Here is a 62,453-nt window from a genome sequence, read left to right as displayed (position 1 = left end):
AAAATGGACAGAAAATAAAAACTATTCTCAAAACTCAATTTGTGAAGGAAACTAAAAACATGCAAAAGTCTGTTTTCAGTTTCTAATTTTTAAAAGTTAATAAAAAATGCATTTAATTTAATGAATCTGTCTCATTTAATAAGTTAGCATTAGAGTTCAATCCTAGTAACAATATATTTTAGTATTTTCTATTTTTTTATTCAAAAAAACTATCTTTTTAATTTCAACTAACCAAACATGTTTTTTATTTCAAAAATATAAGAAAATTATTTTTTCTTTATATTCCCAAAAACAAGTTTTTGAAAATAGAAAATAAAAATTGTTACCAAACATAACTTTGATTTAGTTCTTTTTCATCTTCAACTGATTGCTTAAACCTCCCATTGTGGATTTTTTTTCCATCTTTTAGGAATTAATTGTGTAGATCAATTATCATCATCGTTGTTCCTGTGTTAGTTTTTTTTTTACCCCCGCACTATCATTTTAGTATCATATTTTACAATAAATTATAGAGCATTGGGAAAGTTATGATAAAGATCAAAGACGAAAATAATTTGATGTAAAATAAATAGAGAGAGGAGGAGAAACAGTTTCTCTGACCTAGGGCAAGGCCTGCCAAACCCTAGCAGTTAGGAGAATGGCTTAGTGCCTACTTCTGAGTGAGGCTTTCATAGTCCTCTTTCTTGCATTATTTGCTAAACCGAGGAAGAAAGCTGCTCTGGTTTTTAGTAATGGAGAAGATGATGGGATCATGGAAGAAGTTTTCTCTTTCAGAATTAGAAGGCAACAAGTTTATAGTCTAGAATGAGGTCGTGGTGGAGGAGCATTTGCTAGCAGCCAAGTTCCTCACTAGAAGGGCTTTAAACATGGAGGCTATAGCTAGGACCTTCAAGCTCTTGTGGAAGACTAGAAAAGGCTTTGAGATAAGGGATATGGGTGATCATAAAGTTCTTTTTGCGTTCCCTGAGGAATCCGATATTGATAAGGTTTTGCAGGGTAAACCTTGGACTTTTGATAGGCATCTTGTGGCATTACAAAGAATGGAAAGAAGTGATGCAATCAGATCCTTGGGTTTTAATTCAACTAGTTTCTGGGTTCAAGTCCATAACCTACCAGTTGGGAGTTTTTCTTTAGAGGTGGCAAAGGGTATTGGATCGATAGTGGGTAGTGTGGATATGAAAGAGTCAGAAGAGGGAGATCAGTATGGGGCCAACTTCATAAGAATTAGGGTTGCAATGGATATCTTAAAACCCTTATGTTGAGGACGTACGATTACTATAGCGAGGGGAAAGGAGGGATGGGTGAGTTTCAAGTATGAACGACTACCCAACATCTGTTACTAGTGTGGTAGACTTACACATAGCGATAGAGAATGTCCACTATGGGTAAAAAGTAAAGGCACCTTAAAGGTAGGGGATCAGTAGTTTGGTGTTTGGTTACGTGCAGCCACACCAAATCTATCTCGAAAAACAGTGATCCATGTGTAGGGTTTAGATGATGAAGAAGGTTAGGAAGAATTCGGAATGCATGAGAATAGGGTCAGGGAGAAGTACGAATCGGGATTAGGTGGAGAAAATGATCCAATGGATAGATAGGAGGCTAATCAGTACCGTGAGGTCACCGGAGATCAATCAAACCCGGTGGTTGACCTTGATACAAGATTGGAAAGTCCACATAATCAGGGTACCAATATGGAAAGTCCTAATAACATGGAAGTTATCCCATCTAGCTTGGGCATTTTGAATTTGGCCAAAGATGCTCAAACTGGGTTATTTCAGGAGTTAGAGGAGATTGATAATGAGCTTACCAAATTTGATAACGTGGGAGTAAAAGGGGGCAAATATGGTGCTGGTGAGTTCAAAATCCATCTGAGGCCGTTAGCGGAGCAGGGTTTAATGGGCCTGGTACTTTGGGCTTAATCTCTAATTGGGTTGCAGTAAAAGAAAAGGGAAAAAAGCTGAGTACGTAGAGAACAAAACAGAGGTGAGCCCACTAGACAACACTTATCAATATTATCAAAAAAGGCTTCTAGGGATGAAGACATAGAAGATGGGGAGACAGAGGGGTTAAGAAGAAAGTGGCTAAGTCTGGCTTAATGTCATTGGTGGAGGTTGGTCCCAGCTCCACCAAAACCAATGAATCTTTTAGCATGGAACTGCCGACGGCTTAAGAACCGTCATGAAATTCAGGAGCTTGTAGACATCGTACAAGCACAAAGTCCCTGTGATCGTGTTTTTGTCGGAAACATGGTTAGATATAGAGAGGATGGAATGGGTTCGTTGTCGGTTAAGGTTTGATGGTTGTTTCACTGTCCCTAGCAATGGTTGGGGTGGTGGATTGGCCCTCTTATGGAAAGATGAAGACGTTGTTTAGGTGGATAGCTTCTCGAACTACCACATTGATGCTATTATGCAAGGAGGAACAGAGAATGCGTGGCGTTTAACCAGGTTCTACGGTGAACCTAAGACAAGTAGAAGAACTGACAAGTGGAATATGTTACAAATGTTGAATTCAAAGCCGAAGCTTCCATGTTGCTGCTTTGGAGATTTCAACGAGTTATTAGAGGTGGTGGATAAAAGTGGAGGAGTACCACATTCTCACAATCTCATGTAGTCTTTCCTAAATGTTCTTGATAAGTGGGGCTTTGTTGATATGGGGTATTCGGGACCAGAGTTTACTTGGCATGGACGTCGGAGAGGAGAATGGATTTTGGAGTGACTAGATAGAGGTGTTGCTAATTATGAATGACTAGCAAGATATCCCACAAGAAGAGTAAAACACCTGAATTGTTTTACTTCGGACCATAGGCCCTTCCTACTAGCTCTTGATCCGAACGGGGAAAGCCAAGGATGGAAGTGAAAACTGTTTCGGTTTGAAGCGATGTGGGTGATGAACCCGACTTGTGGCAACACGATCTCCAGAGCTTAGGCACATCAAGAAGAAGACGGCACCCCTATGTTCACCATAGCAAAGAAGTTGAAAAGATGCAAGAAACAATTGAAGAAGTAGAGTCGAGATCTTTTTGGTAATGTCAAAAAGCAGATTCAGCAGACCAAGGAGTTGTTATGAAAGGCAAAGGAGATATCGGTCAAACAGGATAATTATCAAGAAGTGTCAAGATTGAAGTCAGAGTTGAATAAACTATATGACAAAGAAGAGCAAATGTGGCACCAAAGATCTCAGGTTTAATGGATTAAGAGTGGGGATAAGAATACAAAGTTCTTTCATAGGACAGCTACTCAGAGGAAGCATAGGAATTTTATTAAGGGGCTTAGGGATGCTAATGGAGTTTGGCAATCAGAGGAAGCTATTTTTTAGAAAATGCTTGTTGATTTTTATGCAGGAATCTTTACAACATCCAACCCACATAATCTTGTTAGTGTTTTGGATGGGGTGCAGGAAGTAGTTACTAGTGAGATGAACACAACTCTCACAGCACCTTATAAGGCAGAGGAGGTAAAGATAGCAATAAAAGATATGGCTCCTTTAAAAGCTCCTGGACCGAATGGTATGCCTCCCTTCTTTTATCAGACATATTGGTCTGAAGTTGGTATGGATATTACTCAAGCTGTTCTCTCTTGTCTTAACTCTAGCTTTATTCTAAAATCCATAAACCATACTTTTATTAATTTAATTCCAAAAGTAAAAAACCCAGAAAGAGTCTCTAAGTTTAGACCAATAAGTTTATGTAATGTGATTTATAAAATTGTCAGTAAAGTCATTGCTAATAGGCTTAAACCTTATCTAAATAGTATCATCTTAGAAAAATAAAGTGCCTTTATTGCTGACAGGTTGATTACTGACAATGTTTTGATTGCTTTTGAATCTTTGCATCTTATAAAAATTGGTTGCTCGGGGAAGACAGGTTTCATGGCTTTAAAGCTAGATATGAGCAAAGCTTATGACCGAGTAGAGTGGGCTTTTTTGGAGAAAATTCTTTTGAAGATGAGTTTTCAGAACTCATGGGTAGCCTTGATTATGGAATGTATTTCCACTATATCCTACTGTATCCTAGTGAATGGTGAGCCACAGGGAATGATTGTTCCAACTAAAGGTTTAAGACAGGGGAACTCACTATCTCCTTATCTTTTTCTCTTTTGTGCGGAAGGCCTAAATGAAATTTTTAGAAAGGCTGCTAATGATGGTCATATTCATGGTTTCTCTATCTATAGACGAGGCCCGAAGCTTACTCACCTCTTTTTTGCGGATGACAGCTTATTATTTTGTAGGTCTACTTTGGCCAAGTGTGACAAAAATAAAAGAATTATTGGCTGCCTATGAAGTTACTTCAGGCCAAATGGTGAACAAGGATAAGACTACCCTTTTCTTTAGCAGGAACACGGATGATGCCGCTCAAGAAGCAATCAAAGTGTCTCTTGGTCTTCTGGCAATCCAACATTATGAGAAGTACCTAGGTTTACCCTCCTTTATAGGTAGGGAGAAGAAAGCCTGCTTTACTCAGATCAAAGAAAGAATATGGTAAAAAATGTAAAGGTGGAAAGAAAAGCTACTCTCTCAAGCGAGAAAGGAGGTCATGATAAAGGCGGTGCTCCAATCAATTCTGGCATATTCTATGAGTGTTTTTAAGTTACCGGTTAGCCTATGCAAAGATACTGAGATGATGATCTGAAAGTTTTGGTGGGGGCAGGGTGAGGTAAAGAAGATCCATTAGGTGAAGTGGAGTACCTTATGTTCATCAAAATCTGTCAGGGGTATGGGTTTTCGTGATATCCAAAATTTTAACATGACGATGCTTGTAAAGCAAGTCTAGAGGTTATTTCATTAGAATGAAACACTTCTATACAAAGTGTTTGGTGCTAAATATTTCCCAATGGGAAGTATCTTGGATGCCTTGGTGCCTTTGAAATGCTCCTATGCATGGAGGAGTATTCTACAATCCAGAGGTGTGATTCAAAAGGGAGCAATTTGGAGAGTGGGGGATGGTCGGATGGTGGATATTTGGAACCATAGATGGTTGCCGGATCCTGGACAGAGAAGAGTGGTCTCGCCTAGGAATGGTGCATCGGTAGAAAAGGTGTGTGATCGCTTTTATCCCAATACCAAACTCTGGGATATTGAGCTATTACAGGATCTTTTCTACCCCTGGGAAGTTGATTTGATCAAGAAGATATATGTGAGTGCCGTGAGCAATAAGGATGTCCTGGTGTGGCCCTTGTCTCTGAATGGAAATTACTTGGTTAAGTTTGCTTATCGGTTGCTTGATACAGAGGTCGTAAATAGCTTTCCTTTCTCATCTGGTGGTGAGTGTTCAATGGTTTGGAAGCATATTTGGAAGATTAGAGCTCCCCAATAAATCAAACATTTCATTTGGCAAACAGCAAAGGACTTACTCCCCTCGAGACAAAATCTGGCGCGTTGGAAAATCCTAGTGGATGAGACATGCTCCCTCTGTGATGATCATCAGGAAACGATTATGCATACTCTATGGCTTTGTGACCAATCCAAATCGGTCTGGGAATCGGAACCTTGCTTTTCTCGATTGTATCAGACCACGTATAGAACTTTCATGGATTTACTTGAAACCATATTCGAGCAAGGATCATGCTTCTCAGTTGCTTTCTTCTCGACAATTGCTTGGACAACGAAGGAGCAGAATTAGGGAGCTCCAACCCCATGAGATCGGTCGCAGAGCCAAAGAATTGGTGGTGGAGTTCTTAGATATTCACAAATAGCCTCCCAGCCAACAATACGTGCTCCTCATGTCAAATGGTCGCCGCCACTAGTGGGTATGTACAAAGGAAATTTTGATGCGGCTCTGTTTGATAACAGTGATATGGCTGGACTTGGAGTGGTAGTTAGGGATTGCTCAGGAAATATAATGGGAGCTTCGAGTCAAAAGATAGCTTTGCCTCAATCTGTGGAGCATGCATAAGCTCTTACTGCTAGTCGGGCTGTGACTTTGGTAAATGAGCTATTTTTATTCCAAGCTTGTTTTGAAGGGGATTGCCTATAGGTTATTCAAGCTATTAATACAAACCCTACAGAATATGGAAACCTCTTGCTCTCTCATGCTCTCAACTGAAGAGCAAGAGGAACTCACATGTAGTAACAAAAAAGTGAAGAATGTTGGCCATGCAGGTTTCCAAGAAGGCTTGGATATGCCCTTATCGTCACGTAGCAATGGCTCTTGGAATCAGACATGAACTTTTAAGGACAAATTGGTGGGTAAGGTTCCGGGTGCCTACACCCAGGCCTTTAGCTTCGAAGACTCTATGGAGGATGATATAGATTCGGAAGACGAGGTGGAAAATCTCTGAGAAGGACTGGTAGCAGTGAAATTTTCTAAGGATCTCAAGAATGAGATTTGTTGTCCTTGGACACGAGCTCTCATTGTGAAGGTTTACGGCAGGTTTGTGGGCTTTAACTTCATCCAAAATAAGCTCCTAACAATGTGGAAGCCGGCGGGGAGGCTGGACTGCGTAGGCCTAGGACAGGGATACTTCCTTACTCGGCTATCGCTCAAGGAAGACTACGAAAATATCCTTAGGAAGGGACCATGGTTTATTGGAGAGCATTTTCTTTCCATTAGACTGTGGGAACCAAATTTTCGTCCGACGACGGCTAATGTCTTTTTGGTGGCAGTTTGGATTAGACTTAATGAGTTGCCCATTGAGTATTACAATGCGAAAGCCTTGCATCAAATTGGCAAGTCTATTGGCAATGTACTTAGAATTGATACGCATACAGCCACTGAAACCAAAGGAAAATTCGCTAGAATTTGTTTGCAGATAGATATAAACAAACCTTTGGTTACGGTAATCCTGATAGGGAAGTTTGAACAATCTAATTGCTATGAGGGTATTCAAAAACTCTGCTTTGGGTGTGGAAGAGTGGGTCACCTGAAAGAGTCCTGCCCGTACATTATCCGGCAAAAGTCATCATCTGAAAGAACAGAGGCAAAGGCTGAAGGGAGCGTGCCTTCCTCTCCATGCAAGACGCATGTTCCTGACAAGGTACAGAAAGGACAAGCCAGCAACGAGAGTGTGAGTGGGAGTGCGAAAGAGGAGGCAACAGATGGTACGTACGGGCCATAGGTAGTGGTGATGCGTATGCGCAATGGGACAAAAAAATTTGATGAATGGTAGGACATCCATGGATCAGGTTCAGGAACAACCAAGACGTGGTCATGAGAGGAATAGAAGTTAGGTAATGAGTAACATGGGCAATGCACATCCCAGCCACAACAATGGGCCAGAGAAGGATGTGAAGCAGAAGCTATCGCCCAATAGGGAGCTAAATGGGCCTCTCTTGGCTAGCTCTTTGTAGCGGATAGTGTAGGTGCCCAACGCTTGGGTTCATAAGGAAAAATGAGAGAAGCCTAGGAAGCCTGGGTGTGGAGAAAGGCACAGGTCGGATTGGGCTTGGAAAAGAGAAATATGTTCTCAAGCCCAACTTAAGTGGTTCGGTCAAGGGAAAGAAAGCACTGGCACGTGCTAAGGCTCTCCAAGATAATTCCTCTGGCACAACCAGATTAGCAAAAGGGAAAGTTCTTTCCCTGACTCACCATGCCCAAGACCAAACTGCTCTAAATTGCAATGGCAACCAACAACCATAGGGCTCATCGGGGTTTAAGTTCACTGCTGCACCTTACCCAAATTTGGGTTGTCAATTTAAAGGGCGAGATCACCGAGAGTCTCGAAGTGTCTCTTGCCATAGCTTGTGCGAACCCGATTCGAACCATGGGTTGGTTCAGGGTACTTTGCCGACGAACATGGAAGAGCAACCACTTGCTGATGGAGATGAGCACAAAGAGAGTGAACCTAGTGGCCCCAGCGAAGTGTTGATTCGAGCAGAGGATGGTGACAATACAACTATATTACCCGAGCCTCTTGAGTGTCAGACTGTTCAGTCTTCATGTGGCTTCGCAAGAGAAGGTAATGGGTGTGCTGCGGACCGGATGGATCTCGAGGGAAGCGGTAATGATGGTGCCGGCCTTCAATGAGTGCCCCATCCCAATCTCTTCTTTCCCCATGAATATTATAGTTTGGAATTATAGAGGGGTGTCAAAGCCCTGTTTTCAAAAATATATTGACGAGCTGGTTCGGACTCATAACCCAGCGATCTTGGTAATAATGGAAACCCGTGTTGGGGGTGGCAGGGCAAAGGCAATCATTGACAGACTGCCTTTTGATGGCTCAGTGCATACAGACACTATTGGGTTTACGGGTGGTCTCTGGATGCTGTGGGATTCAGATAGAGTGGATGTCACTCCGCTGGCTGATACTGAGCAGGAAATTCATGCAACAGTTAAGGTACGAAATTCTAATTCTAGCTGGCTTTTTACTGCTATGTATGCTAGTCCTAGAACTGCAGAAAGACATATTTTATGGAATAACCTTATTAATATTGGTGAGTTGCATAATTTGCCTTGGGTGTTGGCGGGTGATTTCAATGAACCTCTGTCGGAGGATGATGAATTTGGGGGAAGGGCAGTGAGTGTTAGTAGGTCGCTGCTTTTTAAGGAGTGTTTGGATAAATGTAACATGATTGACATTGGTTTTTTGGGTCCCCGATTCACTTGGACTAACAAAAGAGAAGTCCAAGCTCTAATCCAAGAAAGAATAGATAGTGTTTTTGTTAACCCCAACTGGTGTTTACTGTATCCGGAAGCTCGGGTTGTCCATCTTACCAGATGCCATTCTGATCACTGCCCTATTCTGTTAGAGTTGCAATCGAGAATTAATAGGGGTAGAAAGAGTCCTTTTAGATTCCAAACTTGCTGGTTATTCGAGCCATCTTTCCCTTCTATTGTTTCTCAAGCGAGGAGAGATTCTCCCGCATTAGGAGATGTAGTTAACAGATTTACCCAGGCAGCAATAAGGTGGAATGGCTCTCATTTTGGTAATATCTTCACTAGGAAGAAGAACATCATGGCTAGGATTAATGGGATTCAACGGGCCTTATCTGTGAGGCCCTTTACTTTCCTTGTAAATTTGGAAGATGAGCTTCTCAAGGAGTTAGATTGTGTGCTGAACCAAGAAGAAGAGCTTTAGGCTTTAAAGTCCCATGTCAACTGGATGAATCAAGGTGACCGTAACACTAATTTTTATCATGTGTCCACCCTTGTTAGAAGAAAAAGGAACCAGATCTTAGCCATCAAGGATGCTATGGGGGAGTGGGTGCATGAAGAGAGTGCTGTAAAGGAGATTGTTAGAAGCGAATTCAATAGTATTTATACTTCTTCTTTTGTCTCGAGCTCTTGGGTTGTTCTAGATATTTCCCAATGGCAGGCTAGCTTAACAAATGAGGAGAGGGAGAGTATTGGTGGGATTGCTTTGGAAGAAGAGATAAAATCTGCCCTTTGGTCTTTAAAAGCTTTCAAAGCTCCGAGACCGGATGGTTTGCATGCTGGTTTCTTTCATAGATTTTGGTTGATTGTGGGCAACTCAGTGGTTGATGTAGTAAAGAAGGTTTTTACGAAAAGGGTTGTTCCGGAATACTTGAATAGAAGTCTTATTACATTAATTCCAAAGATTCAAAGCCCTGAGACGTTGAATAACTATAGGCCCATTAGTTTGTGCAATACCGTGTACAAGATTATCACAAAGATCATTGTTGCTAGACTTAGACCTTACTTGGACAAGCTTGTCTCTCCCCTTCAAACAGCCTTTGTCCCGGGAAGGAAGGGCATTGATAATGCGATCATAGTGCAAGAAATCATTCATACTCTTAGTAGGAAGAAAGGGAAGGTGGGGTACATGGCTATCAAGATTGATCTTGAAAAGACATATGATAAATTGGAGTGGAACTTCATAAGAGACATGCTCATTAGGGCAAATTTGCCAGCTTGTTTGATTGACATTATTATGAGTTGCATTTCCACGGTATCGACCTCTGTTTTATTTAACGAAGAAGCTCTTGATCCGATCCACCCTTCGAGAGGCATAAGGCAGGGAGACCTACTATCTCCATACTTATTCATTCTTTGTATGGAGTTTTTTGGTCAACTTATTGAAGAAAAGTGTAACGCTAAGCTTTGGCAGTTCGTGAAGGCATCGTGTGGTGGACCGGCTTTCTCACATTTATTTTTTGCAGACGGCTTGGTCTTATTTGCCAAAGCTGATCACACCAATTGCTTAGCTGTGAGGGATGTTATTGATGTGTTCTGCAGTGTCTCGGGTCAATCTGTAAGTGATGCTAAGTCTAAAGTTTACTTCTCGCCAAATGTGGATAAGGACTCTAGTGAGTCTTTTTGTGATATCCTTGGTTTTGCCTCAACCCCCTCTCTTGGCAAGTACCTTGGAATTCCCATTAAGCACCCCGAATCTACCTCTCAAGATTTTAACTTCATTCTTGATAGGGTGAAAAATAAGTTAGCAGGTTGGAAAGCAAACTTGCTCTCTTTAGCTGGCCGGGCAGTTTTTATCCAAGCTTCCTCAGCGGCTTTTCCTGCATATGTCATGTAATGCACTCACATTCCTAATAAAATCCTTGAGGGAGTTGATCGGGTGAATATGAATTTTCTTTGGGGTTCATCGGAGTCAGCCAAGAAGATTCATTGGGTGGGTTGGCAAAAGGTAATGAAACCAAAGAAGGAGGGGGGTCTTGGTTTGCAATCTGCTAAGGGCAAAAACACCGCATTGCTGGCCAAACTTAATTGGAGGTTGCATGTTGAAAAGGAAGACTTGTGGGCCCAAGTCTTAAGGCAAAAGTACTATAGTCAAAGGAGGATCAGCTCTATCAATGTGGACAGGCTACCTTGTTTGCAGACTTGGAAAGTCGTTAAAAAAGGGAGGGGTACTTTTAATGAGGGCAGCATGTAGACGATTGGAAGGGATAGTAATCTCAGTTTTTGGTGGGATAATTAGATAGGTAAAGGGCCTCTTCGCTGTATGCTACAAGGTCCACTAACTCGAGGAGCGGATCAAGGGAAGGTATGGGATATCATTTCAGACTTGAGTTGGGATTGGGGGTGGATTCCTTTTGACCTCCCTCCTTAGGTCAAGTCCATCATCCAAGCCACCCCCATTCCTATTGCGAGTAGAGGGCAGGATACTCTAGCTTGGTCAAGCAGCCCGAGGGAAACTTTTGACCTTAAGAGTGCCTATTCCTTTGTAACGGCTGATGAGATTGTTCCCCCCTTCAGTTCTGGTTGGATTTGGAAGCTCGAAACGTTGCCCAAAATCCGAACATTCCTCTGGATGTGCCAACATAACAACATAGGAGTTAAAAGTTGCCTTACTAGGAGAGGGGTGGTAGTTGATGAGTTATGTCCCATTTGCCATAGGGAACCCGAATAAATCATTCATGCCTTGAGGGATTGTTCTTGGGTTAAAAGAGTTTGGATGCAGCTAGGTGTGAGCACTTCTAATCAAGATTTTTGGAGTAGTAATATTCAAGATTGGATAAACCTTAATGGGAAAACCAGCCTCAACAGTGCCCAAGGAAAACCCCCTGGAAAATCACCTTTTCCTTTGCTATGTGGTATATATGGAAAAGCCGAAACATGGTTGTTTTTAATGGGAAAATACTGAACCAGAATCTGCCTAAGGAGATTTTGAACCAAGTTTTAGAATTTGTCTACTGTGTGCATTCTCCTAGGAGCCCGATTCAAAAAATCAGTAGGAGACTTCGCTGGGAAAGGCCTCCAACAGGCTGGAAAAAATTAAACATTGATGGATCTTGTTTGGGAGGTTCGAATAGAGCTGGTTGTGGTGGCTTAGTAAGGGATGAGCAAGGGGAGTGGGTTGCAGGCTTTACTAGACACATTGGCTCAACAAATAGCTTCATAGCAGAGTTATGGGGGCTGCGAGAGGGTCTCCTTTTGTGCTGCAATTTAAATATTCATTCCCTTATTGTTGAAATGGATGCTCAAGCAGTGGTGGCTGTTTTGAGGGACAATGATTTTGTGAATAATGTTATTTCTCCCATATTGGATGATTGCAAGTAGTTGGCAGCACACTTCCAGCAGATTCAGTTCAACCATTGTTATCGCCAAGCCAACCGTTGTGCGGATTTGCTTGCTAGGATGGGTGCTTTTCAGGACTTTGAGTTTATTTCTTTTGCTAATCCACCTGTGGACATTAGCAATGCACTTGAGGATGATTTGAATGGTGTGTACTTTAACAGGATGTGTACTGATCCTGCTGTATTTGGTTAGTTTTTGTTTTCATCGTCTGTTTACCCAAAAAAAAAAAAAAAGTTATTAATACGAAGGGGGCATTCCAGCTATTAATACAAAGGGGGCATACCACACACTATTTGGTCACATTATAGAGGAGATCCGATGCAACAACTCTACTTTAGTAAGTTGTAATTTTCAACATGTCCGCAGGGAGGGTAATAACTTGGCCCAGGCCCTAGCTAGGAAAGCAGTTCTATCTACAGACACGGATGTATGGGTAGAAGAGCTACCCAATGATTTGGAAGATGTATTCCAACTTGATTTAGTTCAATAAAATTCACTTACCTTTCTCTAAAAAAAAAAAAAAAAAAAAAAAAGAAGAAGAAGAAGAAGAGAGGGAGAGAGAAGAAAATAAAATAGTAATAATATTTTAGCAAAAAAATAAAATTAATGTACAAAATTTAATTGACAAATGAAGTGTTAATATTTCAATGCGGCCAAGGCTAACATCATCAAACCAAATTAAATCCATGGTTGTGGTGTGAAAATAAAACCGTTATAAAAGAGTTATAATCCTAATAGAACTCTTTTTTTCTTTTTTCTTTTTGGTGGAGAATTTGGAGGGGAGGAGAGGATTTCTACTTGTATTAATAATAATAAATTGTCAAATTTGTCCTTAATTCATTTATTTCTTAAATTTTTTTTTAAAAAAAGTTTATAATTGTAATTGCATTGAAATCATTAGCTTGTGTGGGTGTAATATCACACTCCTAACAATATAAGTGATTGGAAAATGCAAAAATATTGTTGGACAAACACATAAACCTCAAATTGGGATGAAGGGAAAGTTTTGACATTAGAGTATTAAACCAAAAAAAAAAAAAAAAAAAACCCTCTTAGAACACACTATGAGGCATGAGACTAGTTATTATCATAGTTTTAAAAACCAAATTGGATAAAAAATCGAAAAAATTAGTGATTTTTGCCCCTTTGGTCCAATCGGGGTTTAGCCAATAGTAAATATTATAATAATTTATAACATTTATTAAAAATTTTAAAAATAAATTTTCATATCTTAATTAAAAATAAATAAAAAAAATAAATAACCAAATCATTATAAAAGTAAATATATTTTAAATAAATATATATTTTTTAAATGATAAAAAAAAATCCTCAACTCCTCAAAGACGCAATTATGATCTCAATCTCCACCTTCCATTTCCACTTCATTGCCATCAACGGCTAAAGCCCACCCACAAACAATAAGCCCACTCTCATCCAACAGCAAACTCAAAACTCTCACATAGATTGCTCGCTGCTCTCACATTCTCTCTCCGTCTCCGCGGCCTCAATCTTTGCCGCTTATCAACGCCACCACCAAGGTTTGCTACTTTCCTATGCTTTTTATTTTTTAGGCTAATCTCTTCACCGGGGTTTTTGTACTGCTGTTTATCTCTGAGTTATGGACATCTTTCATTGTAATTTTGAATGATTTCGTGCTTGATATTGATCTTAATTTCTTGAATTTGCTGCAAACCGTGATGGGTATAGCTTAATGAAAGCTATCTGTCCTCATATATTTGGTCCAGTTGTAGTTAGTCCTTGATACCTCGGGTTGTATAAATTGGAGTATTATGGTGATTTGGTGGCTGGGTCTTATGATTACACTGTTGTTGGTTGCTGTCTAGATAGTGATAACTTGAAACGGTACACCATTATTTACCGGCACTGATATATTTTGTTTCATTCACCAATTAGAGTGTGCCCATTTGGTACAACTTATTTTTTCAGTTTTTGGAAAATAGAATGCTTAAAAAAAATCTGAACTTTGAAAAAAATGCAGATTCAAAACAGGATGCCAAACGAGCACAAGTGAGATGAAAAAGAAGGGGAATAGGTGGTGGTGAGATTATTGAGAGAGGTAGACCAGTTTTTTCATTTTTGGATAGTAATAAGATATGTGTAAAAATATTAGATTATATACATAAATAATTTGAATTTATATTATAATATAAATAAGTATATATCTACACACACTCAGGGTGGGGTAGGGAAATCCCTCCCATCCCCTCATGGTGGTGGGGAAAACTCATACAGGACAGGATGAGAGTATGAGACGGATTGAATCGAGACAGATTTGTGCAGAGGCAACGATATTGCATAACTAGATGGTTCATTTTGTTATGTTAGATGATGAATAATTTAACAAAGGACCAGATTGGTGAGGTGATCAGAAAGCAAGTCAAAGCTTGAATTGAGGGCAACAAGCAGTATCCCAACTCTAGGCTTAACTGAGACATTTGTCATAACAGGGTAATTGCAGATTCTATTCTCAAGTCACGTAACTGAAGTTGTATTATGCTTTACCAGTCTGTATAGTTAGTTTTTTTTGTCTTGTCTCTTGATTGATTGGTGTGTTTTTGTTCTCTTCTTGTATTAAGTGTGGTTAGGTGCTGTGCAGGCTGTGCTTTGCTTTTGGTTTTGGTTGTTTTTGTAAGTTGGTTTCCTCTCGGATGTTGTTGCTGGCTATCCAGGTTGTCCTGCTTGTTTTGAATGAAACCTAACTTGATTATCAAAAAATAAAAGGAAAAAAAGATGAAGAATAAGTTTTAAATGCAAAATTTGGAACTCTAGGTTTGATATGAAATAACATAAGGTTTGAAATGTAATTTATCCTAATTCTTTTACGCATGGAATTCCAAATAAACTGAACATGATAGTCCACAACTTTTTAGCAATAGGACAGTGTAGGAGTAAATGGTCCACAGACTCCTCACTACATTTGCACATATAATACCAATCTAGCACAAACAGGTGTCTTTGCTGCGGATTATATCCATGATCTAAAATTTCCCCCAATGCTGCAGTTTACAAAAAGAAAGCAACTCTAGGTGGCACCTTCGTCCTCCAGATGTTTTTCCAATGAAAAGACATGTCACTAGTAAAAATAAAAGAACGATAGGACCCTTTGGTGGTCACATATAATGTAATAAAAATCATACATTTCTGTATTTGTATTTGTTTGATTTGTGTGTGTCATGGTGTCATAACATGACTTTATATATTTATTTTAATTAAAGGGTAATTCTGTAATTATCATAGTTTAATTATGTATGAGTTGGCCATTTCCACATGTCAAACTGGTTTATAATTTGCTGTTTTGGGTGTGGCTGTGGCTGTGTTATTCGTGGACTGCCATTGCACATACAATGAGACTTTTGTTATTGATTTGGATGAATCTCTTATGTAGTTTGTGCAACATATTAAAATGAAAGTCCTTGTTTTGTATGTGCTATTGTGATTGTAACATGGTGATCTTGTCTGTTGGTATCTGTTCATTTTGCAGTTAAAAGGTCTGAGGTTGCTGATATACAATGGTTAACGCCACTAAAGGACTGTTCATTTCCTGGTATGATACCTTTTCTATACTGAAGCATTGCCAATTATGTCAAGGACTGACTGCTCACTCTGTGCATGGGTGTGTGCGTTTTTAGTTAATTGAGTATTCTTCTCTTGGCGAACTAGGTTCTCTTTTTCGCTGGAGACACCACTTCGTTGCATCTTACATCCATTTAAAGCTCAAAAACGGTTAACTGAAACATCAAACATCAGATTTTTGACTGTTCATATTGCTTGGAATATGTTTACAGCATGATTTTTTGCATTTGGAATGTTTTTTAGTTGATTATCATTGAGCAATCCAAAAATGTTAATCTATTAGTTGGATTCTGATTAGTATCATTATGTGATCATTTGAAGGCATCAATTGCCTCTCAATCCAATAATTGAACTAATGAATGGTGAGGAAGGCGTTTTCACGCCCACAGAATTTTTGTTTCATGTTATTGTCCTCTTATAAAATGTGTCATTGATGCTGAAAGATCCTGGTCATGGTTCTCTCTTGCAGTGACATACCAATGGCACAATTCATCATAAATTACAATGCCTCATTGCCTGCATCACAGAAGTTCATAATACAAGTTCTGGATAGCACTCACCTTTTTGTGCAACCCCACGTGGCTGAAATGATACGAAGTGCCATTGCGGAGTTTAGAGACCAGAATTCATATGAGAAGCCAAATTGATTCTTTCTTTTTTCTTTTTCTTATTTTCTTATTTTATTATTTTCTATTGTCCATCAATGAAGATCTTTCGTAAATGATGATGGGCATGTATCATAAAAACCTGTGCAACTTATATGTCAAGTCATTTTATATTGCTTCTCTTATCTGTTGCATATGAATTGCACATGAGTTGCTCCCTTTGTTTATGTGTTAACTTTTGGTAAGACGCTAATGGATTTAAACGTACTTTCTGCTGAATAATGCTTGCCCCTTCCTTTTTATTGGAGTTCATTTGCGATTGAACCAAGTTTTTGCAGTGTTCTTGAACTGGCAGTGAAGTTTGTGAAAACAAAACTGATGGTCTGGTTATAGTGCCATAACTATTTCACCGGATGAGTAACATCTCTTGGTGAGTTTGACCAGATGTAGCAGGTACAATGTACAAGCTCTTGAAATAGTTGAAAAGCATGGGGAAGAAAACACTGATGAGTTTTGAATTCATGACCTCACAGAGGAGGTGGTATCAGTTGAGCTGGAGCTCATTGGCAAAAGCCTGGATGGTTGGTGGCTTGGGGAAGAAAGTATTTAATTGTTAAGATGTAGGCTTGTAGGGAGGAGTGCAATGTTTTAAAGTGTGATTTTTTTTTTTTTTTTTTGGTTATTTTAAATGCGTCAGTGGTGCTGAAAGAACCTGGTCATGTTTATGTCTTGTAGTGACATAACTATTGTCATAATTGTCTATAAAGTTTCTTATCGTAAAATCATATTGTAAGTGCTTATGAATTATTCGATACATAAGTACATATATATCATATGAATTGTATCATACTAGCTTTAATGCCATAACTAGCACTAACAGAGCAATATCTCTTGGTGGGTTTGGCCGGATGTGGCAGTCATGATGTGCAAGCTCTTGAAATGTTACGGGAAGAAGCACTTAAATTTCAAAGTTATAGACTGGGGAGGTAGAAAGGGTAGCAGACTCTCATTTTGTTAGCTTTGTTGTCTAGGCCTTCAGTGTCAATGAGAAATGAGAAGTTACTTTCTTGGTGGTCTGGCAATTCTCACTGATCGAACCTTTTGCCAATATGTGATCGAAGTCTATTCGAAAAACTTGACTATGTCACCTGCGATTGGTATATTGGGTAGCAAGCATCTGGAGCTATCATCCTTATCTTGCCATCAGTTTTTAGGCTAATGCATTTATGTCTCTTAAATCTCACAAAATGATCAACTTAGGATTGTAAATGAGCTGAGCATGGGCTTGTTCATTTAATTTAATTTCAAACACAATCAAGGTAGAGCTCATTACCAAATAAGATTATATGTTCATGTTTGGTTCATTTTCTTATTAAACAAGCTCAAGTTTATTCCCAAACTACTTGATTTACCCCTTCACAAATTTATGAATTTCCACTACGAATGGACTCTTTATATTTTATTAATAAACAATAATAGTAATTTGATATCATATGAACTTATTTACAAATTTACACTATCTAGTCTCAAGTCTATATAAGTATGGTTTTAGACAAAGTATTTTTATAAAAATATAATATTATATATAATTAAATCGAGTATCATGTTCATGAGCTTGTTCATGAACACATTATAATATTTGATCTTGACTCGTTTAATAGTCAAGCTTAAACTTGAGCTTGACTTGTTTGCTAAATAAATGACCATAAATAAGCTTTTTTTCAAGTTGTTCATAAACGGTTTGATTAATTTACAACCCTAAATAGAGTTCATGTTAGATGAAATTGCACTAGGGGTACATACATATGTGATTCTCATGCTTCCTTTTTTGTTTCTAAGTATGACTATTAACTTGGCTAGCTGTTGGTGTACGAAGACCTCCTGCTCGAAGCATTGCGGGTGTTGTTAAATGGAAACCTCTGTGTGTGCCTGCTGTGAAGGTTAACTTTGATGGTGCTCTGTTTGGGGAGTCAGACTGTGCGGGGCTCGGTGTGGTGGTCCGTAATTCAGAGGGTGCGGTGTTGGCTGCCCTTTCTGAAAAAATTATGAAGCCTCAGTCTGCGGAGCTGGTGGAGATTCTGGCTGCGCGGCGTGCGGTGCTGTTTTCCTCTGAGTTGGGCTTCCATAACTTGCTCATTGAAGGTGATTCTTCTTCGGTCATCAAGCTTCTTCAGGATAGGAGTTCATCTCATTTCCAGGGTGGTCATATTTTAAAAGACATTATGTCTCTTCTAGACTCTTTTGTGAGTTGTTCTTTCTCTCATGTTGGCAGGCAAGGTAATGCGGTGGCGCATGCCTTAGCCCAGAGAGCTAGATTATATTATCCATCTGTGGCTTGGACGGAGTATGTTCCTCCAGCCATTTCTTCTTTTGTTCTTTTTGACCTTAGGGTCTAATTTATTGATGTCTTACTCTTCTTTCTCAAAAAAAAAAAAAAAAAAAAAAAAAAAAAAAAAAAAAAAAAAAACTTGGCTAGCTGTTGTTTTCACTCAAAGAGACTAATTTAACTTGGCCAAATCATCTAAGGCTGAATTTGAAATTTCAAGTGGACAATTAGTTGCAGATGTTTCCATTCTCAAATCAAAGAGTGCAAAGGAATGGATTGACTTTTTTTTTTGGCTTACAAGAAGTTGAGGAAGGAGATTCAAACCCAAGTTTTTCTTATTAAAATAATTGAGTAATGCTGTTGAATACAAGTTAACGGGGGCTTAATTAGTATAAAACAAAATTTAAATTTGCTAACAATTCGAGTTCTTACCAAATATGGTTGGATAACCATTTGATCCCTTCATATTCAACCTTATCTCAGGTCTAAAGATGGTACAATTTGGGTATAGTTCTCTAGGTGCAATGGGTTAGGTTTTTCAATTAAAATCAAAGACATAACTGCAATAAAATTAATTTCTTTTTAAAAAAAAATGATACTTTTTTGTGTTTTATTAATCTCTACAAACATGTATCTAAATTTAGTTAAAAAGCTTAACTAAATTTGTCGAAATTCTACATTAAGACCGTAAGACCTAAACTTTTATTTATTATTTATTGATACAAAATAAAGATACCAATCTAGTCTAATTTAATGTGTGAGAAACTCCCTCTTAGAGACTTCCCCCCTCCTCATTCCATAAGAATTTTGTACTTGTGGAGTGATTTAAATTAATTTTGAAATCCTCAGAAATTAATTGCCAAATAGTCAATGCCTTTGAAGGGAAATATTAGACGGCAAATAAATACATAAGTGATGCAATTTTTTTTCTAACACATCTCATGGTTATTGCAGTAGTTGATTTTGAGTGGTGAACACAAAGGAAAGACTCATAGGCCCACTACTAACCGTACACTATTTTAGTAATTGTGAAATTTGTTGGAAAAAATAAAGTTGTTTTCAAAGCATTATTGATAGATATATGACCACCCAGCAAATAAAAATAAAATAAAAGCTTTGAAAGAGAAATAGGATTGCCTAAACTAATGTTATTACCGTGATAAAAATCACAACTTGGACACGTAAAAAGTTATAAAAGGTAAGTAGTGGTTCTATCATTTTTACCCGACCACTCACGAGTCACAATTTACCATGGGTTAAGTCGCGATAGCATTATTAGGCCTACTCGGGTCCATGAGTAAAGAGAGACTCATCCATCAAAAAGCTTAACCATCAACAGCTGATATCAGTCTTAAAACAGAAGTTATAAATACTACCGGCACTATCTAATCCGCCCTCTTCTCTTTTCTAACCCACTCTCTACGATCTTCTTCCTTCTGAACCCAACCATTAATCTTCACTCTCTCTGAGAAAATGTCAGTCTCTCTTCATACAACCGCTTCTACTCCGAGTTTTCAACCCCAAGTCAGAGCCTCTCACCCTCACCTCAGGTTTTCTCTCTCTCTCTCTCTCTCTAGTAGTAGAAATTTGTATCAATGAGAATTATTGTAATTAATGATTTATGAATTCTTCTTTATGTTTCACAGTTGCACTACAAAGCTTTATTCTGGACTAAAGCTTCAATCTTCAAGTTTGCTCACTTTGCCTTTTCTTTTTCTCTCTCTTCCTTAGTTTTGTGATTTATCTACTTTTATTTATTTATTTTTTCTTTCTTAATTGTTCAGGTCCGTTTGGTATTAAAATACCCAACTTGACGGCTGATTTCTATGGCAAAGTTAATAAGAGCTTGCAACCCAGGTAACTCAATTGCATATAATATAGTCTAATTTTTGTGTTACCTTCAATCTTTTGCAATTTAATTGGTGGGTCTCAAACATTATTCTATATTCTAGAACTGTTTCTGGGATTGCGCATTAGTAAATTTTTGGAGCAATGAGAAGCACGTGAATTTTTCACTTCAAAAATATATGTATCCAATTACAAAATGATATGGGTATTTCTTGTTCTTTGATGGGATTTATTTGAATTGTACTATTTTGAGCTTCACTGAGCAAATTAACATACAAAGAAATGTGTTTTTATATCCTTGATTTATTTTCCCTTTCAAATATATTAATGGAAAGGAAATTCTGTTGCTTATGTCATTGCTTTTCGATGTCATCTTTGTTAAGTTTCCTTCTGAATGTTTGGTTAAATGGAGAAAGGGAAATTTTGATTTTCAATATTGCTCTAGGTAAAACCCATTATAAAGTGCCTGTATTTTTTTTGCATCTTAAACTTGCTTTCATAGTCTTAGTTGATTACTTTGTGAGTGATAATGAGTGCCCAGGTTCAAGTGTTGCTGGGTTCCTAGACATAGCGCCATTTCATAAAAGAAAAAATAATTGACTTTGGAATGTACTTTGAACGAGACATCTCTAGATCGATGTTATGTTCATGTATCTTTTCAAAACAATAATTGACTGCTTATGTTGTATAAGCCTTTGTTATTTAGTCCTGGATATCCCCAACACATTGATTTAGAGTGCAATTATTTCTACTTGTAGAGTACAACTCACCCTTTAGCTGGAAGTTTTAAACATCCTTTCAGAAGTCGTTCTTTTGTATCCCACTCTTACGGGATAATTGTTTCTAATCATTCTCTTATTTAGTTCTTCCATGATGGCTTTTGTACCCTTAAAAAAATCTGAGCTATTCTACACTATTTTTTGGTTTAGCCCTCTTGAATAAAGAGATGTCTTTTGAATTTGCATGATTTTTTTTTTCAAGAACTGACCTAATTGCTAAAGTAATATGTTACTGCATGTATGATGTACTTCTGTGTTTGCAGGACTCATAATCATATAGCAGCACGAGGACGAGTTAGAATGATGCCTATAGGGACACCAAGAGTGCCATATAGAACTCCTGGTGAGGGAACTTGGCAATGGGTTGACCTATGGAATGCCCTTGTAAGTCACTGCCAATAACTCCATGTTAAACAAATAGTCAATTGAATTCACCAAAGTTCATTTTTATGGTTAATAACATAGAAATGATGCAAATATGGGGTTTGCTGTCGCTTTTTTGTAGAAGAGAGAGAACATGATTCTCCTAGGCCAAGGACTCTGTCCAATGATCTTACCATCTGCGAGTTTTAAATTTTTGACTTTTTTTCTTTTGCTTAAACATTTAAGAACAGTGCTTTTTGTTTATTGTTTGTGGTTTGGTGTTTTTTTCCAAAATCTGGCCTTGAAATTCAATATGTAAGCCAGGAAATGGATTGAATACTGGATGGCTCATCTATTAAAAAAAAAAAGGTCGTACCCAGTGCACAAAGCTCCCACTTTTCCGGGGTCTAGGAGGCTCATCTATTCAAGATTAATATTTATATGCATTTCAAGTTTCCTTGTGATTTCTACCTGATTTACATTTAATTATATTTCTCTAAGAATTTCACATACTTGGGATGCAGTATCGAGAACGTGTTATCTTTATTGGACAAAATATAGATGAAGAGTTCAGCAACCAAATACTGGCAACAATGTTGTACCTCGACAGTGTTGATAATTCCAAACAGCTCTATATGTACATCAATGGTCCTGGTGGAGATGTGAGTTCGTTATAAACCAGCCATCTACAATCATATCCTTATTCTTTTTGAATATTTTTGACATTTGTGAGATCTTTTCTCCTGATAAAAACTTGCTCTGTTTGCAGCTTACTCCAAGCATGGCTATTTATGACACCATGCAGAGCTTGAACAGTCCTGTCACCACCCATTGTGTGGGCTATGCTTATAATCTAGCAGCCTTTCTTCTGGCAGCTGGAGAAAAGGTAACAATTTTGTTTATTAGAATCTGGAGTGATAACATTGTTATACAACCCTATCATGGAGGCAATGAGGATATACAAAGTTATAATGCTATATATGCCACAGTGCAGGGGAGCTGGACCTAAAATAAGGCATTTTGACCTACTCAATCAGTGATGAATGATGGTGGACAGTTCTTTTCCTCTCTTTTTGATCTATAATATCACGGTTTTCCCTTATTTTAAGTTAGTATCTGACGCAGTAGAAACTGGAACTTTACAACACAAAAATTAAAAGACAGGAAAATAAAGGATAAGACCTAAGAGCCAGCACTTAGGCTTGCTTGGAGTCAGCACCAAGCAAAGGAAATCCACTAGAAGTCAGCACCTAGGGTTGGCTGGAGTTGGCACCAGAGCAAAAAAACCAAAAGCAACTTTCATTCATCAAAATAATCTCCATGATAGGAGTACAATGCTTTGTTTATATAGGAATACTAAACCCTAATTCTAATTAGTGTAGGACACCCTAATTGCCTTATTACAAATATAACATTTCTTATAGAAATTAAGAAACTAATAACCTAATAAACTAATAGGACCTAAAATAAAAAAAATACAATTGATTTACAAAAAGAAATAAAACTAAATAAAAATAAATTGTTGCTTGTGCTTCCCGCATCAGCATCTTAATGAACTTCTTTGATAGAAATGTGTCATTGTGAAATTAGGATACTCATCAAGAGTTTGAAGTCTTTTTCTTCAACATGGGTGGAATTAATGAGGAAGGCTATGTTAAACATGGAGGCAACAATGACTATAAAAGAATACATGTAACTTGATTAGTTGATGATGATTTATAGAGCTGTCTTCAATTTAATTGTGACTAATACTACTTGGGTTGAGTATAACATGCTGTTTGTATAGGTTGCATTCACCTTTTCTAACATGCCTAAACTCTAAAGATCTAATTCTATATTTCTTTTTCATAATTTTTGCTTAAAAGGGTAACCGCTTTACAATGCCTCTTTCAAGAATTGCACTACAATCTCCTGCTGGAGCTGCTCGTGGTCAGGTGAGACTGCATACCCTCTTGTCATGTAAACCTATTGTAGATACTTTCTGTTAATATGGCTTTTCATTCCTTGCAATATTCATACATATATGAAATTTTCTGTCAGGCTGATGACATTCATAATGAAGCAACTGAACTTCTCAGAATCAGAGATTACCTTTTTAATGAATTGTCTAAGAAAACTGGCCAGCCTGTTGAAAAGGTTAGCTTGCTCAAGACTAAATCCTATGATGTCTTCTTGGCTGTTCTATTTGACTCTTATATAAGATAGACTCTACTCTTGTAAATAATGGCTGCTAAGAAGCTGAAGTTCATATCTTGCCAATTTTATTTGTATCGTGTAGAGTTTGTTTCTCTTCATTCCTTGAGTTGATTCCTTTTTATTTCTTAAAATATAGGGTATGATCAGTTTGAAAAACCAAGTTAATGTATTTCTGCAGATTAACAAAGACTTAAGCAGGATGAAACGCTTTAATGCTCAGGAGGCTCTTGAATATGGGCTAATTGATCGTATTGTTAGGCCACCCCGTATTAAGGCTGACGCGCCTCCCAGGGATGCTGGAACAGGGCTTGGTTAGTATACTTGTTTGAGCACTGAATTTGCTGATTGCAGTTAGGCAGATCAGAATTTTTCCATAGTTTTTATTTATTGACATGTATAATTGGCTATCTAGTTAGAAATGGTTTGATAGGAATTTTTATCCTTGCACTGATTTTGTGATAAATGGTGCCCCACGAGGGCCTTTAGAAAGCAATATTTTGTCTGAATCTTCCCTGTCCACTGCCTTTCTTGTCAGTGGCATACTCATCTATATATATAAAACCGAAGCCTCTGAAACTCGTATAATTTTCCATGTCATCACTATTTTATTTTTCTTTTTATTTTAGATTTTATATGTTATATATTTACTATTTCTCTTCAACGTGTAATTATCTTATCAAATGTTACAATAGTTTAGTTTAAGTAAAACTCTATTAGATATATGTTTTAAGAGCTTGAAAATTCTATTTCAATTAAAATTTTATAACAAAAATTTCAACAAATATAAACCCCTTCATACTCACTCAAATTTTCACAAAGAAAGATTTTAATCATTAATATTTTGTTAACAATACTGCAAATCACTTATATTGTAGATTCATTAGATATAAAATTCATATGTGAATAGTTTGATACATGTAACTACAAATGATATTATAGCACGATTGGTATATTAAAAGATAATTTTGTATTAAGGTGCTATCATTTTATATTTCATGGTTGTTATACTAATGCAATTTATTCCTTTCGTTATAATAATTACTTATTTGGTTATAATAATTATATATATTTTACAAGTTTTAACATAAAACCGTACAATGCACGGGCCTTCAACTAATATATATATAATCGAATCCTTTGACTTTTTATTGACCTCTCTAGTGCTTACCACATCATTATCATTTTTTTAAAACAAAACTATTGAACTCTTTTTTAATTAACAATATCAACTTCAACCCAAAGATAGCTAATCTTTGATATCAACAGCCAAAATCCAAACTTAACAAGAAATGGAACTTTATCTTTCTAACAAGTTCAACTTAAACTCAAATGGTGATAATTTATCTTCAAATTTGCGAGGTTAATCATGAACATTATAAAAGCAATGCAAACTCCAATATGTATTTATTTTAAAGTCAAGTAGAGGTATGAGCTCTTCTTTTATTATTTTTTTCTCCTCTACTTTGTTAATATATATATATATATATATATTATGGTTTTTCATGTGTATATGATTTTTTTATCGTTTAAAGTTTAGACCCATTAAAATTTAAAACTTATTACTTTATGAGTTCATGTATTTTTTTTCTTTTTCTTAGATTTCTCTTTTGAATAGTCATATTTTTTTGAATTGTTTCAACTTATTCTTTAATTATATATCTTTTTTGGCATTTTGGAAGTTCTAACATCTGAATTTATGCTAGTTTTTGCAATATTTGAACATGTTTAACAGACTTCAATGACTATATCATGTACTCCATCCGTCTCAATTTGTTTGTCTTGTTTGAAAAGTCAAATTTTTTAAGGAAACATTATTTATTGTCTTGTCTGCTTTATAAAAATGTATAAGTTTACAAAACTACCCTTAAATAAATTTATCCTTTTTTTTAAAGAGTTATTCTTAATGAGGCAACTAAAAAGGTTCTCCAATTAGATTGATTTTTTAAATATTTGTTAGTTTTCATTTCAAATAGTTTTGAAAATAAAGTAGGGGTATAATAGGAACATTAGTAAATTAATAAATTTTACTTTTAGAAACATGACAATATTTTTGGACATCCCACAATAGAATAGATGACAAACAAATTAAGATGGAGGGAGTATTATTCTTTTGAAGGTAATCAATTTTTCTTTTATACTTCTCTATTGTGTAATCGTATACATTTTGTTTTTTTTCAAAAATTTATAGGAAGTAAATCTTATGATTCTTTAATATTTTTTGGTCTTTCAAAAGTTTTGACATCTGAATTATTTTTTTGATGGTAACACTTTTATTTTTCTCTGTTGTGTAGTCATATATATAATTATATATATAGATTATCTATAATTTGTAGGCTCTGAATTTTTTTATTCCTTTTAATAGTTATAGCCATGGATTATTCTTTTGAATGTAACACATCTTTTTCTTATATTTCTCTATTGTTCAGGCATATATATTTTGTTTTGTTTCAATAATTTCTAAGCCGTGAATCATCTGTTTTTTTAATATTTTTTTATTTTTCAGAGTTTTAATATCTGAATTTTTGAGTTTTTTTTCTTTTTTTTTTTTGCAATATCTGAAACTGTTTGACAATTTTTTTGTAAGCTAATGTATGTTCAAGCAATGGCTTCTTCATCAAATTGTAACACAAATTAAAGTCATACAAAAGCAAATCATATAATGGTGTAGTTTCTTAATCAATTTAAGATTTTATAAAATTATTTTAGTCTACCTCACAAATAGGTGAATTCCCGTGTATAGTAGGGGTTAGCGACTAGTTATTATTTATTTTCATTATCATCAAGACATGACTCACTCAAGTTGCTAGATAATAATACAAATATAAACAAAACAATGTATTGCTAATTAAGAACTAGAATTACATGATTTCTATTATTAGGTCCTAGCAATGCACATTTGTTGTCCCGGCAAGGTGGATGCATCTGACAATAAGAGAAAAAATATGAGTCATATCCCCGGATCAAAAGGGAGGATTTTAGAGGGAAAAAGAGACGGGGATTGGTTTGCTCTACATTATGCTAGGCTGAATCTATTTACATACAATACAAGACTAGATATGGATTAATCTGCTTTGTACCAGTTTAGCCAAATCACGGCTGTTTGTAACTTATCTCCCTTAATCTTTCTTTCCTCCATTCTTCATTGACCTTAGCAATAAAACTTTCGATTCTTCTCTCCAAATTATTGTCATATTCTTCATCATCTTGCCAACAAGTTTCATCATCACTACTATTATCATCATCATCTTCGTCATAACCATCAGAACCATGATATTCCTCATCCTCATCCTCGTCCTCGTCCTCGTTCTCATCCTGCTTACCATTAATGTAATCCCCTGTGTCGTCTTGTGCATCTTTATCTTCTTCATTCTGAGGGAGGAAGGGAGGCATTACCCCTTCAACTTCTTCTGTAGATGGTCTATAATTCCCAATAAGGATGGCAATGATTATTGTGTTAAAAAATGAAAACACAAGAAGAGGACTAGATGAGAATCCAAGAGGCTTTTGTTGTTGACGGTTTGATGACCACAAGTTCAGGACCAAAATGGCAACCCAACACAGAAAGAGGGGTATCAATATGTTAACAAAACTCATGCCCCTGATATGGAAAATGGCCTAGTGTTGTATCAAACTATCAATATCTTGATAAATCTTATATTCTTATGACTAATTTGGAAAATGGGCGCCGCACGTTGTTTGTTTTGTCATGTCCTCGGTGTAGAAGAACTATAATTTATAGAGTTTGAGTAAATAGAGTGGCTTTCTTAGAAAGTTAAATTGAGTGTGGTGGTAGTATACCAATCATTTTCGTAGAAACTCAGTAAGCACACCTCGTGAAGTATTAAAAAGCCGTGGCTAAGCCAATTTAGTTAGTTTCTTCATTCTTGAATGCCAAGCAAGTAATTTTCGCAACCTTCCAGAATGAACAACTAGAATGGCCTTTTGGCAAGACTAGCGGTTTGGTCTGTCTTCTACAAGTGGATACAAGCAAGCCCAACCCAAAATCTGGTGATGTTAGTTTTGGGAACTTATGAAGGGGTCAATGGCCAAGGTGGTATCCAAGCAGTGCATAGACAATTGAGATGGACAAAGTTTTCCGTCAAAGCCCAACCAGATTGAAGGAATATTCTTCAATATTAAGAGCATTCACATTAGTTTGTGCAAAAATTCTAGTCTATTTTAGATAAGAACCTACTTTTTTTTTTCCTATTTTACACAACCATTTTTCAAAAACACCCATATCAAATTATCCATTCTAAATTCTATTTTATTTAAATAATCATTTTTCATTTTTTTCATTCTATTTTTATTTTATATATATATATATATATAGAGAGAGAGAGAGAGAGAGAGAGAGAATCTGGCAAGAGCAAGAGGTAAAAGAAAAAAATAAATAAATAAAACACAGCTACAGTAACTATATATATTTACACTGTTACGGTAATAACTTTGCAAATTTATACATCTTTAACTTGATTGATATGAATGATTCTGGGATTCGAATGTGTAAATTGAGCTATTTTTCTAATTTGCATTATTGATGCAAATGCTCTACGTTGTTATTTTACGTGATCCTCTATTAATTTGTGTTTGAATTTGATTAGAATGTTTTGTTTATATATATATATATGGTAAATACTCAAATAAATTGTAACAAATATGTTAAAATAAATAAAGAAATTCTTTCAACCAAAAAAAAAAAAAAAAGGAAAAAAAAAATCTAAACACAATAGTTGATAATAGAAATGACATTAGATCTGCTAACAAAAATTGAGAAAAGCAATTGTAAGCTTAGCTATGGAGAACATTAATTGACAATAATAGAACTCAATCCGCATTAAGATAAATGATGTGGGAAGTTTTGTATCTTTCATTTTATCGCTAATTAAAAAGGAAGTTTCGAAATAGAATTGCATCAACACCAAGAGAAGAGGAACTCACGAATTCCGCATGTTTCTCTCTCTCTTAGCTTCAAAAATTTGTTGAATTTCTTGGTAATTTTCTATCTATGAAAAATATCAACAACAACATTAAAACAAACTATTTTCTATCTATTTTTTTATCAAATAAAAATGAAAATAACTTCAAAAAGGGAAAGAAATTTGATAGAATGTTGAAAATGAAAAGATAAAATAACTTGAAAAAGAATGAGAAGTTAACAAAGCCATACATTTGTCATGATTTTTTTGTTGCAATTAGAATTCATAGTGTTATATGTTAATATATATATATATATATATATATATATATATATATAGTGCAACTATAGTGTATTAATAAAATTTAAGGTTTTCATTTTTTGGTTTTTGGAGGAGATGAGTAGGCATGAGTTACAATACTAAAGAAAATGAGGAGTTGTGAGTACAAAGGATGATATAAAAACTCATTGATATATATATATATATAGAAAAGACAACCCATTAAATTACATTTTTTTTTTAATAACTATTCTATTTTATAATTACATTGTTCATTATCAAATGGTCAAATGTGAATAATAAATTGCAACATATATATATATATATATATATATTATAGTAAGTAATATATACATGCATTATCACCTTTAAGAGACATACCATTAATTTAGGATTATATTTGGTAGACTATAATAGACACTGTAATGTAATAATTATTCCTATGGTTTAGCTATTCAGTAGTTTGATTATATTTTTATTATAAGAAGTAGTCATTCCTTATAAATAGCTATTTTTTAAAATAAGGAATAATTATTCATCTCTAAAAGGGATGCAATAAATATTTCTTAGTAGGTGTATTAATTTTTACAATTAATATATTTTTAATACACCTACTTTCTATATGCACATAACAATTATGAAAATAAAAAATCATAAAAAATAACTAATCTCTCTTTCAAACTTAAAAAATATTATTTTTTTAGGAAATATAATTATATAAGTAAGATATTTCCTAAAGTATATCTTAAATTTGATTTAAAATGATTTCATTCTATTGTCTTCATAGTTTTATTATTATGTTGTCATCAAACATGTAATTACTAAACATGTCCTAAGTGTATTATCACATGTCAGATGTGATGTGTTATGGACAAATTTCTATTTGTCATGTGACACTATTTGTCCAAATATATAGTTTTTATTTTTTATTTTTTTTATAGGATTCGTTTTATCAAACATTAGCTTCCGTAATAATTCATCAATTAGCATCAAGCCAACACTCTGGTTGGGTCTTGAAGGAAATAACACCGACTCTAATTGTGCAATTTTGTTTGGGATTTAAGTAATTTTTGGGAAATTTCCTTACGCCGTATCCGCATCCGTATGGTTCATGAACTCTTGCTGAAGTTTTGAAAATGGGAATAGTCTGAATTTGATAGCTCAGTTATGACACTTAACATGTTCATAACGTGATAGTTACCAAATACCAATGAATGAAAACCATAAAATTGTGTCTTAAAAAGTCGAAGCTTTATTTATGTTGCTACCACTGTGGCGCTCGGGTGGTTCCACGTTTTTTATCACCGGATACTACTCATTTTGTTTTGAAGTAAATATAAAATATTTTTTTTGGTGAAAAATTTATATGTAAAATATTTTTAGTAAAACATTTTAGTAGAATATTTTTAGGGTTTAGTATGATAAGTAAAATTTTTCAAGTAAATCAACAAAATCAGTAGTTCAACCACTGGAGCCATTGACTAGACCATTGGAATGGTGACACTGTGATGACTAAACCGCTAACATAGGTAGTTAGAATAGTGGCTTCAGTTATCGAACATTTGGCATCGATTGCGAAAACAATGTCTTTGGTGACAAGACAGCCAGCATTGGTCGTTAGAGTAGCAACTTCGGTCACTAAAATGAACAAAATTGGTTTTTAGAGCAACAGCTCTAGCCACTGGCCCACGAACACCGGTCATTGAAATGACAGTTTTGGTAACGAAATTGCTTGCACTGACTACCCAGACCACAAGACCGATGACCTAACCACCTAAAATAGGGTGATAGAGAGGTCACTATGTCTTTTCAAAATATTTTACTAAAATTTTAAAGGTAAAATGTTTTACATATTTTTATAAAGGAATTTAGAGTCAATGAAAAATATTTTACTCGTTTAACCACATTTTTCCGGTAAACAAATATCTAAAAATAGGAAAACAATTTCCATAAAATATTTTACTTCAAAACAAATGAAACGTTAAGTGAATTGAGAACAATGAACACATGTGCGAGTCCTTTATCTTAGTTTTTTTTTTTTTTAATTTATAAAAAATAAAATAAAAGTCAAGCTTTGTCTTTTTTACAATACTATTCAACAACACCAGCTTTTTGTATGAAAAATTATTACTCTTAATGATAGAATACCAGATTTGAGGATATGATTAAATCCTAATTGGATTATAAGTTTGACCACATTTTACTCATAAACAAATATCTGAAAATAGGAAAATAATTTTCATAAAATATTTTACTTCAAAACAAACAAAACGTTAAGTGAATTGAGAACAATGAACACATGTGTGAGTCCTTTATTTTATTTTATTTTAAATTTATATAAAATAAAATAAAAGTCAAGCTTTGTCTTTTTTAACAATACTACTCAACAGCATCAGCTTTTGGTATGAAAAATTATTACCCTTAATGACAGAATATCAGATTTGAGGATATGATTAAATCCTAATTGGATTTATTTATTTATTTTTTATTGGGTGAAGTTGATAGAATGGCAATTAACTTAACTTGAGCTAACTAAATTAGATCAGATGCATATAAATTGTTGACTTGGTTATAGGCCTCAATGTGCTTAGAAACATGAAATGGACTCTTTACTTACCCAAAATAAAATAAAGAGTCATGCAAACCTTTGTTTGTTTGTTTATGTGTGTGTGGTCAATCTAAACCCTTAGAGAAAATCACACTTTTTTTTTAACCGCAAGAGCCTGAAGGCCCATAATCTTGCTAGTGTAGGTTTCATCTATCTGAGTTATTTAATTACAAAATCAAGCTCTGATTATTCCAATGAAAAAAAAATTCTAGATACCGACGGAATTTTATTAAAAAAATGAAAGATACCATGGGAGCTTGTGGAACATGGTATTGCCAGAAAATCTCCACACACCGGCTTAACAGCCAACATAAAATAAATGGAAAAATCGCTTTCATGCAGTAGTGTAGCTAACTTTCCAGATTTTTTTTTTTTTTTCAGTGCTAAATCCACGTATGCAAATAGTTTTATTGACGATACTTGGATGGTAAGCTCAATAGGCTTGAAGGACTCACGGTAAACGTAGAAGTCTCAAATTTCATCTATCATATTATCAGTCTATAGAATTTCTACAATGTCTAATAAATAGGGAAAAGAATAATCTGACCAAAAAGTTGGGACCATACTTTCTTTTATCTATTAAAAAAAAAAAAAAAAAAGTTATCCATCTTGGAGATGAAGTTCTTTAGTAAGGGAGTTCTACATAATTATTTAATTAGTCAATTCTAAGAATTGACTACCGCATTGGTAATATATTCATTGTAACCAAAATCTGGACTAGGTTTCTCTTCATTCAGAAAAGTATAGCATAGGTAATTTTTTTAATCAAGTCACAACGTGATGACATGTGCTCTAGGCTACTCAACCGTGTATCTATAAAAAAAGGTTTGGTAATATTTTATCCAATTAACCTTAGGTAACAAACTAAAATATTATAATTATTCTATTGCTTTCTTAATTTTTTTTTTTTTTTTTTTTTTTTTGCTTTCCCTCTTTTCAGTTTCTTTGCCAATTCAAAATTTTGAAGCACGTTCAAGGCACTTGAGACATTTGCTGTCCCGCATCCAAAAAAGTAACCTCCACTCTATCTGTATTGGTGATTGTTATTGTCATTAGATTAAAAATTTAACCATGATATCCACGATATGAATAAACAATTTATATTGCAAGAGGATAACCATCATTAACCATAATTAACTTCAAACCCTGAAGCAAGAAATTTGCTGGGAATGGGATATTCAAATTGATAATCATATTCTTTGATATCTGCAGTAAACATTGAAATTAATTTTTTCCCTTGAGCTTGGTCTAGAACAGGATTTGGCACCTTGAAATAGGACCAACATGATCCTATATATATATATGCAGTCGGCTTTTTTTTCTTCCTCTGGTTGGTGAACCATTTCTGAAAAAATTGACATTAACAAAACCATTGAAGAAATGAGTTCTGAATGTCTAAAACAACTTTCAAATCACAATACATCACTCCAAAGAACAGACCCTGGTGTAGATATTACATCAAACTATTCTACATGGCACAAAGCCTACACTCAGCTAACTAATATAAATACTACCTAAAAAAGAAAGGGGGGCTGAAATTCCTGATGAGAAACAACATGCCGGTACTAACATATAGTCCAAATGTTTACAGACCAAACAAAGATCCAACTAATGGAGTTTGATTACCAATGGTGGTCAGGAACAAACCTCATATTGCACAACAATGTGAAGTCGAATTATATTACCCTCCAGGCAAAGATACATTAATGTCAGTAGGCTTATTTCTTGAGTCTGGTGGCATTGAAGACCAATTATCTCCACGGAATGACGTGGAAGATGAGATTTTAGGGTCTGCACTAGATATAGGAACAGCTGCAGTTGCTGTGGCAGTTGTTACATAGTCATGTTTCTGTTTCTTAGGCTTCTGCTCATGCTGGTTCCCTGACAGAAAACTGCCTACTACAATCTGATTCATACCAACAAAAAGGAAAAACATCAGAATGTCTCCTCAATGCTTTGACTAACTAATCTGTAACAATCATCAGTTTTTACAAGGACATCCTGCCGAGATGGTTCTGTAGTGCATCAACAGCATGCTTCCCAGAAGTTTGGAATGTACTCTATTTCTCATTTCTATTTTGTACCAATTAAATAAGAGAAGAATGATAATTTGTAAAGATAAAAGACATGCCTGCACAGGACTTGCAGCTACTAATAGACCAGCAACTCCACCACCTACCACACGTCCATCTGGACTTGCTAATGAGACACTCATCCCACCAGATCTGCTCCTTGTTGCTCCACTATCAGTTGGCATGAATGATCCAGATAATGACAATATCTCAAAACGACCCTGTAAGAACAGCGGAAGATAGTTTAACATAATAAAAAAACTCAATACTTTCAGAAATTGGTATATACATAATAGTAGGATATAATGAGAAAATGGCTGATGAGATGTTCAACAAAGCCAATGATGACATAATAAATCAACAAGACTGAAAACTGTACTCCTAGGACAGAGCTTATTACAACTAACTGGCAGACAAAACCAGCTGATCTAATGATGAGACTATAACTAATATACAATATAAACGAAACTCCCCCCCCCCCCCCCCCCCCCCCCCTTTTCTCATGAAGCAGTCAACATGGCTGAACATAAATCAATAACCAGAAAGGGAAAGCTAGGGGAGCTGTATTTTCTCTGGGCAGATTCTAGCAAGGCCTACAGGGTAGAGATGACTAGTTTTTATATTTTAAAACCATGCATAAAAGATGAACTTATGTATCAAATAATAAACATCTGATTTGCAAAACTTGGCATGTGTATTAAGAATATAAAAAACATAGAATCCAACTGTGAGATTTTCAAAATATTAATTCAATCACAAGTATTAGGTGGTGTAACATTGCTTACATCAAATACATCAAGTTTAACTTGATCTTGACCCGCTTACTATAAACTGGAGCCTCAGAGGGCTAGTCATATTTTTGTGCTTTAAAAATGATAATAATAATAATAATAATAATAAGAAGAAGAAGGTGGAGAAGCCACCTCACTTGAGTCTATTCCTTATGCAAGTGTAAGCAAGTTTCATCCGAAGTTCCACAACATTATAATCAGAAATTATTTTCAACTACACTATGAAACCTTAAAATTTTTAGCATAACATTCAGGAAATAACCGGCAACCCACTAGGACTATTTGAATGAATGTTAGGCAGGTAAGGAAAAACAGATGCTTTCAGTAACACAACAGTGTGCGTAAAATACATCTATTAAATACAAATTTTAACAGTGCAAAAAGAAAGCCAAACATACAACTGTTAAAGCAACACATTATCTGAAATACTTCAACAGTGTCATCAAACTGAACAAAGTTATCAATACTCATCAAATTAAAGAGGGATAATATGCTTACCTCATATGTCAATGTACCCCCAGAAGAATCAGGCTGACGGAGTGTAACACTCGATATCACACCATTTGCAGAGAGAATGCATATAGCTCGAGGTCCTTGCTGAGAAAAGGATATGATCTTCATTGTAACATCCTAAAACAAAAAAGAAGAACATCACCTTTATGATAAAAACCAATTTACTTGCTTGCTTGAATCAGTCATCAAAAGTAAGAACTGTACAGATAGCAATCGTGCTAAAGTAGTACTACAAAATATGATTTTCATTTTCTATAATTCTACAAGGATGTGTATGATACAGGTGAATCAGAATGGATTTGAAGCCATATATAAAATGCGAACTTAATTGCAGAGGACATTATCTCTCTAAAGCCAGTATAACTTATAATATTAGATTGAAATGATTATACTCTGTTTAAAAGCTTACTTGGCCCACTATGATCCCAAGGGATGCAGTTAACATAAAGGCATAATGGCAGAGTTTGGTGGCCATTGAAGTTTTTGAGGTCCCCAACGATGTAGTCAAATACAAAAGTCCACATGTATGCAACTTTGACCATCTAATTCCCATTGATTTAAAGGGTTCCAGAAGTTTAACAGTTTCCAAATTAAGCCAAAATTAGAAAATCAACCAGATTTGACCTTTTTAGAAAGAGGAAGAGTAAAGTTCAGCAGGATTCTTTTCCTAATTACAAAAACTTGTTTTTATGTGTTTTCTGTTTTAATGTACTCATCAACATACATGACATATAATGAACAAAGAAGCCAACGTTCTTGGTAAGGGTGAGGGTCGATTAGTCAGCTAGCAGAAAAATCCCAGTCCAGCTGGAGTGCCCTGGTTCAATCCCCCACATGACACCCTCACATACCTGATACTTGTGGTTTGCAAGCAATTGCAGGTATCTAGGGTTTACTCTCTAAGGGTGGGGCCCTTTGGGCCCTTCCTTGGTGAGGTTCCACATCATCAAAAAAAAAAAGAAAAAAGAAGAAGATGAAAAAGCTGAGGTCTACTAAAATACATTATTGCATTTACAATGCATTAGAGATTACAAGACATTTATAGCTACGACGTGCAATGGGAAGATAATATAAGGAATTGGCAATACAAGGAAATTAATGCCTGTCATTATACCTAATTATGATTTCTTTTCTAAAACTTCAATCCACTCAGAAGAAGAAAGCATAGATATTTTTAATTAAATGAAACAGAAACCAAATTCGCACAAGTAATTTATATGTTAAGACATAATAATCCCAAGGAGAAAAGGATCCCTGTGTAATAAAATAAATAAACATGTCACAAAGCAAAGGATTTAGTCCAATTCTATCTTCATTCAAAGGCCAAAGGGGATCCACTAGGCTTTCCTCTCCTACATTGAAATTTAACTTGTTACAGTCTATAGTAAAAATCAGAGTAAGGACCAAAAATTTGGAACGAAAGATTGTCATCCATATAATGCCCAGGCCAACCAAACTTCAAATAATGAAATTTCTTGCAGTACATGTCATACATTTAAAATACACCTGTTATTTTCAACAATTACCTCGCCAGAATTAACAGTGATGATATGCGGTGTAAAATTGGCACCAACAGAGCACGCAACCCATTCACCTACAGAAGATTCTTAAAATATCAGTCAACATAAGAAGGACCTCTTAGCAAAATATTTGTAATTTACAAGTTAAACATGTAACATGTTCCCATTTTTTATTTTTCTAAAAGTTAATAATTAAAAAAAATAAATAACAATCTCATAGTTTCTCATATAGAACTGCCATCTACCATATTTAACAAATCATGCAAAGACTTGGAGTACAGGACTAAATCATTCTTTTACAAAAAACAAAATATGGCTTCATCACTGACCATATACAAAGGGTTATATCATTCTCTTACAGCAAAACAACTATGATTTCATCACTGATCATATTTAATTGATAAAATATTAATTTTTTTAATTATGTACTCATGCAATGCATACCACTAACACACTCAAAAGAAATTAAAAATACAAAAATGACCATTATTTAAAATTTTGCATCTTGTTACAGAATATTTTTTTTCACTGGTACTACATTGCATAAGGATAAAGGAATAAAAAAGACCAGAGTACTCAGATCAGAGAGTCAAATTCTGAAAAATGACTGATCTCAGTGTAGAGCTTCTAAATTACCTCTTCTTTTGCTGCAAATAATTCATCAAGTGAAATTCATCACTTGAACAGGATTCTATTAAGTTTGTCCTCATAAATGTACTCTTAACACTTCATTATTTTCCTATTCCAATTTTCAGTACATGTTTCAGTATCAGGAATCTCTGTAGTTAATTGGAATGACAATTGAAGTATGCTGGACAAAAGACCCGGTCATGCTGGGTGGTAAAAACAATATCTTCCTATGTCAATATTAAGAGGTGAAAGTTATTTGCAATTACTTTTGAATAGCATTAGTAGATTTTGTTATCCAGCTATGATATGCTGTTTGAAATGTTGTTTTTTATTTTTATTTTTTATATTTTTTAATTTTAGAATCGTTTGAAATAGTTGTTTAAACCCAAGAATCCAATGCATCTAAGCAAGAATTTAAAAAATAAATTAGGCCTCTTGATGAACTGAAAAACTAGCAAACTTCTTTCTTCTTCCTATAAATTAATCTCTTGCTTTTGGTAAGGGGAACAGGAAAGGGAAAAACTTAAGTTCAATTCCTTAGGTATTCTACTTTAGGTTCTCCAATTAACTTCAGCTTCATGATTACATTGACCAATGCATTGTAGACAATGTTATTTTTCCCAAGGACAATTAAATTCAACCACGTAACTCATGGGCCAATGCATCCACATGGTTGACTTTAATTGGGAACCTAAAGTACAACACATAAGGAACTATACCTAAGTTTTTACCAATAGGAAATAAGTCAAAAAAATAAATAAATAACATAGAATCCAAAAAAGGAAAGAAGTAAAAATGATCTTAACAAAACCAAAGCTATCTTGTAATTCTCCAATCCACCTTAAAATCCACAGACAACCCAACACTGGCTCAATATAGAACTTTCCTAATACTTATTGTTAATTTGGGGAAAGAGTAATCAAAACTTAAGTATTTTGTTCTCCTATAATGATTGATGGCTTGGAATCTAAATCTCCATCAGCACAAATGAAGTCAACAGGATAAGATACTAATGAAAATCTTTATAAGCATTGATGTCTGTCCTGGTAGATATTCCTATAGAAAGATAAAAAGGCATCTTGAAGTACCTAGTACCCTGAAGTCTGACCAGACATAAGAGGAGCAGGGTAAGAGAAAGGCAAAAACTAAAAGCTCCAATGTACATTCAGATTCCTGACTCACTTGGTAGACAGAATCAAAAGAACAAAAGAGTAAAAAATAGTAAAAAGACCTGGAGTTACTTCAACTATATTCAAAGCAACCAACAACGTAGAGCAGAAAGAAACTAAATATCTATAAAACGTGGAAACAACAACTTGTATCTTCTTTTTGACCAGTAGATCATGTCAGCAAGTTGAAGACAGACAGGTTTCAAGTCCAAAGTGGCAAAGTCTGTTCACTATCAGTTGCAGACTTTTTAGCAGGTACTCCCCAAATTGGCACCTTCCACAAATTTTTTCTTCCTATAAAAAGGTTAGAAGTGCCAAATGACAAGCAGACTAAGAAGATTCCATCATTCCCATACCAACCCACAAGACTCACTTATCTTTTCAGAACTACCACATACATCAAGATCTCAGTTAAGGGCATCTAATCAGAGGTCCCACACCTACCCAACAAGAATCCCCTAAACCCCAAATCACCCCCATAAAACCAAACCAAAACTCACATGCAAAACACAAATAAAAACACCCAAAAAAAAAAAAAATTTAATCTTTAACCATAAAACATGCATACAAGTCGCAAAACATTAAAAATTTTCAAAAGGGTATATGTTTATGTCAGCAACAAACATTTTTTTTAAAGTATGTCACCACATTTACCTATATTCTCAACCTCAAACTTGGCCTTGTTCACTGAGCTAGCCGGCTTCACTTTCCCGCGCTTCTCCGACGAGAAATCTATCACCGGCGGCGGCGCCGACGACGATATCGGCTTCGGCGACAGTGCCATCGTTACACTCCCGTCCAGACCATACTTCCTTGGCCGACCTCTCTTCTTCTTCGCCGGCGCCGCCATACCCGGCGGTGCCGCAACAACAGGAGCCGGAGACGGAGCCGCCGCCGCCGCTGCCGGAGGAGGAGCCGCGGATCCAGCGGCTTCGGTCCTCGGAGCTACATGATAGTCCGACGGAGCATCTGATCCCACTACAGTAACACCACTACTTGCTTCCATAGCTAAACCCCACAAAAAAAATTTATTCTATGAGCTTAATATCAAAAACCCATTTTTATTCTTAATCTAAATCACCAAAAAAACAAGTTCTAGAATTTTTGAAAAAAAAGTTTAAAACTCAAAAGAAGGAAAATTCGAACTTCAAACAAAACTCAGAAAATAAATTTTGAAAAAAAAAAAAAGTGAAAAAAAGATTTGAGTTTTGAGAGCTAGTGAAACTGCTTTTCTAAGTGTTAAAACTAGAAGAAAGAGCTAAAAGAAAAGGTATTTCAGTGAGCTTTTTTATCTGCAAAACTTAAGACAGTTGCAGGGCTCAGCTGAAACAGAGTTGGAAGTGTGATGATCTAAATTTTAATTTTTTTCGAAAAATAATGTTTTTATTTTTTAGGAAAATAGAGTGAGATTGAGAAGAAAAATAAAAATAAAAAAGAGTGGATTTTTGTGCTCTGTGATTTTTGATTTTGTGATTTGAAAGGAAAATTGGTGAGATAATAAGAAACCTTGTTTTTGTTGTTTTAGCTAATTGGGTGTCTAACTTTCATAAAGACTGTCCGAATTGAGATTAATAAAATGGAAAAAGAAAATGTTTTGAATAATGGGCAATAATGAATTTTTTTGTGATGATTTAATATTTTATGATAAAAATATGACATTTCGGTTTTGGTTGGAATCTGGTAGAGATATATATTATAAAATTAAATTGAAAGTGGGTAGAAGATTATTATCTTTATTTTTTGTTTTTTTTTTCTTTTTCATCTTTTAAATTATTTTTTTTTGTACTAGTGGGCAGAGTGAAATGATAGTAATTATTATCATCATCAAGTATATTTATTAATATAATATTATGTCTTTTTTTATACTATTAAATATTATATCATTTAGGTGAACGAAAAGTAAAATTTGGTTGCCAAGAATTGAAGAAATTGTTTAGTAAGGGAAACAATTGTCTAAGGCAAGCATCCCCTTTTTTTGGGGCTTTGTGACAAGCATTGGCTTGTAACTACCAATACTGATAAATGCATAAACAAAATCATAAATTTTAAAAGCAAATTAAAGCCTTATAGTCAACATTTTTGCTTTTTTTCCCCCTTTAAACAGTATATTCCTTCTTCTTTTTCTATGGATTTATAAAAAATATCCTCTTCATTTACAATGAAAAGTTAAGGGGAGAGTAGAATACAAGTTACTCCAGTCTAGGGAAAGAAAAAAAAAATTATGAGAAAAGTGAACCATAACAGAGAGAAACAAAACCCAGTAGTGCCATCTTTTGCTTAAGCAAAACGTATATAATTTTCTGTTTCAGCCTTCATTGCCAAAATGCTGACTTTGGTAAACCACATTTGACAAGCAAATTGACCAGAAATAAGTTATTCAAATTCACAGACATTGATAATTCTGCTCACCCATAACTTGTGAATGTAGCTTCCACCTAAAATATTAATGAGATTTCTTTTTTCTTGTGTCACAACTCACAAAGTGTTTGTAGTTTGTCCAGTAATATGTGCATGGTAAGTGAACAAATATTATTTTGATTCAATTACTATAAGAAAAAATAGGTTGAACTCACGTGCACCTATAATTTTCAAATGGTCTTTGATCTATTTGTAGCACTTATATCATATATATTATATGACCTAAACTCTTTGATTTTTGTATTTAATAACTCACTTAGATGAATATTTATAATGTGGTCCTACATTTGATTCTAAAATTAAGAAATAAAACTCTTTAAGAATAAATAATTTAGGACACATGACGCAAAATTGGAACTCTAATTTGGAATTTTAATTTGAGTTTCTCTCAGCTTCACCTATTATTATATATATAGATTTCAATTATAATTATAGTCCAGTTTTGTGTCATATGTCCATAGTTTTAAAAATCGAACTAAAATGGTCGGTTCGACCAGGAACTGAGTACCAACTCAGTCCAATAAAAGTGCTCAAAACCAGTCAAAAACTGGTAAAAATCGGAAATTGGAGACAAATCCGGTTTTGTCCGTAGTCTGGTTTTTAAAACCATGCATGTGTCTAATTTAATTTTCTTAATTTTGTGCTAACCTATTATATTATATTAAAATCATCTAGGTAATACCGCTTCACTCATTTAGATAAGGCTATCTTATCATCACAACCGTTGAATGTTGTCATGCTTAAATGCAATTTACAACCTAGTATATTATATTAAAATCAAAGCACATTCAAAATCTAAATTGAATCTAAATTGGCTTATACTTGTCATGTGTCCAATTAAATTTTTATTAATTTTGGTGCCAAATGATCCATTCATAATACTCAGTTCAAAAGTTAAGATGATCACTTCACTCACCTAGGTAATACTACTTCATGTTGAATGTTTTCTTGCATGTTACAGCTTAGTTTATTTAATAGCAATGATAAGATTTGAACCTATATTATGCCAAAAGACTTTATAGTTGAACTAATTGGAACCTCTCTATTTTCAGTAAAGTCAAGTGCGTACTATCTTATCTACTTAACTGAAACTATAAAACTTGTATCAAAATAGAAAAAAGTTGTTCAACCAAAGATATAAATGTGTTATTTAAGTGTCTCATTTATGGAATAAATGCATATTCTTTTTTGCAGTAAGTGAGTCCCACATAATTTAAGATCTACACAATATAAGATAAAATGACATATATGTGATGCATAAGATAATTACTAGTACATCAACTTATTCAGCAAAAAAGAGAGGCATTGCACATATCGTTGCATAAACGGCAATGACACCCAATTGTCAAGAGTCATGTATCTTAATTGATTGACAACTTTTGGTGTGTATGTAACATCCAATGTTCAAATCCCCTAGAATGTAAATGAATTATGATCATGTCCAAGTATGGCATCTTTCATAAGTTGATTATCATTTGAAGTGTGCTCGGTTCCCTGAATTTGTCTACAAATGATCTCTCAAGGTAAAATGAATATATTTATTGATACAGTAAATAAGCCCAAGTCAGTGTGTATATATTCAACCTTTTTATTATGGAGTGAGGAAAGGAAAGGGGAGACTTATCTTATATATATAGTACATCTTTTTAATTTTGTCTAACTTCAAGAGCCAAAGGGAAACTTCAGGTCATCTCATGTGCTCAGATTACCTGTGGATGTTTGTGTGGCTGCACATGTTGTAGTGCCTTCCACCTTATTCTTACTGGTCTTATCCTCTTCCCAAAAAAATGTTTATTTAAAACGCAGTGGAGCTATATATATATATATATATTTTTTTTTTTAAATTTTGTTGTAAATTTTTAATAAAGTATGCAAATTTAATTACATTTTGACACAATATGGATTTTATTTTTAAAAATATGTAAATAGTAAAAGACAAAGTGGGTTGGGGTGGGGTTTAAATAACAAATATAAAGTATTACAAAAGATGTTATTACCATTTAATTATTACTTGAACTTCACACAACATAGAAAATTATTGGGTACCCTAGTAATACAATTAATCGTATTAATACCGTATGAGTTTTTGAGCTTACATTATATTTTTGTATTATAGGTGACTCATTTAAATCAAAACTGAAAGAAATTTCTTAAAATTGTTCTAACATTTCTAATGTCAAAAGTTAAATATTGACTAAAGTGTAAAGATATTATACTGGCTGTTCTGAAAATAATGCTTTTATTTATCTTTATATTTATATTTTCTTTTTATTTATATTGTGGGGCCCAAAATCTGCGGTCCTAGCCCACCTGGTATTAAGGGCCCAAAGCCCAGGCCAAGGAGCCCCACTACCCAGGACGTATGATGCAAATCCCTTAAAGGCCCAAGAATATGGCTGAGGAGGATCTCACGCTCAACACCTCACAGAACGCCTGAAGTAAAGGACAAACCCAGTACAAAAGCATTACAATGAAGAAAAGCTGCCCACGCCGTAATGTGGAGCCCAGCACCTGACAAGCCCATACTCCATACCATGCTATCCAGCTTTTCCCAACCACTCTGACGTATGGAATGACAGGACGAGTAATTACCCCAAATAAGGAGAAACTGACACGTAGATGAAGAAGGGGAAGTGAATACTAGTATAAAAGGGAAAGAGAGCGGAGACAAAAGGGGGAGAGGCCCCGGAAAAAGGAGGAGAAAAAGGAGGAAGAATGGTGAGATTATAATGCTCCTCGGACTAATTCCGAGGAGTCAGACCTTTCGAACTACATCGATGTAAGGCTTAGCTATACAGTCCAAACCTGTCCTTGTATGAGCTCTCATGAAACCAGGACCAGACCGATGCCCAGCGCCCAAGGGCAGGCCTTTCTAAACCCACTCTCTACAAATCATATTGTTCGGGCCCTTTACATACGAGCCCAGCGTCGTTCATGGGTCGTTATAAATCGTGTCCTTACAATTGGCGCCATCTGTGGGAAAGGCTTGTGCGTTGGCGCAGGAGGCAGTGGAGTCAAGTCTCTATCAAGCAGAGGTCCGCGAAATTTCCTCCATTTCCAGCAACATGCAGTTGTTGCTCCGACATAAACTTCCGCTAGGGGCTACGTCTCGCAGTGCCAATGGCACAGGCAGCTCTAAGGGCTTCCAACCTCAAGCTAACTCTCCCCACCTTGGTCGAGGGGCTAATCTTCGCAAAAACTACAAGTTTTGGACAGAACCAAGGTCTTGCATGGTCCTCGGACTCAAACCTATGGGGAAACCAACTACTTAAAGGAAAAACTACAAGTTTTGGACAGAACCAAGGCCTTGCATGGTCCTCGGACTCAAGCCTATGGGGAAACCAACTACTTAAAGGAAAAACCTACAAGTTTTGGACAGAACCAAGGCCTTGCATGGTCCTCGGACTCAAGCTTATGGGAAAACCAACTACTTAAAGGAAAAACCTACAAGTTTTAGACAGAACCAAGGCCTTGCATGGTCCTCAGACTCAAGCCTATGGGGAAACCAACTACTTAAAGGAAAAACCTACAAGTTTTGGACAGAACCAAGGCCTTGCATGGTCTTCGGACTCAAGCCTATGGGGAAACCAACTACTTAAAAGCAAAAACTACAAGTTTTGGACAGAACCAAGGCCTTGCATGGTCCTCGGACTCAAGCCTATGGGGAAACCAACTACTTAAAGGAAAAACCTACAAGTTTTGGACAGAACCAAGGTCTTGCATGGTCCTCGAACTCAAGCCTATGGGGAAACCAACTACTTAAAAGCAAAACCTACAAGTTTTGGACAGAATCAAGGCCTTGCATGGTCCTCGGACTCAAGCCTATGGGGAAACCAACTACTTAAAGGAAAAACCTACAAGTTTTGGACAGAACCAAGGCCTTGCATGGTCCTCGAACTCAAGCCTATGGGGAAACCAACTACTTAAAGGAAAAACCTACAAGTTTTGGACAGAACCAAGGTCTTGCATGGTCCTCGGACTCAAGCCTATGGGGAAACCAACTACTTAAAAGCAAAACCTACAAGTTTTGGACAGAACCAAGGCCTTGCATGGTCCTCGGACTCAAGCCTATAGGGAAACCAACTACTTAAAGGAAAAACCTACAAGTTTTGGATAGAACCAAGGCCTTGCATGGTTCTCAGACTCAAGCCTATGGGGAAACCAACTACTTAAAGGAAAAACCTACAAGTTTTGGACAGAACCAAGACCTTGCATGGTCCTCGGACTCAAGCCTATGGGGAAACCAACTACTTAAAGGAAAAATTACAAGTTTTGGACAGAACCAAGGCCTTGCATGGTCCTCGGACTCAAGCCTATGGGGAAACCAACTACTTAAAAGAAAAGCTACAAGTTTTGGACAGAACCAAGGCCTTGTATGGTCCTCGGACTCAAGCCTATGGGGAAACCAACTACTTAAAAGAAAAGTTACAAGTTTTGGACAGAACCAAGGCCTTGTATGGTCCTCGGACTTAAGCCTATGGGGAAACCAACTACTTAAAAGAAAAGTTACAAGTTTTGGACAGAACCAAGGTCTTGTATGGTCCTCGGACTCAAGTCCCTGGGGAAACCAACTACCTATAAGAGACAATACGGGGTTTGGACACAACCTGGACATTATATGGCCCTTAGAATCTACCCCGAGGAAGAGTTCCCCATTGATAGTTGGGCTAATCTCTAAACCGCATGGATTCCCCGGCCTACCCTCGGATCCTCAGTACTAAGGGGATTGACGCAATATAAGGCCATACGTTGTCAAAACATGGTCAAAGTCCCTCACTGCCCGGCTGCCCTCTCGGATGAATTATTTAGAGTTTATCGTTCTCGGAAGGTCGCCTTGCATGCATTACGAAGCGCTCAGCCGTTATTTAGGTTAGTTTCAAGAGTTTAATCTACTGGGAATTATCATTATTATACTTGATAATGTCAATAAGTTCAAACTAATAGGATTTTGTTTCAAGGCTTTTCCTGCTCTAAGCATCATTAAAGGAAAATACACATGTAATATTCATACACGAGGTAATTGTTGTAGAAAAGAAAAATATTTGAGAATAAACAAATTCATTTTTTATTAAGACAAAGAAACAGTACAGCGTACAATGAAAGAGCTTAAATAAGCTCATACTGAAACTAACAACACAACCGAAGGGAAAAGATACAAGGAAATAAAGAAAAAGCCGAAGAAGAGGTGCAGAGAAGAGACGTGCTGTCGCTTCAAAATTTCGTCTAAGGGAGCCATTCCTCAATACTTTTACATGCCTCTAACTCAAGCAGCCAAAGAGCCCAACTTGGGGCTCGCACCGTTAAAGAAAAGGTGCAGAGAGCCCAACTTCAGACTAGCGCAGCTGAAGAAAAGGTGCAGGGAACCCAACTTGAGGCTGGCACCGTTGAAGAAAAGGCGCAGGCAGCCGGAAGTTGATGGGCCTTCACATAACCACACCTGCGATATAGCAGACGGCGCTGATGGCAGAAAACTCTACTTCTGACGCACCAAGAATCTGGTGCGGCCAGAACCTATTTCGGATTTTGACTAAAAGAAGGAGAAATACTATTTCCCCCCTTGTCAAAACGGAGGACTGACTTGAATCTGTGCCTTCCTTGTCCGGACCATATCACCTTGAGTATCAGAAGAATTCGGTGCCTCTGAAGCGGGTGAAGACCTTTCATCCCCACCCACGCCTCAAACATATTGCTCTGAGGCAAAATGGCACTGGAGATGGAGATCGAGGGTATGGCGGAAGGATTATGATTCTGAAGGAAGCAGAAGGGTTTATATGTAAGGGGAGTGACCCCCTATCCTATTTATACAGAGAGCAAACCGGTGGCATTTAATCCATGCAAGTTTCCAAGGAATGCTACGGACAAGGCAGACTTGGCTCAATTTCCAACCTCATCCGCAACCGTAGGATCTGAAGATCCTCGTGAAAGTGCGCCTCGAATACTGGAGCATCAAAGGGCTCCGCGTGAGTGAATAAAGGAATGCCTCTTAATTTGGCACGTCTCACATGTAAGCAGGAAAACACGAATATTAGCAGAAGTACAGAATTCGAGTGAGCCATGATGCGGGCCCTATTTCACCAAAACTCTCCTCCCCAACAACAAGGCCGGGTAGTAGGATTTTGAGGGGCTATTGTGGGGCCCAAAATCTGCGGTCCCAGCTCACCTGGTATTAAGGGCCCAAAGCCCAGGCCGAGTAGCCCCACTACCCAGGACGTATGATGCAAGTCCCTTAAAGGCCCAAGAATATGGCTGAGGAGGATCTCACGCTCAACACCTCACAGAACGCCTGAAGTAAAGGACAAACCCAGTACAAAGCATTACAATGAAGAAAAGCTGCCCACGCCGTAATGTGGAGCCCAGCACCTGACAAGCCCATACTCCATACCATGCTATCCAGCTTTTCCTAACCACTCTGACGTATGGATTGACAGGACGAGTAATTACCCCAAATAAGGAGAAACTGACACGTAGATGAAGAAGGGGAAGTGAATACTAGTATAAAAGGGAAAGAGAGCGGAGACAAAAGGGGGAGAGGCCCCGGAAAAAGGAGGAGAAAAAAGAGGAAGAATGGTGAGAATATAATACTCCTCGGACTAATTCCAAGAAGTCGGACCTTTCGAACTACATCGATGTAAGGCTTAGCTATACAGTCCAAACCTGTCCTTGTATGAGCTCTCATGAAACCAGGACCAGACCGATGCCCAACGCCCAAGGGCAGGCCTTTCCAAACCCACTCTCTACAAATCATATTGTTCAGGCCCTTTACATACGAGCCCAGCGTCGTTCATGGGTCGTTATAAATCGTGTCCTTACATATATTTTTCTAAATATGATTAATCAAAGTAGATTAGAGATCAGATGGGAGAAGAAAGGGAAGTGATTACTCTTCAAATAGAAAATAATATTAATTTTAATATGGGACCACAAACATCATTGACCAAGTAAATTCAAATTGAAAATAAATATAATACTTACGAGATTAGAGGTATCTTTTTCTAACAAGGTTTTAGGTAAGTTACCAAAAACAAGGAAAATATAATAAAGAAACTATGTTTAGATAAGAACAAGTTAATTAATTAACTATTTAAATGTTTGAGAAATTGATAAATATGGTGACGAGCCCAATGTACATTAGCTTCCACAACTTTCTTTTTTTTTGGTTTATTTTATTGAGTATATCCGCCTGCATATATTCATCATTGTTTTTTACTTAAAATTTTTTTTTCTACAATCTTTTTTTTGTTAATTCAGACCTAACTTATGGAAAGCGAAAGGGCATATTTAAGAAAAATTAACAAGTATGTAATTTACATTTTACCACTTCAAAATTCCAATTTTACATGTGTTGCATGTCCACATCAAAAAAGACCTACTAGAACCAGCCTATGGAGTATTTACAAAATTATATATAGTTTGCCGAAAAATGCTGTGCCAATAATAAAGAGGATGAGTGCCCGACAAACAAAAAAAAAAAAAAATAATAAGATTATCAAAAAAAAAAAAAAAAGGTGAGGATAAAAGTATCAATAGCTTTTATGCTTTATAAGAGTTTATATTAGAAGAACTAAAATGTTGGATTTGGTAATAAGAAATGGGGAAATTTATGACCAATTGAAAAAGAATTCTGTTCCACTGTCAAGCTCAAATTGAAATTTCTGGCGAAGTTGTAGGAGTAGTAGTAAATAGAGTCAAAGGATCAATGCGGGAATATCAGTCAAATGGTCTGTGAGATTCCAGATTGGTTCTATTTTCTAGAGTCAAAATGACTTGGCCAATGAAGGTCTTTTATATCTTTCAGGATTTCTAGGACCATTGATCTTCGTGTCTTTCTGTTGTTTCCTTTTCCCCTACTAGGAGTAGGAAATTCTTGCTTCCTATTTAATCGCTAGTAGGCTTTTTTATTTATTATTATTTTTTTTTAATGAACCGACTTGGGTCCAGTGCATAGAAAATTATATCGTTGTTGAGACTTGAGATGTTAAAATGTGTCAAATATTTATCATTTTTTTCAATATTTTAAAGGTTCTAGTGCTCCTTGTGAACTGGATCCAATCCTTACCCGTTTTATGAAAGAAAAATTATAGGAGAAAAAGATTAAAGTATTTTTCCTACCTGAGCGTCATCATAGTTGTATTTACAATTGGCTTTGTTTCAAAGCTACTTTTATAAAATTCTTTAAATCAAGTTTACTTTGAGGAAGAAGAGGCATACTAGGACAACAACTATACGACAACTCATCATGTGAGCAAGTTGTGGTAAGAGTTATAAGTTTAATTATGTTCCTAACATTTTTAAAAGAAGTGGCATGAATTCTTTGACAATATAGAACAATTTGATGCACACTACATGGTAAACAAATTTATGAAACTAAGGTCATTATAAAATACTAGCATAGCAAAAAATTTCATTAAAAAATTAGCAAATAATTAAATTTATTTATAATAAATATTGACATGGTAACAAAATTCATGAAATTGAGGCCACTTTGATGTTGTGGCATGAATTTATTTCGTCATGTTAGTATTTTTCATTCATTAGATGATGATGAAGACATTTTTTGAACCGTTTTAAAAGTATAAGGACTAAAGTGAAACATTTTAAAGAATTAAAACAATTTAGAAATAAAACTTAAATGTTAAGAATCAAATATGCATTTTAACTATTTCAAAAATTGTATAAAAAAAAACTATTTCAAAAATAAATTGCAATTAACCGTTATTTTTTTTTTTTTAATTATGTACAAAGCTAACTCTTAGAAATGACCACTTACTCATCATTTTTTTAAAGCCATATTAATTTTCAATGGTCTTGTTACGAATTAGTCTTGTAAACAAAATAAAAAATGAAATGATTAAATATTTTTCTTTATATATATATATATATATACATATATACATATATATACTATAAACACATTTCAATATGCAAGTTAAATATTTTATAATTAAACCTGTACTACAAAAATATATATACATTAAAATTCAACAAACTTGAGCCAAGCTTGACAAAAAGAGTTTGAAATTTTTAACCTATTTTTAATCAATTGTCATTTAGGCGCTAAATAATTACAAAAAAAAAATAATAATAATATAAAAGTCCAGCATCTTTATTCGAAATTGTAATATTCGTTATTTGGAGAGCTAAAGTCTTCAATTATTGAATCAAAAATGAAGTTCTCTCTCCCTTTAATATAAACAACCAAATTATCTACGAGAAACTCACCCCCTTTCGTTGTGTAATATTGTTTTAATGACTTTCAAAATTAAATATGTTCATTCACTATTTGTCGTGAATACTGAAAGAGTCAAAACAAAGACAAATCAACCAATCAATAAGATAGTATTTCTTTGCCTTTATCTCTACTAACGTTCAACATAATTTTGTAATAAAAACGATGCAACTATCCTTTAACCAGACTATAAAGTGCTAATCTATCTCTTCTATATGTCAATTGGCACTTTTTTTTTTCTTTACTCCAAAAATTCCTCATTTTCCTGATTTTCCTTGCGGTATTTTCCAAATTTCTTAGGGATAAATATTAAATACATCATTTTATTACCCAAAAATGAAGTCCCCTGAGTTTCTAGAACTCCAAAAAAAAATTTCTTCATAAATAGATTAAAAACTTTTTTGTTAAAAGAATAATGAATTAGAAATTAATTGGCCAAAAGAGGCATTGTCATGGCTGAAAGCCTAAATGAGTACTGTAAGGACACGATTATTTCACGACCCAAGAATGACGTTGGGCTCGTAAGTAAAGGGCCCTAACAATATAATTTGTAGAGAGTGGACTTGAAAGGCAGGACCTTAGTCACAGGTTAGCGGTTTGACCGGGATTTCTGTGGAAGTTTCTCTATGGGTGGGCTTGGCTTGACTAGCTAAGCCTTCCATTAGTGCGGGTTGCAGGGTTTAAGTCCTCGAACGGCGTCCGAGGAGCACTGTACCCTTCCCTTTTTCTCCCCTTTCAGGATTTTCCTCCTCTCGGGGATCTCCCTTCTCCTTCACTTTCTTTCCCTTTTATACTAGTGTTCCTTTCCTCTTTTAGGGTCCACGTGTAAGTTTTACTTTCTGGGGTGCAGACCTGTCCTATCAACCCATACTTAGAGTGGTTAGGGGTCGCTGGGAAAGTTAAAGGGCATGGTTTAGAGTATGGGCTTATCAGATACAGGGTTTTGTATTATGATGTTGGCAGCTTTTTCCCTTATCCTGCCCCTATACTGAGTTTGCCCCTTTCTTCAGGCATTTTGTGAGGTGCTGAGCCTGAGGTCGTTCTCGGCAATATCCTTATGCTCCTTTTGGGATTTCATTATGCATCCTCGGCAATGGCTCTCCTCGGCTTAGGCCTTGGGCCATAATGTAGAATGGGCATGGACCATAATGTAGAATGGGCCTGGGCCATGAATTCTCTGGCCCCACAAGTACAAACTAATCAAAATTCAAAATAACAGAGTTTAGAAGTTTGTTTTGGGGGGGGGGGGGGTGGGGGGGGAGGAATAAATACAACAAAATTTGCAGATAACAAGCAACCCCTTTTAGCAAGAGTGTTCGCACACCTATTCGCTTCTCAATACACATGGTTCACTTTGATTTGTTGAAACTTGCCGAAAAGGAACTTGCAATCATTTAGAAGTGAGGAGTAAGCCCTATTAGAGATAGACTTTAGAAGGATAATGCATTAGAAATTAACTAGCCAAAAGAGGCATTGTTGTGGCTGAAAGCCTAAAGGAGTACAAACTAGTAGCATTAGAATTCAAAATAAAATAGAGTTCAGAAGAAGGGAGAGGGGGAGGGGGAATTAAATACAACAAAATCTGCGGATAACAATCAACCCCCTTTAGCAAGAGTGTTCGCACACCTATTCGCTTTTCGATACACATGGTTCACTTTGACTTGCTGAAACTTGTCGAGAAGGAACCCGCAATCATTTAGAAGTGAGGAGTAAGCCCCGTTAGAGATAGACTTAGAAAGAACTAGATCAACCACAATTTTGGCATCAAGTTCAACAACTAGGTGGGAGATTCCCAATTGAGAGACCAATAAAAAATCTTCCCTTAGAGCCCAGAATTCAACAATAAATACTAGTAGCCACTCCAATGTGTCTCATGTAGCCCTTAACACAAATGCCCTGTGAGTCGCGAATTGAACCTCCACCTCTTGCCTCCCCAGGATTTCCTAGAGATGCCCCATTTGATTTTAATTTGAACCAATAAATAAAACTCAACACATGTGGGGCTCTCTCTCATAGGCAAATGCATTAGTCATCTCAAATTAGGTTTTGTCAAGCCAACCTAGTTGGGATTTGAAATTTGCCTACCGAGTCACATTGCAATACAGGCTTATTCGAGTTGCGCTGTGTTTTTCATATTTGAGCCTATTTTTTAATTTTGAGCCCATGTTTTGTTTGTTTTAAAATTTGGACCTATAAATCTATAATTGTTAGTTTTTAATATTGGGCCAAATCCCAAATTGGAAAATAAATTGGATTTGCATTAAGAGTAGGGATTTGTTTTACTAAGTTTGCAACTCACTCTCTTCTCTGAAGAAAATAAAAAAAGAATATATTGAAAGATGAAGAGTTTTGGTTACAATGCTAATGTATAGTGAAGATTATTGAAACTTTGGTCAGACTACTATGCCGTAGAGATAAAGATGATAAACCTACAATAGGATATTTTTATGAGGTGATGAGTCCATTTATTATACTTCTTTCTTCCCCGAGCACGATTATACACTCACATGCATAGACATGCATTGCGGTTTCAGTATCAGTCTCGGAGATGCCTGATATGACAGTCCCGTCATCCCTATAGGGGCTTTCTTTTTCTTTTCAAGCACTTCCAGGCTGGGCTGGGCTACCTTCAGGTCTAGCATGTATGTGTTCAAAAGAGCAAAAGCAAGGTTAAGTGGCCCACGAAGAAGGTCAAAACTCAAAAGGGCTGAAATATCAAGACCCACTTTGTTAATAGATACTTATTATATATGTTGATTTTATTTATTTCAGAAGTAGGGCCTTGGTTAAACAAAGTCTTCTGTTGGGGCCCAGACTTGAACAATGCTAACCATTAACTAGGGACAACTTAGCAATTATGTTTCCAAAAAGTGCTTGAGCTTTGTACCCAAACCCATCCACAGTGGGGCTTGGTTTCCAAAAAAGAAAAAACCAAGGCTGAGGTCAATCCAGCCTAAGACGAGCCCATTTGCCATCCCCATTGGAGAGTAATCCAGGTCTGGTACATTTTTTCTTATGACCTTTACAAGTGGAATTCGTTGGGTATCTTGAGAAAACTCAATAATTGCTCTAATTTTTCAAAGATAAGTCCCTTCAATTTCTACTGATAAAATCTTTTTGCTTTATGAAACATTTGTCCAATAATTCCATACTGTGTTGACAAAACCTTCAAGAACTAACGAATTTTGAAATGGGAACGAAAAAAAACTAGAATACCAGCTCAGTTGGTTAAAAACTTTTTTTTTTGGTTACAAATTGGTGCTACTGGTCAGTTTGAATTAATCTAAGGGTCCGTTTGGTTGGAGGAGTGGAAAAATGGGAGGATAGAAAATATTTAGTTTTTTCTCGTATATGTTTGGTTGGGAGGATAGAAAAATTGAGGGATGAAAAACTCTTTTGTTTGGTTGAAAAGAAAAGTGAGAGGATAGAAAATAAAGTTGATATAAAGTTACCATTATATCCAATTTAGGTAAAACAAAAATAATACATTATATTTTATTAAAAAAATATGTATGAATGATTTCTTCATTAAAAAACTAAAATAAAAAGAGGATAAGAAGTTCAAAAACCCAAAACTTTTTTTTCAAAAAATAAAAAATCAAAACAATTTTTTTTTTTTTTTTTTTTTTATATCAAAGAAAAAAAAAACCAAAACAATTGAAAAAAGAAAGGGTGTTGTACGAACATAAAAGAAAACAATTAAAAAAAAAAAAAAAAAAAGAGGACCTAACTCACAAGTCAGGCACGTAACACACCAAGGAGGGGGTAAATATGTAATTTATGTGTTAAGCCCCCCCCCCCCCCCTCTTCTCTTTTCTTCCCAGTTTTCCTCCCAAATCGGGAGGAAAAAAATTTGTGAGCCCAGGTGGATTTTTGAGCTCAACATTTTTTCCATCCTCTGTGTTTTCTTTCTTATACCAAATAAGGGAAAACATCATTTTTTCTCCTGTTTTCCTCTTTTCATTTTCCATTCCTCCTATTTTCACTCCAACCCAATGGAGCCTAAGTCATTTTAATGCTAAATTGGGACCAAATGTGAAATATAATTATAATTGTGCTCCAGTCTGTGGACAGGCTAGTACCCTGACCTCTTTATGGGCCTAATCTTAACTCAAGTCATCATACAGGATTAAGTTGATTCAAATTAATGAATTATAGGAGTTGGGCCGAGTCTGACATGATTCAATCATGGTAAGTTGAGCTAAAAAAAACAAACAAACAAACAAACAAACCTCCAAGGATCAAATACGGCCCATTTTCATATCTCGTCCACAATAGAAATTTAAAGCCTTCGGCAATTTCCAATGTCCAATTAAGGCCCCTCTCTCATTGGTCAATAGCTCTAATTGAAGAGATATTTTTACGGAAAATTATTAGATACTTCCGGAATATAATGACATGATACTCAATCATCTTTTTATGAATTTAATTAGTGGATGAATTTAATTAGTAAGATCCACAGTCCATGAATATGAAAGAAAAGAGTATTACGTTATTGCACTACAAAAAAAGTATCTAATAATTACTCATTTGGTACATTCTGGCTTAGGGTTTTTTTTTGGTTGTTGTTGTTGTTGGAATATTTCTACTATACTTAGACTCTTAGAGTTAGAGATGCTAATGGTGCTATACTCACATTGGACACCAATTCTAAAGTGATCCACAATGCAAAGCACAAACTCATTTTCAAGTCGAATTTTGTGCCCAATCATCTCATACTACTAGCCTGCCATAACTCTTCAAATCCAAAGCATCCACTAGTAGGGATCTGCTATTTCAGTCCAACAGAAAAATGTTGTTTGAATATATATTTTCAATCTCTAATTTAATTTTCAGTGCTGTTATTATTATTAATAAGATTATTATCCAAAGATCATATAATAACTCCAATAACATAGCTGAAGTCAACTTGAAAGTTCTGTCACTCGAAAGAATAAAATGTGTATTCTTTACATGACAAAAGATTATGCGATTGTTGTCTCTTTGCAAGGTGGAGCATTTTGGAGCTTGATTAGTCCCATCATTATCAAGAGGAGGCATAGTTGTTTAGCATGACATAAGAATAACAAAAATTGACATATACGACAACTAGGTCTTCCAAACCTATAGCATCATGCAAAGGATGTCTACAAAAATTGTCTCCGAATCTTCTTTCTAAAATCCTCATTATATGAACAATGCCCTTTGGAACATTCATTTACTCACTTATCAGATACCTTACCTTACTATTTGCGTCAGCCCAAAAATTCAACGGTTCATGTAATACAAGTAGAGGAGGCCAAGCACAAGCATCTGATGATAGATTCCACTTACAAATAGAAAAGGAATAATAGCTTGCGGCCAAGATTCCTATTAATTAAGCAGGTCATTTTGTTGTATTGTTTGGTCAAACTCAAAGTTACTTATAATGTAAAACTAATACATTTTAGTTATATTTGGCTGGCTATGCGGTTTTATTTGGGGTTTGTTTTGCTTGCAATTTTTAATGATAGTTTAGATAAGAAGAAGAACATGGTCTCCTCACAAACTATGGCATTGTTTTTCTCCCCCAACATGTGTTGGTGTCTTTGGAGCCTTTTGTGTTTGTTCATATTTCGGAATCCAAAAGGGTCAACTCAAATTTGAATTGAAGTCAACTTGCTTTCAACATGACAAATCACCTTGCAGTCCTGCCCAAGGTTGCCGTCTTGGCCAAATGTATTCTCGTTAATAGAAAATTCATGATTATTTAATTCCCCCACTCTTCATTGTCTATTAAACTACATAAATTATAGGAACTAATATGCAAGGGAGTCAATACGGTAGTGGAGGTTGTACCGGTTTAGCCAGCGGTACGATATATTTCGGACACTGGTCAATACCGATGTACCGTTTCGGGTTTATCGCTATTTTTTATATTTATAAATATATATATATATATATATATATATGTATGTATGTATGTGTGTGTATATATATTATAATAAATATAAAAGTTTACCATAAAACATTTCCTCAATTCAGAACTAATTATTCATGGTTTTAGACTTTAGTATCAATTAAAAGAAAAAAAAAACACAATATAAAAAATAGAAAGCTTAAAAGTTACCACTGCATACTAAGAAAACAAATAATACTAATAAGTTAATGCAAATAAGTTACCATTCTGCCCTAAAAAAAATTCAAAAATTACAAAACATAAAAAAAAAAAAAAAAAAAAAAAAAAAACCTTTTTTTTGTACCAGCCGGTATTGCCCGAAATTGGCTGGTACGACCGGTACATGGTCGGAGTTACCGGCCGGTACGGTATGGAATTGACTCCCTTGCTAATATGTCAACTTTTTAAACACACAAGATTAAAAAAAAAAAAAAAAAAAAAAAAAAAAAAAAATTAAAATTAAAATTAAAAAAAAAATTAAAAAATTAATAATAGTTTTTGATGGGTATAAGTTGATAACTTTATTTTTAATAACTTTATATATATATATATATATATTGGTGATAATTCGATAATTATAATAGGGAAGAGAGATTTTTATTTTTTATTTTTGATTGGATAAGGAAGAGAAATTTGAATCTTGGATGTCTTTATCGAAAATATCAAAAGGTACCCATAAGGCTCTTAGCAATAACTTGGTAATATTGTTATAAAAAAATGGGTACCACCTATGTGTCATAAAAGCCTTATGGTAAGATGACTTTTATCATCTTAATAATAACAAAATAACTATCTCTACAACTAATTAATATAAAAAATAATGGAAAAAATTCTTACACTCATTTTACATTCATCATTTTACTCCATATCTATAATTGATGTGTTGATATACACATTTTAAAACACGAAAAGAAAATGTTCACATTTAATACATGAAAGTGAATTTGAAAGTATCATTATTCTAAAAAATTGATCCTTTTTTATGAACAAAAAAAATGATCCTTTTAAGCCTTCAAGGTGATTTTTTTTAATCAGATATGCAACACGAATTCGTTCTTAGTAGGATGATGTCATGGGAGTCATTTCACTCCCAAAACTATGGTTTCCCATGGTTTTGCATGCGACTATGCGAGGCAAATCACCTTAGAAAACTTACAAATATGATTTAGTGGTTAACTAAGGATAGATTCAGGTTGGAGGGTTTCACCTGCGTTTTAGGATGGATTGTGGAAAATCAAAATTGAAAACTGTGGGTTGAGTGAGTCGGGGTGTCTTATGGGCTTTGGGATTTTACAAATTGACAAATGATAATAGTTTTTGGAAGATTAATAGAATTTTCTGAAAGCAATTTAAACGTATATTTTCTTCTTATATATAAATAATGGATTTCATGATATAGTTAATTTAGAGACTCATTATGATGTGATAGCATGAAGAAATATGCATTTATTATACTTCTAAAGTACTCTATAATTACCTAAGTTTTTTAGAAATTGGAGATACAAATAGCATTAATGATTTTTTTTTTTTTTTTTTGACCTAATGAGATTATGCGTCCAAAAAAAGAAAAAGAGACAATGATATTTCCATGTGACTTCTAATTAGTAGTATATCTATTTATTGAGTTTTCACATTGAAAGAAGAAATCATTATTAGGTTCATTCAAATTACAAATAGCTTAAATTACAAATCACGCCAAAGGAAGCAAAATACCACGGGGCAAATATTACCCCGCTGACTGGCAGATACTCTTTAAGAAATTACCAACCCAACCTATCACAAATCAAACACCATAGCTCCTATTTATTTAAATATTTGTTTGGTCTGAACACGGCTATGCTTGAAGTGTGGTAAATCATTATTACCATTAACACAATTTAGGACCACAACCAATCCAAGCAAGACTGGTAGGTCATTAATGGTATCCTCAAGGATAATGATACACAAAAGAATATTTTCTCAGTTACCAGAAGAAGAAAGAGTAAGAGGAAAATCTAGCCACAATTGAATACTGTACTCTCTTGTTTTTTGGCTGAATGAAAGAACCTTGTACTTACCAAGGGGCCAATGAGCATAAGTTTAAGATATGCATAGGAGATTTTATTCGTGATCAATGCTAATTAGCAATTATTAACACATATTCTGTAGCACTACTTTGAGTAGTAGACTAAGCTGAGAATCTCCTTTACCCAGGGAAAAAAGAATAAAAAGAGGCCTTTCTAGACAACAATGTCATGCCGCATGCTTTTCAAGGGCCAGATTATTGAATACCCTTCTAATCTTTTATCGAAAAAATAATAATAATGAATACCCCCCAAGACATTTTGCATAGTCAGAAAGTGCAAAGCTGTATGAACACAAACAAGAAAAGACCACACCTCAGAAGAGCATAAATTAAGTAAAGAGATTCTAATCACAAAACTAAAAAACTCATAGAAAAATCATAAGAATATACCAATTCAGTAAACAAGAAAGTATCATAATATATATGTGGCACTTTTTTTTGGTTGGATATGAAATTTTCAATATATAATTAATCCTTCTGAAGTGTCAGATCAATGAATTTGCAATTGTACCAATATGATAAGAGGATTGACGTGGAAGAGAACATTATTTATTTACTACTAGCTAGTCTTTATTCATTTCGACACTTTTATGGTAACTATTGGCTTATCTTCTGTCTTTAAGTTCTTGGTAGATAAAGAAATCTTGTTTATTTGTTTCCTTGTAAAAATCGACTCAGAGAGTCTTATTATTATTATTATTATTTAATTCTAGATGGTGAAACATTCAGACGATTTAAGGATGTAATAAAAAAAAAATTTGAATGCAAGAAGTAAAGATCACAGCAACACTGTCTGCCTAGTATTATTATCAAATGTTTATTACTGACTAGGCATCATTTATGCCATCTTACAAGTTACAACTTATAAAGTTATTATTAGTCTCTTATCTTTTGCTTTGGTTGCTTTATAACATTTTGTACCAAATATTTTTTATTTTCGCCTGATAAGACATGTACGATCTTGCAAGTTGCAGTGAGGTCTTTGTCCATTGTCATAATAACAATATCTTAGTAAAATGTAGTCACAAAGAGTGTAAACTGTAATGGCCTTGTGGCCTGTTGGCATGCCGGCTTCTTTGAAGTTTATATTAATTATGCTTAGAAAGAAAGCAAATGTGCTTGGGATTGTGTATGGTCTTTTAGAACATAACCATTTAGTAGGAACATTATCTGCGAGTCTATTTTACAATTAAGATTTAATTTTTTAAATCTAACAGTATACTAAGTGACACATCATTTAAGTTCTAACTTTTGTTATCAATAGATAGGGTACATAGTATAAAAATGAAAATAAGTAGACAAAAGAGGCAGTTATGCACTAAAAATCCAAGGGAACTAATGTGTATGGGACACCTAGAAAGAACTAGGACAATATGTATATGTTAGTTACCAGAATGGACAAGAAAAAGAGAAAGGTGCTTTGGAGCCTTCTAGACTTTGAATTGGGGCCAACTAGGAAGAATTTAAGATACATATAGGAGATGGAGATATTATCTATGATAAATACCACTTTGGAACATTTCGCGATACTAATTTTGTAGCAGTACCTATGGCTATAAGTATTCGCCAAAGATTTGCTGAGAATCTCCTTTAAAGAAAAGCCTTTACTAGGTAAATTACTAGGGACATGCTTTGCATTGTTGAGAATAATGAGATACCTTCCCACACGTTTTACACTACCAGAAAATTCAAAGCTATATATAAACACACAAAAAAAAGAGAGGCGACAGACAAGCACAAAAGAGATTCCAATTACTAAAGAAAACGGCTCACAGTGGGCAGACAAATCGAATTACCAAGAACTTGCTTTGTTTGTTCCTTAATCAAACTCTTCAACATACGAAACCCACCAAATCATCTGGATTTTTACACTAAACGACAGTAGTATTATAGATGAGGAAAACAACGACGTAGATAAGCTAATTTTTTTCTCACATTTGTATGCCAACTCTGTCTTATTTTCTGTGCTTTCTTGGTAGGTAAAGGGATAAGGTGCATTTTGTCTCAACTCTAAGTAAATAGGTAAATACCAAGTTGGTTTGCTCTACAAGCTTCATGTGAATCAATCCTCTAAGCCTTATGAAATCTTTTCTTGGTAGAATTTATTTATCCTCACTTTTGCTCAATTATGCAGCAGACGTATAATAAGGCATCTATTTGATAGTGCCTTAACATCGAGCGGTTAGCTTTATTATGTGAATTTGGCCTCTTTAAGTCTTAAGCAATGCTCAAGATAATTTTAGTCGTATATATATATGCACCAAAATTATGTTAGCCACTGGACGCATAAAGCATCAAAAACCTACCTTTTAACTTTATAAATGTGTTGGTATGGTTCATGACCTTAATCATTTATATCCCTTGACATTTTTAGACAAAGTTGCCTATGTTTTTTCATCTATACTTCAAAGCACAACCCTAGAGAATAATGGGTTGAAAGGGTATTCTCTGTCTCTAGAAAATCACATGGGGTATCTGGTTCTATGAAAGCTTGTTATAAGGTTGGAAGACCACTAGCTGACTAATGGAGTTTGCAATAATGGGTAGGAACAAATTCTGAAAGAAAGCATATTGAAACAACTAGCTAGGAGAGCTGCACTATTTGGGAAGCATTTTAGGATCTAATAAGTCTATATATGTTAAATCATATGTAGGTATCCACAACATTTATGTTGCCTTCTTTATTTTTTAACCAAGGCTTTAATGCCATGTATCTAATTGGATTGTCACTCTGTCCTGTTGCTCTTTGTTGCTCTTTGCTCTTAGTCTTAAAGGCACGTACTAAAATCTAGAACATCAAAGTTATAGAGTCACTCTCATTTTCCTGGTTATTGTTTTTTTTTAACAGCTTATTAGTCAGTTTCTCAAAGTTGGATCTTTTCCTTACGACAGTAACATCAAACACTTGAAGAGACAAAGCCGCTAGCAAGTAGCACTGTCATTTTCAAATGCTTCACCCATGAATCTCAATATTCTATATTTCTTAAATTCATAGGTTGAAAACCAAGGATAAATGCCGGCTGGTTATTAGTGTACTTAAAAATTGTCACGGAGTCGAATGAGAGGGTTGCCATGCTCATTGCATGTATGTGCTCAAAATGAGTGACCATCTTAAACTTTATATTAATAGCTTTTTGGGAGATTTTGCATCAAGCAATTTTCTTTTAAGAACTCCAATGTACTAGATGAGACACGATATTAATACATGGCCAATTTTGAACACATGTCACATTTGTGTTGAAAACTAAGGATAAATGCTAGGTGGTTACTAGTAGACTTTGAAATTGACACCAAATCAAATGAGAAGGTTGTCATGCTCATTGAATGTATGTGCTCAAAATGAATGACCTTCCTATACTTTATAGTACAAAATTTAGGTACAAGACTTAAGTGCTGTTTATTAAGTTTCCCTCTTAAAATTCAGTCATGTGGTTTTTTTTTTTTTTTTTTTTTTAAATGAGATAGAAGTGTATTTTTAAATTAAGTACTGTCACATGACTGAATTTTAAGATGAAAAACTAAGGAACAACATCTAAGTGCTGTACTTAAATTTTGCCATACTTTATATTAATAGCTTTTAGCTAGAGAGATTATGCATCGAGCAAAACTTTTATCAAGAACTCAAATACATTGGATATGATACTATTCTAATATATGTGGTCAAAGTTGGACATGTGTAGTATCTATGCTGTATACAATGCATCATTAGAGCATAGAGTGCAAGCCACACCCTTCTACATCCATCTTTGAGTGGTCAAAGTTGGATGTGTAGAATCCACGTTGTATACAATGCACCACTAGAGCATAGAATGTAAGCCACATCCTTCTGCATCCATCTCTGAGTGGTTTAATGGGCAACATTCCACCAAAATTATCAATCGCATGAAAGCGCAATCATCAACTATTAGATTCTAAATAACAAAAAAAAAAAAAAAAAAAAAGTCAATTTACTGAACGAAAGTTATAAATTATAATTGAAAGGTCAATGAATCCTGTTGTGATTTGGGTTTAGTAGAAGTGAATTTACACAGACAAATAAAATGTGTCCATATAAGACGACATGAATTTAACTCTAAGCCTTAGGTCCACAGGACAATGCTAATCAAAAACTACTATTAACTATATGAATTACAATTACTCTCAATCAAACCTCACAAACCAAACTCGCATACTCTCATAAACAATATTCACATACCTCACAAATATGAGCATAACCTCTCACAAACATTAACCGACTCACAATCTAAAAACCCTAAAACACCCGGTAACTCTCACACACAAAAATAGAAAAACGCCCAAACTACACTTTAAAGAAACTTACTCTGTGTTATTGCAAGAGTACTCTTCTCATCTCTTCATTATGAAAAACCTTTATTTCCTATATAATCTTAGGCATTGCATAGTTAAATAATGTATATTGATTTTGTCGCAATTACGTGTAGCATAGAAAATATTTCTAAAATGATCTAAGGCATAAAGATATAAATTATGAGGTATTTCCATTATACAATTGGCATAATATAAGAATTAACATCTTCATATTATTTTTGAATTTATCTTATTATGGTGGAGCCATAAATTTAGCAATTTGACACCACAAAAAACTATTTTATCTATTTTACCACCTCACTTTACAAAACCCCTAACATAGTGGTTTTATTTTAGCTTTCAATATAATAAAATAAT

At 35.2% G+C, this 62,453-nt stretch overlaps 5 protein-coding genes across 9 annotated transcripts; 4 read left to right on the top strand and 1 right to left on the bottom strand.

Annotated features, from left to right (window-relative positions):
• Positions 1 to 8,093: 8,093 nt before the first annotated feature.
• On the top strand, positions 8,094 to 9,014 carry LOC126708367 (uncharacterized). Its single transcript, XM_050408157.1, has one exon. The coding sequence runs from the start codon at positions 8,094 to 8,096 to the stop codon at positions 9,012 to 9,014; it is 921 nt and encodes a 306-aa protein (XP_050264114.1).
• A 4,276-nt stretch (positions 9,015 to 13,290) lies between these two features.
• LOC126709501 (general transcription and DNA repair factor IIH subunit TFB5) lies at positions 13,291 to 16,313 on the top strand. 5 transcript variants are annotated; one of them, XM_050409757.1, is made up of 5 exons: positions 13,309 to 13,467; positions 13,929 to 14,006; positions 14,276 to 14,398; positions 15,432 to 15,494; positions 15,993 to 16,313. In XM_050409757.1, the coding sequence occupies exons 4-5, from the start codon at positions 15,460 to 15,462 to the stop codon at positions 16,168 to 16,170; spliced, it is 213 nt and encodes a 70-aa protein (XP_050265714.1). In that variant the 5' UTR covers positions 13,309 to 13,467; positions 13,929 to 14,006; positions 14,276 to 14,398; positions 15,432 to 15,459; the 3' UTR covers positions 16,171 to 16,313. The 5 variants fall into 5 exon arrangements, with proteins under 5 accessions (XP_050265715.1, XP_050265714.1, XP_050265713.1 ...); XM_050409756.1 differs by having other exon boundaries at positions 13,929 to 14,398; XM_050409759.1 differs by lacking the exon at positions 13,929 to 14,006 and having other exon boundaries at positions 13,314 to 13,467.
• Positions 16,314 to 17,179: 866 nt separating this feature from the next.
• LOC126708366 (uncharacterized) lies at positions 17,180 to 18,524 on the top strand. The gene is made up of 2 exons (XM_050408156.1): positions 17,180 to 17,285; positions 17,989 to 18,524. Exons 1-2 carry the CDS (start codon positions 17,180 to 17,182, stop codon positions 18,522 to 18,524), a joined length of 642 nt encoding a protein of 213 aa, XP_050264113.1.
• Positions 18,525 to 19,813: 1,289 nt separating this feature from the next.
• LOC126709326 (ATP-dependent Clp protease proteolytic subunit-related protein 2, chloroplastic) lies at positions 19,814 to 24,146 on the top strand. The gene is made up of 9 exons (XM_050409525.1): positions 19,814 to 20,004; positions 20,101 to 20,144; positions 20,239 to 20,311; positions 21,345 to 21,465; positions 21,969 to 22,106; positions 22,214 to 22,330; positions 23,310 to 23,378; positions 23,485 to 23,580; positions 23,819 to 24,146. Exons 1-9 carry the CDS (start codon positions 19,928 to 19,930, stop codon positions 23,954 to 23,956), a joined length of 873 nt encoding a protein of 290 aa, XP_050265482.1. The 5' UTR covers positions 19,814 to 19,927; the 3' UTR covers positions 23,957 to 24,146.
• Positions 24,147 to 32,818: 8,672 nt separating this feature from the next.
• LOC126709022 (AT-hook motif nuclear-localized protein 1-like) lies at positions 32,819 to 39,732 on the bottom strand. The gene is made up of 5 exons (XM_050409085.1): positions 38,796 to 39,732; positions 36,349 to 36,416; positions 34,808 to 34,939; positions 33,578 to 33,739; positions 32,819 to 33,352 (listed from the first exon to the last, which is right to left on the bottom strand). Exons 1-5 carry the CDS (start codon positions 39,145 to 39,147, stop codon positions 33,128 to 33,130), a joined length of 939 nt encoding a protein of 312 aa, XP_050265042.1. The 5' UTR covers positions 39,148 to 39,732; the 3' UTR covers positions 32,819 to 33,127.
• Between the last annotated feature and the right edge of the window lie 22,721 nt (positions 39,733 to 62,453).

Source organism: Quercus robur, chromosome 12, assembly GCF_932294415.1.
Source record: "Quercus robur chromosome 12, dhQueRobu3.1, whole genome shotgun sequence".
Lineage (NCBI taxonomy): Eukaryota > Viridiplantae > Streptophyta > Magnoliopsida > Fagales > Fagaceae > Quercus > Quercus robur.
Note: the sequence above shows the minus strand (reverse complement) of the source record. Positions and strands in the feature narration are given on the sequence as shown.

What these genes read in the sequence shown, in the direction of transcription:
- LOC126708367 (XM_050408157.1), top strand. Translation starts at nt 8,094, where the DNA reads ATGGAAACCCGTGTTGGGGGTGGCAGGGCAAAGGCAATCATTGACAGA.
- LOC126709501 (XM_050409758.1), top strand. Translation starts at nt 15,460, where the DNA reads ATGGTTAACGCCACTAAAGGACTGTTCATTTCCTG. An exon ending in AAAGGACTGTTCATTTCCTG is followed by an intron (nt 15,495 to 15,992) that starts GTATGATACCTT and finishes TCTCTCTTGCAG; the next exon opens with TGACATACCAATGGCACAAT.
- LOC126708366 (XM_050408156.1), top strand. Translation starts at nt 17,180, where the DNA reads ATGAGAAGTTACTTTCTTGGTGGTCTGGCAATTCTCACTGATCGAACC. An exon ending in GACTATGTCACCTGCGATTG is followed by an intron (nt 17,286 to 17,988) that starts GTATATTGGGTA and finishes TAACTTGGCTAG; the next exon opens with CTGTTGGTGTACGAAGACCT.
- LOC126709326 (XM_050409525.1), top strand. Translation starts at nt 19,928, where the DNA reads ATGTCAGTCTCTCTTCATACAACCGCTTCTACTCCGAGTTTTCAACCC. An exon ending in ACTAAAGCTTCAATCTTCAA is followed by an intron (nt 20,145 to 20,238) that starts GTTTGCTCACTT and finishes TTAATTGTTCAG; the next exon opens with GTCCGTTTGGTATTAAAATA. An exon ending in TTGACCTATGGAATGCCCTT is followed by an intron (nt 21,466 to 21,968) that starts GTAAGTCACTGC and finishes CTTGGGATGCAG; the next exon opens with TATCGAGAACGTGTTATCTT.
- LOC126709022 (XM_050409085.1), bottom strand. Translation starts at nt 39,147, where the DNA reads ATGGAAGCAAGTAGTGGTGTTACTGTAGTGGGATCAGATGCTCCGTCG. An exon ending in GTTTGAGGTTGAGAATATAG is followed by an intron (nt 36,417 to 38,795) that starts GTAAATGTGGTG and finishes AATCTTCTGTAG; the next exon opens with GTGAATGGGTTGCGTGCTCT. An exon ending in TAGCTGCAAGTCCTGTGCAG is followed by an intron (nt 33,353 to 33,577) that starts GCATGTCTTTTA and finishes GGTATGAATCAG; the next exon opens with ATTGTAGTAGGCAGTTTTCT.